Source organism: Lygodium microphyllum, chromosome 20, assembly GCF_053477565.2.
Source record: "Lygodium microphyllum isolate KBCC chromosome 20, Lygodium_microphyllum_v1.1.10, whole genome shotgun sequence".
In the NCBI taxonomy this organism is placed as follows: Eukaryota; Viridiplantae; Streptophyta; class Polypodiopsida; order Schizaeales; family Lygodiaceae; genus Lygodium; species Lygodium microphyllum.
This window is the reverse complement of record NC_141154.1, coordinates 101818977-101891065: the sequence shown is the minus strand read 5'-3', so window position 1 is coordinate 101891065 and position 72089 is coordinate 101818977. Positions and strand designations below refer to the sequence as shown.

At 38.0% G+C, this 72089-nt stretch overlaps 1 protein-coding gene and 1 long non-coding RNA gene across 3 annotated transcripts; both read left to right on the top strand.

Annotated features, from left to right (window-relative positions):
• The first annotated feature begins 42300 nt into the window (after window positions 1–42300).
• LOC148019177 (uncharacterized) lies at window positions 42301–46161 on the top strand. Of its 2 annotated transcripts, XR_015687537.1 has the most exons (3): window positions 42301–42514; window positions 42592–42812; window positions 44078–46161. It is a non-coding gene; the product is annotated as an uncharacterized LOC148019177 (long non-coding RNA). The 2 variants fall into 2 exon arrangements; XR_015687536.1 differs by lacking the exon at window positions 44078–46161 and having other exon boundaries at window positions 42592–44054.
• A 3202-nt stretch (window positions 46162–49363) lies between these two features.
• LOC148019176 (ethylene-responsive transcription factor WIN1-like) lies at window positions 49364–51606 on the top strand. Its single transcript, XM_087660720.1, has 2 exons — window positions 49364–50086; window positions 50198–51606. The coding sequence occupies exons 1-2, from the start codon at window positions 50004–50006 to the stop codon at window positions 51042–51044; spliced, it is 930 nt and encodes a 309-aa protein (XP_087516846.1). The 5' UTR covers window positions 49364–50003; the 3' UTR covers window positions 51045–51606.
• The last annotated feature ends 20483 nt before the right edge of the window (window positions 51607–72089 follow it).

Below are 72089 nucleotides of genomic sequence, written 5' to 3'. Positions count from 1 at the left end.
TTGACATTACTTTCTATCCAACATCTAGGGAGATTTTCAATCCAAAGTGGGACCTTGATCAAGTTCTCAATTTATCAAAGGACTTTTGCAATGAAGATTTTGCAGGGTTTGAAGAGTTGGCATATCCTCTTGTTCAGTTGGATTCCAACAAATATGGTCACACCCTTGTTGGAAGGTCAGGCAGCACTGATAAATCCTTGTTTACCAAGAAATGTGGTTATCATTCTCTTGATAGATTTTATGCAGTTGAGTTATGCTCTTTATACAAAAAAAAAACATGCTTATGCTTAAGTCTACTACATTCATTGTATTTGCCCTTGTGAAATACCCTCTAAAATCTAATGAAAAGCAAAAAGAAACCTCAAATTTATCTAGCTATTGCCTTCTTAAAGAGATAGTAGATGAAGTTGATGTTGAGGAGCAACTGGATACCTAGATGGAAGCATTAGTTGCAAAGGACGTGGATGCTACTGAATTTAAAGTAGAGACTGTAATTGAAGAAACCACTATAGAGATTGATGAGCCATTTGACACTCCTTCAAGCCTTATAGTTCCATCTTTGCCTACTTTCCCAATTAAAGATAAGGAATACATGTTATTGTCTAATCTCCAAACTCTTTTCAATTTCAGAGAAGATTATTGCCAGTTATTGCAAAGGCATCTGTAGATGCAAAAGGCATAGTGGATGTTGAAAATGAGTCCAAGGAGGACTTACTTAAATTAGATACTCAAATGTCTGATGATATGTTTTTAGATGCATCAAATGCTTTTTCCCTATGTTTAAGCAAGGTTAAATATGCTAAGAGAGAGTTACTAGCTGCTGACAAAGATTTTGACCAATTTCATGAGAAGCTTGGAATATCCAATTTCAGAAGGGAGGAGTCAGAATATGTAAAGGAGCTCAAGGTTATCAAGGAGACATCAATTAGCTTATGGAATCCAATCAAACTTGAGAGTGATGAAAATCAAATGGTAATGCATTCCTTTGTTTTTGTGGAATCACGTACATATTTTCTTTTTTTTCATTTTGGTTGTTGCTTTTACAATTAGAGATTGCAGATGAGGATAATTTCTTGGGAAGAGCCAAAGGATCAAGAGTTGGTGGTAGTTCCCTAAAGGATGTTGCACTTGGGTATTACATATCAGGGATTGATCCCAACATTCTGTTGGTTTTGCATAGCACTTTCTCAGAGGAGGCCTCATGGCCAATTGTCTATATTAAAGCACTTACAAGGCTTCTTGGATACTCAATTTTGCAATAAAATGCACACAAAGTTATGTTTTTGGAAAAGACAGCAGCCATTCGAATATTTGGTTATGGTCCCAACTTCTCTGCCTCCAGGGTTGGATACTTCCTTGCTGCATACTCATCTTATGTTTTAGCAGTAAACAAAATAGATATCAAATCCATAGCTGGATACAAGAGAAGAAAGTTTTTATATTATAGAGGAAAAAGGACCGAGGAGGAAGAGGATGTAAAGGCTCTTAAAAGCTAGCCATGTATATAACATTTTGAAAATAGTATCGATATTTTAGATTCCACCACATTTATTGTGTTCTTTGAAGTTGTCATCGAAAAAACCAATTGAATAACTCCTAAAGGGCATTGGTTTTTGTTGCTCCTCTTCCATGTCTAGTGCTCTGAAAGAAACACATATGTGCTTGGTAGTGAGATTTCTCCATATCTTGGCTACTGTAAGTTGCTAGGGGCCCTTTTTCTTCCACAAAATAAGGCCCGTGAATAAGAAGAGTATGCTGTGACAACCCAACAAGTAATAATCAATTTAAATCATTAAATCTTTTTTTCAAAGCAGAAAGGTTCAAATTTATCCATCTTACCAAGTAGAAAGTAATATCCTTTTCTCCCCAAGCTTCCTTAATTGCTTGAACAAGATTCACAATTAAACGTTGTCACAGCGCCTAAGGTTGAAGGTCACCAACAGGGGTTTGGCAAGAGAAGAATGTATGGGGGTTCAAGAGCTTAAACTCTAGAGATGGTAGAGATAAGAGAAGGGTTTGAAGGTTTCAAGCCAAGTTCTTGAAGATAAGTGACATCAGGGTGAAGGTAGATTCAAGAAGAGGAGTAGACGAAAGAGAAGGGGTTCAAAGAGATTGAAGATGTACAAGAATACTTTTAAAAAGAATTAGAAAATATAGAGGAATACTAACAGAGATGAAGCCTGTCAGTTTCTTTTAGCATTATGAGAAAATATAACTCTAATAGAAAAAAATGTGTACAAAATAATATCTTCCTCTATGCTGCTCAGATCGCCATATGATCCTTCTAATGGCTCAGAAAGGGGGGTCAAATACTAGGACACCTAGCCAAAATCCTATCAGATCACTCCTTCATCTCCCACTTTCGGAGTGCTATTCACTGCCTGAAAACAATGATCGCACGTCACGCAATTTCGCTAATCTCTCTTTTTACATAAAATCCTCTCAAATTAGCTGAAAGCTACATGCTTTCTTTTACATGTCATCCTAATCTAGAAGTTATCTATAGTTTTGTAGATTTTTTTACAAAAGATAATATCTAGAATATTAAAAATTGACTAAAATCTAATATGTTTGAACCATGGACACTAACACTAATGTCTAAAATGGCATTGACTCTCTAAATCTAAAAGGAAGCCACACTCTAGATTTTTTTACACAGTGTGCACGTAGCGGCACGACATCCACCCCCTCCTAACCTGCACATCCTCTAATATGTGCCAAAGTCTTACGGATTTGCAATGTCAAAAGAAGTATCTTCTGCCAAGTCAATGTCTTTATCTTCTGCCTCTTCTTATTCCTCTATGTCTTCATGCTCTTGAATTATATTCAAGTCTTCTAGCTCATATGTTGAACTTTCTCTTCGTTTGAAGAGCTTGATTCTTTTTCCAGCTATGGGTATCTTCATGCTTGTTCCATCCAATTCAGCCAATGAATATGTGGCATTGTCATGAACGACCTTTACCACATATGGGCCAAAACAATGCTTCACCATCTTCCTAGAAGCACTGTATTGATTGGCTAAGATGTTGTCATAGACAAGTACCTAGTCATTTTCTTGAATTGCTCTTGGCTGAAGTCGATGTCGCTTATCAAATCTTCTTTTGTTCTTTAGTCTTGCTTTCTTTAGCTTCTCAACAATCTTCAAGCCTTCTTTCTAGCTACCATATGCGCAAAATCAGTAACTCTTCTCTACTGATGCCTTCCTCCCAAGGTAGAAGACTCCATGTGAGAATAGATTTTTCAATTGGTATAATTGGTTGTTGTCCATGCATAAGTTCAGCTGGCATACGGCAAGCCACTGAACTATGAGTAGTCTGGTTAACCCATAATGCAAAAGGTAGCATTTTAGGCCATTCTTTGATCTTTCCTCTACAAGACTTTGCTAGAGCTTTGAGAATAGGTTGATAACCTCTCTCACTCTTTCCATTGCCTTCAGGGTTGTAGGCTGATGTTAAATCCAACTAAATACCCAATTGATCAAAGAAGTTGCGTGCCTCATCAGCATCCAACTCTCCTCTATCTGTAGTTACTTTACCCACACAACCATATCTACAAAACACTTCTTCAAGGAAAAAATGGCAAACAGCTTTAGTGGATTTGGTTGTTAAGGCTTTGTCTTCAACTTGATTGGTTAGATCCTCTCTTGCAAGCACTAAATACCGCATATTCCATATTCATGTAGGCATGGTTACAAGATCAATAACCCATCTATAATGTATAGACAAGGGATAAGTCATTGTAACCCATCTCGATGCTTAACCATAGAATACATTTGACACACATAACAGGTTTCAATAAAATGCGCTATGTCCTGATACATGTTTTGCTACCAATATTTTTCTTTGACTTTACTAAAGGTTCCCCATATGCCTCTATGGCCAACCCACAAGCTTTCATGAAATTCCTTCATTACTTGTTGTAGCAATCTTTTGTTACCTAAAACTCGGACAGGTGCTCCTTTCTTCTTCTTTGCATGCTTCCATAGATGTCCTTCTTTAAGAAAAAATCCATAAGCTTTCCTCTTGATATGCTTGAACTCCTCATCAGTCCAAGTCTCCTTCTTCTTCATTGTTCTCAAATATTAGCCGATCTTCAGCCAATCTTCTTCATAATCTTCTTCAAGGAAATGAACTAGAACTTGAGCAATGCAATGAGCATGCTGGCTTCTAGTTGACCATCCTATTGTTTGCAGCTTTGGACCAGTATATGCAATAACTGAAAAGATATTTTCAACAGCCATGGAATGAAATTCAACAAGTATAGATTCTTCAGCTTCATCTTCTTCCATCAGCTCTTCTTCATTGTCATATCTTACACGTGATAGCATGACAGCAACTAGATTCACCTTTCCTGCAATATGCTTTAATTCGGGATTGAGAGATTTAATATATGCAATCCATCTTAGCATAGCAATGTCGGGTGTAGAGCAGTTGGCAATCATGCCCAAGAGTGAAAGACAATCAATTTCTACCACTATGGAAGCACCTATAAAGTATTCACGATCACACTTTAATGTTGTTACAACTCCCCACAATTCCCTTTTTACTTGTGCATACCTTCTTTGATGTTCATTGAGAAATTTTTCTCCAAAACGAATTGCATACCTGTTACCTTCAAGATCCTCTTGGCCAACAGCCCATCCTATCCCAGTGGGACTTGTATCCACAGTAAGGATGATGGGTTGACCATTTGAATAATTAGCCCTTTTGAGAGTGGGGACTGAAATTAACAGCTTCTTTAATTTATGCATAATGAGAGTATGCTCATTATCCCAAGAGAATATTTGGCCTTTTCTTAATAATTGATAAAGATATTCGGCTACATGAGCAAAATGTGGTATCCATATGAGATAGAATACACATGCACCAAGAAATCTTCTCACCTCCAATGTGCATTTTTCTTGCATTCTGCTGATGGCATCTATCTTGATTGGAGAAGGTTTGCGTCCATAGGGGCCACATAGATGACCGACTACTAGGACTTCTTCTACTCCAAAAATCAACTTAGCTCCAGAAAGGGTAAGATGTACCTCTTCTAGCCTTGTCAAAATCCTATCACAATCATGAATATCGTTAACTACAAATGTTCTGCATCCATCTTTGTCAAGCTTCTCATTCTTTTCATTGACTTCACATCCCTTGATAGGTACATCATCAAGAAATGGAAGAGTAAGTTGTGGAATAAAGTCCCTTAAGACTTTGTGCATGGCATTCATCATATGGGCTACGGATTTTGTTGCACCTTGTGGTAGAGTGCACATGCAGACCAATCCAAGAGGTGTCTTCATTGTGTTAATGTCTCGGCTTTCTAATGAAAGCTTAAATTGGTCATATCTTGAATATAGGTCACCCATAGAATAAATTACTCTACCTACAAAAGCTTCAGCAAACTCATCAACAATTGGACCCGAACCAATATTTCGGATTGTGACACGATTAACATGCTATAGATCTTAAATGAATTGTAAAGATCCATTTTTCTTGAGCACGGTAAACCATGGGTTTGAGTAGAGCACTGAAGAAGGTTCTAAAATCTTCATTCTGATCTTTTCATTTAGAAGTTCCAGTAATTTGGGCAAATGCGCCCTTGGAATAGAAATAGGCTTGAGGTTCCAAGGTACATGTGGGACTGCAAAAGCTTCATCAAACTCATCAACAATTGGACCCGAACCAACATTTTGGATTGTGACACGATTAACAGATTGTAGATCTTGAATGAATCATAAAGATCCATTTTTCTTGGGCACAGTAAACCATCGATTTGAGTAGGCCATTGAAGAAGGTTCTAAAATCTTCATTTTGATCTTTTCATTTAGAAGTTTCAGTAATTTGGGCAAATGCGCCCTTGGAACAGAAATAGGCTTGAGGTTCCAAGGCACATGTGGGACCGTAAAAATGACCATAGGAGCCACAATATTTGGATCCACACAGCCTATTTCACTTGGTTGAAATGCAAAAGCTTTTCCATATTTCATTAGCATTTGCAGAAAAGAGTGTTTTTCAGTCGGCAAAAGAAAAGAATTTTCACCTATTTTGAGCTCTTTTATACTTTCAGATGTGAACTTGTGACCAGTGTTGGAAGGATCACGAAGACTTGGCTGATTTTCTGCCCTATCAGCCAGCCCTTCACTTTCAGGAGGCAGTGGGACTGCCACATGTTTGACTTTCTTATCCACCATATTGTATTTTGTCTCCACTTGCGCTTCAACCTTGTTGAGTAAACCAATGTCTTCCTGCTCAAAAAATTCTTGAATTGTTTAATAAAAATCCAATGTACATACTTTTATGGACTGATTTTCTGCATTAGCATTTGCATATATTTAGCCAATGTGTCAGTAGTAATCAATCCAAAAACAATGCCCAAAATATCTTCATTTTTAGCCATGATGTCATAAGTTTTCAACTCCCTTTTTACATGACATAAATATTTTCTTTCAGCCTTAGTCATGGCCGGAAGAGACTTATAACAACCCATACTATCAGCTGTATATACATACAAATTTGCTAGAGACACAGTTTCTGTAGCATAAGGAGGTTCAATCTTTTTATATGATGCACTACCATAGCCTCCTTTTATAGTAGTGTAGCCCGAAAACCCTTGAATTCTCGGGCATTAGGAGGCATAGGATAATCACGCAGTCAATCTCTGTTTTGATAATGGTTAACACACACACAATAAGAAATTGGACATCTTGTTCATTATCCTTGCTTCAGATTCGAGCATAGGAAGAACCATCATCAAGAGATTTTGTCTCCAAGCGGGCTTCAAAAATGTAAGGTTACCCAAGAATGATAGGATAACTACAAGAGTCTTGAACAAAAAAAGTGAAAAATGTCTTTTATGTCTCCAATAGTTACCTGCAGATTAGGACATGCAGCATATAACGAGACCAACAACTCCTCTATGTGAAAGGGAAGAAGAGCATAGTCTCTGACTTTTGTAAGAAAAATGGGCATATTGAGAAATATTGCTATACTAAGAAAAGGTCTCAAAGAGCATATCTTACTACAGTCAAAGAAGATGAAGACAACAATGAAGAAGAAGAAGAAGAAGAAGAAGAAGAAGAAGAAGAACCCCAAGAACAAAAGGATAGCACTCACCAGTCCCTCTTTTGTAGCTCATTTTCTGATAGAATTTTTTAAGTTTAAAATGTGGACTTGCCTAATGTTCCCACCATAAGCTCCTATACTCCTCATGTAACCTCTACACACTACAGCCTCTGCACACTTAGTGAGGCCTTGTAACAGCCTCTAGCTTTGTATGGTTGGTTTTTTCCATGTCTACACTTAGCAAGGTTCTACTCATGACAACCTCTATATACTCATTGTCTTTCTTGGTTATGATTGAGGAGGGGTGTTGAGAAATGTGCAATCACATCCACCATAGCCTCTTTGTATGGAACAAACAAGGCAAAGAAACATAGTGCAAATAAAGCCTTAGACAAGGTCATGTATGCATGGTTTATGAAAACCATGGTTGGTGATTACCATGGTCCCTTTCCACCTTTTTCCACCTATCAATACCACCTACTGTAAGCCTATAAAAGGCACTCATCCCCACACTCATTCTATCAATCATTTGTCATCGGTTATACTTGCATTATGCTTGGATAATATTAGTTGTTCTTCTTTATCAATGTTTATGTCTCATTATGATTGTCTATTTTCTCATTAGTGATCCTCCTTAGCATACATTCTCAATATTTTAACATAAACTTTTGTTCTGGCTGTGAATTAGCTATTGGTTATTGATAATGCAGATAAGACAGACAACATAACCCAGATAGTGGGGAGAAAACTTGATAGTAACATATGGAAGTTCCACATGGAGAACTCCTTGATAGGTAAAGGATACTGGGAGTTGGTAACTGAAGCAGAAGCTGAACCCGAGCTCCTATCGTAGGATGGACCCGACGGTCACATCCACCACGCTTCCCTCGGGGGTTGTTTTAGTTATCTAATTACCTACCACATTATGTTTGACACATAAAAGCAGCTTCCTTAATTAACCCGTTAATCACAGGTTTCTTTACGTAATTTAGGGCACAGACCCTAAGACAAGTTAAAACAAGATCAAACTCTTCCTTAACTTATCTTCAAATTAATGTTTGTCTCCCGCCCATACAGGAGAATTAAGTGTCCCTTTTTGCCTCCACAGAAAAATCCTTCCGTCTCTTGGCAATAAAAACCTGAAGGTTTATCCTACCAAGATTCTGCCTTGTAACTAGTATCAAGGCCTTGAGATCCCATCTCGAGTCACGTAGAACACTTATGTAGGGTCCGAAGGCATTGGGATTTATGGCCAGAGCCCCCCTTGCACCCAAGAGTCCTCCTACGCCAAGTAATTTCCACAGAGAGACCTCTCCCGGCGGGTTCGGTCCACATTCCTGGTGTGGATTCATAACCCCCTTGATTAGGGTTTGCCGGTTCGCAGGGGTAGCTAGTGCCACCCTTCCTTAATTATCCCTTTAGGAAATCATCCACAGCTGAAGCAACCAGCCTAATAAGATTTACTGGGGAAAACATCCCTTTTGTTCCCATGGCAATTTATCCTTACAGTTCCCGCCATGAAAATATAATCACTTGGATATTCATCCAAAACCACAACCAATCCTTAAGGATCCTTTCGGAAACAATCAAGCTGAAACAACCAGCCTAACATCCTTTAATTAGGAAAACATCCTTTTTGTTCCCATGGCAATCAGTCATCACAGACCCGGCCATGAAATCATCAATCACAAACAACTTGGATTAGCATCCAAAACCACATCAAGCAATCACCTTGCTTATAATCCACCTATCCTTAGTAAGATTCTCTCCTCTTACCAACACAACCAGTCGATATTCACTTGGAGATACCCTTTTCAAACAACCAAGCATAACTTGGGTCAACAATCAATTTAGAGTTAGGTCACCAGCTTCTATTAAGCTAGGAACGTATCCATTTGCGATAGTCTACAGCAAGATCGATAAATCAATTCGCAGGAAATTATACTTATTCCTAATGCATCGGATCTCATGTGACTTGCGTATATGGAAGTCTAGGTTTCTATCCATCGGTGCAATTGCATCCTATGAACGAAAACTAACATTTTATGTGTTTAATTTTTATATAGATGCAAATCATGATTTTTATTGGTTAATTTAGGCATTGCTCTACGCGAAGGTCTATCAGTTTATGTAAAAATTTATGAAAACCTTATCATTTCATGTGCGTCAATCCATGCAGAATCCATTCTATTTGTCCACTTGACTCTCATACAATCATCCCGTATTTGCAATATTTCATGCAACAATATTTCATGTACTAGGCCAGTCAATATTTCATGCAACTCAGGCACTTGACTTTTCATAATCATGCACTTTAAGTATGGAGGAATACCATGAACAATAAGCAATAAGAATAGTGGGAGGGTTAGAGGACACCATTTTCGAGGGGGTGGTCAATGTCGTCTTGCTAGGTGTCACAAGCCATCCACGGACTTCCGGTCTCATGCGTCCGCGCAACCCTGAGTGTCCTTGATTTCTTGGTGGCTGCAAACGAGTCTTCATGCTTGGCCTTTTGATTTCACTTCAAGTTCTCTTCTTTCTCATCTTCTTCTTCTTCTCCTCTCTCTTCCTCTTCTTCTCCTTCTTCTTCTCCTTCTCTCTCTCTCTTCCTCGTCTTCTTCTTCTTCTACCCTTCTTCTCCTTCTCTTTCTCTCCTCTTCTTCTTCTTCTTCTCCTTTTTCTTCTCTCTTCTTCTTCTTCTTCTCTTCTTCTCCTTCTCTCTCTCCCTCTTCTTCCTCTCTTCTCCTCTCTCTCCCTTCTTCTTCTCTTCTTCTCTCTCTCTCCTCTTCCTCTCCTTCTTTTCTCTCCCTTCCTCTTCTTCTTCTTCTTCTTCTTCTCCTTCTCTCTCTTCCTCTTCTTCCTCTCTCTCTATCTTCTCCTTCTCTTCTTCTCTCTCTCCTCTTCCTCTCCTTCTTTTCTCTCCCTTCCTCTTCTTCTTCTTCTTCTTCTTCTTCTTCTTCTCTTCTCTCTTCCCCTTCTTCTCCTCCTCTCTCTCCCTATTCTTCTCCTCTTTTCTCTCCCTTCTTCTCTTCTTCTCTCTCTCTCTCGTTTTCTCCTTCCCTTTCTCCCTCCTTCTTCCTCTTCTTCTTCTTCTTCTCCTTCTCCTTCCCTCTCTTCTTCTCCTCTCTCTCTCCCTTCTCCTTCTCTTCTTCTCTCTCTCTCCTCTTCCTCTCCTTCTTTTCTCTCCCTTCCTCTTCTTCTTCTTCTTCTTCTTCTTCTTCTTCTTCTTCTCTCCCTTCTTCTCTTCTTCTCTCTCTCTCTTTTTCTCCTTCCCTCTCTCCCTCCTTCCTCTTCTTCTTCTTCTTCTCCTTCTCCTTCCCTCTCTCCCTCCTTCTTCTTCTTCTTCTTCCTCCTCCTCCTCCTCCTCCTCCTCCTCCTCCTCCTCCTCCTCCTCCTCCTCCTCCTCCTCCTCCTCCTCCTCCTCCTCCTCCTCCTCCTCCTCCTCCTCCTCCTCCTCCTCCTCCTCCTCTCTCTCTCTCTCTCTCTCTCTCTCTCTCTCTCTCTCTCTCTCTCTCTCTCTCTCTCTCTCTCTCTCTCTCTCTCTCTCTCTCTCTCTCTCTCTCTCTCTCTCTCTCTCTCTCTCTCTCTCTCTCTCTCTCTCTCTCTATGTTCACGGGAAAGGGGAAGGGGGGGGAAGTTCCTGATGAAGCCCAGGGGGGGCGCTGTAATCGCGAGCAAGGGGGGCGCCCTGTTGCTTAGCGAGGACGAACAAGGGGGGGAGGGCTTGCTGCAGTCCTCCCAAGGGCCCCCTGTGCCTCAACCCACCAGGGGCTTTATAGAGGGGCGGTGGCGATAGCTTATGGGGGGGAGGAGATGGCACTCCCCACCATCTGGGGGGATGCATCCCCCCCTTCTCCAACTTCACTCCCTATCTCTCTCTCCCCGACGTGTTGTCGACGGGAAGAGAGAGAGGGGTCAAAAAAATTTCAGAGAAATTTATATAAAAAAAACTTTTGAAGGGGGTGGGTTCTCATGGGGGAGGTTCGAGGGAAGCACGGGGGATGTTACATTCTCTAATATGGTGTTCAACTCTTTTCCTTCTTATTCTTGTGAACTTCAACTAACCACGACTCCTGAAGCTTCTTCACAATCTCCCACTTGATGATGTTTGAAAATTCTTCAATGAAGGCCAAATCTCCCATAGATGGTCATTCTCTCTATCTTTGCTTCACTTTTGAGTTTTGTGGGAAACAGTTGGCTATTGTGATACAACTTTATGTAGCTTCAGAAAACAATGGAATCAATTTGTCACATAGAGCCTGCATGAAGATAGTGACATACTTATGCCATTGAGGGATGCATTGTAGAAACTGGCTTTGGCAATGAAGATCTCCAATTCTTCAACAGTTTGGCAGGAATTTTACCATCTTTAATTGCTTTTCTCTCTTTGCAACAATTCTATTTTTAGTCTTTGTTTTTTGTGCTTATTAATGGAAAGAAAATCTATATTGTATTCATCAACAAGTTTGTTTCCATCCTTTATGTAACCACAACAAGAAAAAGAACACCAGCATAACAAATCTTCATGCAACATCATAGAAATAATCTCACGGCTTTATCTTTAACAAAATAGATCACATTCTTCATATTATTTTTAGAATCCATCAAAGAACCAAAAAAACACAAAATAATGCTTCAATTTAAATGGAATATAATTATATACTATTCATCTTCAATGTTTTCATAGTCTCCTCTCAATCTCTCATGTAGATACAATGTTTTTCAGCATTGAAATGACTCTCTCATACTCTATCTCTCTCACACATATCCTCACTCAATAGTACATTGGAATTACAATGAATAATCCTCAATAACCCTCTCTTGGTTGTGGATACCCCTTCCAAGAGGGATGTTTGATATGAAGAGTCACCAGAGCCACTACAATGTCCCTTGAGAGCTCACTACAGTCACTGTCATTATAGTCTTCACTTCAAAATATGGCATAAAAACCATACAGTTCAAACCAAAACCACTTCAAACCATCCAAAACCATTCAACATACTCTTAATCATTTCTCAAAAAACTTATTTGCAATTACAACTTCTCAAACATAAATAATTTAGATTAAAATAGAGGCAAAACAAACCCTATAGAACCAAACAAACTCATTACAAATCCTATTAGAACTTCATATCTCAATAAAAAACCATTATGAAATTCTCAAACAAACTCAACCCATCCCAAAATATTCCAAAATACTTATAACACAACAAATATCAATCAATAAACTCTCAAAATCAAACATTTAGATTACAAAAACAACAAAAATTGGCCCAAAAAATAAGTCATTTCAGCCCTCAACATATGGATACTACATAGGTGTAACATATGGAAGGGACTCCTAAGCTTGCAAGAAGTGAAGCTAGCCCTAACGCTTTGGCACAAAAGCCTGCTATAGTATTGAAGGCACTCTCAGTTCTTGGGCACAAGATCATAGGAGTGGATGTAGTCCTAAGGAGATGCTTGTAGATTTCCTTGGTCAAGTGGGATAAGAGCCTCTGCTACTACCACAAGTATCCCAAGTGTTTTCTATCGTTGCTCTGCATGAAGGAATTGATCAAGGCCTCAGGAGTCTACCTCAAGGAAAATGAAGTCATTTTTTGGAAGCAGATGTCTATTAGAGAGGTTTCTACCAAGGGCTTGCAGTATGTTCATATGAATGATGCCTTTGTTGATAAGTGTCCCAAAGGAAAAGGTTCTATAGGGTAGTGGTAAGGGTTCCTGAGAGTATGAAGAAATTAGATCTATAGTGCCCTACACATAATCAAAAGGGTTGTCCAGTTGAGTACTTTCATAGGTTTGTATGCTTTCACTATGTGTTGCTAGGGGATGAAGAGAAAGAGCCTATCTAAGACCTTGAAAATACACAATAGCCTTGTGAAGTGGAGACAGATGGAGTGCAAGAGGTTTCATAGCCAATAGATGTGGCTAGTGTGAGGGAGCAAAGTGTTGGATTGGATGTTGAAGCTTTGAGAAGGGAGAACACAAAGATGGTGGATTCTATTGTTGAGCAAGAGGTTGAGGAGGATGTTGGTGAATTTTCCACAGCTCTACTTCCCTCCTTCCTCCCTATTGGAAAAAGGTAGTATGTTCTTCTATCTAATATCTAGGCCCTTTTCAACATCAAGGAGAACTGCTACCTAGCCATTGTTGCATAGAATCTAGGAATTGATTCTAATCTTATTATACTTGATTGGGATAAGTATCTACTTGTGGATTCAAATTTCAATGAAATGAAATACCTCTTTGCAGCAAAAACTTTGACTATGATATACAAGGATGCACTCTTATATGAGTTATCCATTCATTCAGAGGAAGAGTTCGAGGTAACACAAAAAAATTTGAATGTTTCTCACTTAGGCAAATCAAACAAGGACTTGACTCCTAAGTCCTTGCAAATCGACTAATCATCCATTCAAATATAGAGTGAGGAGTTGCTTATTTCAAATGAAAATCAGAAGGTTTGTTTCACAAACTATGCTCATTTGGATACCATATTGATTTCCATAAAAATTTTCCTAAGACTCACTAGGTATGTTAGCTATTTTTTAGCTTGTCATGTATGAAGATGGTTTCATTAGCCATGCTGGTGGTAAGTAGAAGGGAGGTTTAGGCAAGGACTCTACCTTGGGCCATTACATCAAAGACCTCACCTTTCCAAAGTTCATTGCATTCTACCACAAGTTCTCAAAGGACAATCCAGAGTTTCCTCTTTTTGCATTGAAGACCCTATCAAGATATCTTTAAATTGATCAATTGTCTTTAAATGAACTAGAGCAGCAATTACAAGAAGAAGCTGGGCCATCTTCAATAGAGGAGTGAGCTTCATTATTGTATACTCAAGGATAGTGGTTTTTCGAAAAAAGTGAGTTGTATATTTGTTATGTAAATTAGTTCTTCAAAAAATAGATAATTGTTAAGTGTTTATCTGTGTATAAATTTATAGAAACACCTTAAGTATTTTTGAGAAACTATTGGTTATGGGTATCAAAGTTTTTCCTTGCCTTTGTCTAGTTTGTCACCACATAGTATGTTTCATTGATGCATGTATGTTTCATTGATGCATCAGAATTCTCCCATGATTATTTTCTTCTTTGTCTCTCCAAATGTTATATTGCTTTGTTGATTTTAGATTTTCCTAGTGCTTCTATTCTATTAGCTCTATGGACAAGCTTTATGTATGTCCATTGGTGTAATTCTTCTAAATTGTTGTCTTTCTCTACTCCACCATGTTTTGTATGGCTAAAATAGCCAGTACGTGCTTGATAATGGGTTTTCTCCATACCTTGAATTGACCACATGGATAAACTACCATATTCCTTGGCAAACCAATGGATGTGGTTATATATAATGTGCTATCAAATCATAAGAAAGGATTCCATATTAGTGCTTCATGCACCTACGATTAAGCAATTATACTTTATCAAATATTATGAAGATAGTGTACCATGTAGTGGGTAATGTGTTGATCTATCCATACACTAACCATTGACTTTTTAAATTCGTCCAATGCTATTTCAAAGGCCTGGTAGTCATCAAAGTTCCATGCTTGCATGTCACAAAACTTAAAGGTTGTAGCTAAAGACCTCCAAATGTTTGCCTTGCATGATCATGCTTCACCATTGTTAGCATGGTCCACAATTGCATTATGAATGCACTTCCACTTGTTGAATTGAAATCTTTGAGTGGAATGTTTTACTTGACTAGGATTATCGCAGGATGGTGGAGATGAAAATTTTCATGCTTTCACACCCCCAAACGAAGAGTTTCTTTAGCATGTATCAACCATCCTTCGACCTTTTCTCATCCTTTTCAATCTTCACATTTCCACCATGAAAATCAATGTCTGATAATGCCTTCTCAAGTGTTGCAATTGCCTTGACTTGCATAGACCTAGGTTGCATTGTCCAAGCAAAACATATATATATATATATATATATATATATATATATATATATATATATATATATATATATATATATATATATATATATATATATATATATATATATATATATATATATATAAAGTAATTTCTCAATGATCCTACATAGACCATGCATTGTGCAAATATGGACGCGAGATAAGGGAATATCTAAAGCTACTCTCAAACTCGAATCTTTGAGGTGCCTATTTGGTGTCTTTTTCCAATTCCTTCTGTTAAGTTTCTTTGCAGCATTGCAGCATGCATGCAATATATGCATGGGCTCTTCAAATTGGCCTCTTTTGAGACAATGTACATGCACTTCAGGGTCTTCAAATCACCTGCTAGATGCCACTCTATTTGAATCTTCCAAATCCTTTCATGTCTAATATTTTCTCGTTCCTTTGCTTACTAATGATTTGGGGTATATTTTTCTTGTGAAAAATCCAATGCAAGGTTTCAAAATTCTCAGACATAACTTGGAATATACACATAGTATAAGCATGTGACACAACAGTAGCACTAGCATAAGTAAACTTCCAATTTAAAATATATTGCTCGCCTCAAAGGACCCTAGAGAGAATATGTTATTCTTAGACTAGACACTAAACCATTTTGGATTGTGCTTTGAAATTGTTGGATCGAGTGTCCTATTCGATAGGGTGATGCTGACCCATTTTAGCTTTTTATCCTTCACAATTTGGCAATCATCGAGCTTGAGTACATGTGACCATCGCATTCATCTTGAGTCACCTCAAATAATTGAATATAGTATGACTATAGGAATTCCAAGTTGTAAAATATATTGTTGTATTTGTTGTAAACCATCGCCTCCCCTAATACCAAATGATATGTATATTCGATATGAAATGGAGTTGGTGCACAGATCGGACGCTATATGCTCGCGTAGTGAATGCCGAAAGGTCCCCAAGAACAATGAACTCTACTTTTTGCACAAGTTACAAGGTAAAAAGCATGAACAACAAGAGCAAGAGACCAATTGGGTGCAATCTCCCCCCATGCTTGTGTGAGCGCTCCACAAAGCATGTATTTTATGTATATTTCATCTTCATGCTCAATAATAGCCCAATTTACAAAAATATAGCAAGCTTTTAGCTTTTGAGTTTGCTTTAGCACAAAAATAGGAATAAAGCTAATGGACGGTGCCCAAAGAGTCTGGCACGCCCAATACAATGTCTAAATAGAAATAACATAAACGTGCATCCATGCGCATACAAAATAATAATAAATAATCGATGCCTCAATAAATAGGTATGACAAAATATAGGCGTGGTGCCTATCAAAATATAATCCATAAATCGAACACTCGCTATCCTCCAATGCTTTCCTCTGCCACTGCTGCTATCTCTACACATCAACTGAAGCATTCGCAATCGTTAGTAAAATAATACAATTAAACCGACAAAAGTGAATACCTAGCAGTCTTCAGCTACATAAATAAATCAACTGGTTAGAAATAAATCCTAACCTTAATTTATTACGAGTGCGCACTCAAAACTCATAAATGTTTATTAATTTAATATGCATTTTGAGGAATCACCCATGTACACACTAAATTAATGAAACGCCCGAAAATGACAGGCGTCCCCATCAACTTCTCGCACAAAGAATCCACTTTGTGTATGAGCCCCGGTCATCATCAAAGTTTACGGAATCCACCGTAAAACCTCACAGAATCCACCGTGCACGGAATCCACCGTGAAATATGCCTCCTGGCATCATCCCCTGGGGTGGGATAGCAATTGACCTCAATTGCTATTAGCTCAATGTGGAGCTAACAGAGTGGGGAAAGCATTTAAGTCTCTAGTGTGTATCCATTGTGCTTCCTCTACCGAATGGTTCTTAAATTTAACTAGATATCTAGAATATCTTCGGCCAGTTCTAGTGGTCATAAAGTCATTGTCTATGATAGCTTCTGGTTCAAGTATTTCAGTCTCTTCCTCTAATAAAGGTGGGTTTTCATAAACAGGGTGTACAGGTAATTGGCCTCTAAATGGTCTCAATAAACTAATGTGAAATGTGTTGTGAATTTTCCAATGAGGTGGTAATTCTAACTTGAATGCATTATCATTAATTTTGTGAATGATCCTAAATGGTCCATAGAATCTGGGGGCTAATTTCATAACTGGATGTCTATCTACACTTTGTAGTCTACGTTTTTCTATTCTCAACCAAACATAATCATCAACTTTGAAATTCATTGCTTGTCTTTTCTTGTTGGCTTGTTTGGTATATGATTGCTGGGCTTTAGCAATCATATCTTTAACCTCATCAAAAATAGTGTTATGCATACTAGCAATATCATCAGCACTTTGAATTCTATTTGACAAAGATGCAACAGGTGTAGATAATCTATATCCATAAATCACTTCAAACGGTGCTTTCTTTGTAGATGTGTGTGGTGTATTGTTATATGCAAACTGTAATAAATGCAAATGTGTGTCCCATGTATGTGGTTTAAAGATAGTATATGCACGTAAAAGATCTAGAATTGTGCTATTAGTGGCTTCGGTTTGTCCACCCATTAGTTTCTGGATGAAATGCAGATGAGAAATCAATCTTTGTGCCTAGGTTAGCAAACAGAGTAATCCAAAAGTTGTTACAAAATCTAGAATCACGATCTGAAATAATAACTTTTGGCAGTCCATGGTTAGTGAAAACAGTTTTCAAATACAACTGTACTGCTTGTGATGCTGTTAAAGTTTTCTTACATGGAATGAAACATGCTTGTTTACTGATCTATCTACAACTGTCCAAATCATATCATGGTTAGATTTAGTATTAGGTAAACTAGTAATGAAATCCATAGAAATTTGTTCCCAAGGTTTAGATGGAATAGACAAAGGCATAAGTAATCCATACTGTTTACCATGATGTCTCTTAACTCTTTGACAAATCAAACATTCAGAAACAAAATTAGATACATCAGCATCCATATGCGGCCAATAAAAATCTTCAGTTAACGTACGTAAAGTAGATATGATACCCCTATGACCTTGATATGGGGGACAATGAATTTCATTCAAAACAAAAGATCGGAATGGAATTGTAACACACAATCTCTTTTCATAAAACATAAATCCATCATTATATGACAATGAATCAATAGGAATCAAATTATTTTGAACTAATTTATTCCAATCAGCATGAAAAGTAATATCTTGATGATAAGTATCTTTCATAGCAATCAAAGAATCAAAAGATATGACAGAAATATTATGAATGGCAGGTCTTCTACTCAATGCATCAGCCATTACATTTTCTTTTCCAGGTTGGTATTGAATGATAGGATGAAAACTTTGAATAAAGGAGGCCCATTTGATATGATGGTCAGAGATTTGAGGTTGGCTAAGTAAATGTCTAATACTTTGCTGATCGGTCTTAATCATAAATTCTGAACCCATTAAGTAGTGTTTCCACTGTCTTAATGCTTGTACAACTGCTAATAGTTCTTTGTCATATGTGGAATATTTCAGTTCAGAGGGTTTCAGCTTACAACTAGAATAGGCTATAGGATGATTGTCTTGCATAAGTACAGCTCCTATTCCTGATCCACTAGCATCGGTCACTACTAGAAAAAATGGTCTATTAAAATCAGGCAATTGTAGAACAGGGGCATGGGTTAATGCATGTTTCAGTAAGTCAAAGGATTTCTGTTGATTTTCGGACCAGTGATAAACAATTCCTTTCTTCAGAAGTTTGGTTAATGGTAAAGCAAGTAATGAAAAATTACGTACAAACTTCCTATAGAAACTAGCAAGACCAAGGAATGAGCGTAATTCATGCATGTTTTTAGGTACAGGCCAATTCAATATTGCATTGATTTTCTTAGGATCAACTTTAATTCCATCAGATGATACAATATGACCTAAATACTCAATTTCTGTTTTAAATAATTCACTCTTTTCAGGATTTGCATACAGTTGATTTTCTTTCAATAACTGAAAAACCAATGACAAATGCTCATAATGTTTTTTCTCATTTTGACTAAACACCAAAATATCATCAAAGAAGACAATTACACAATACTGATATTTCAAAAATATACGGTTCATCATTCTACTAAACGTAGCAGGTGCATTAGTCAATCCAAATGGCATCACTAAAAATTCGTAATGACCAAACTGTGTTCTAAATGCAATCTTGAATATGTCAGACTTATCTAGTCTTACCTGATGATAACCAGACTTAAGGTCTATTTTACTAAATATAGCAGATCCTTGCAGTTTGTCCATAAGGTCATCAACTCTAGGAATAGGATACCTATTCTTTACAGTGATTTTATTTAAAGCGCGATAGTCAATGCACATACGATAGGTATTATTCTTTTTCTTGACTAACAGAATAGGTGCACCGAATGGAGAACTGCTAGGTCGAATCAATCCTCTATTTAGTAATTCCTCAACTTGACTCTAGATTTCTTTTTGCTCTATCTGGTTATGCCTATATGGTGCTTTGCAAGGTGGTTGTGTGCCAGGGATCAAATCTATCTTATGGTCTTCTAGACGTGAAGGAGGTAAACCAGGTGGTAGGTCTTCTACAAAACAGTCCTTAAAATGTGCAAGAAATTCTTTATGCCTAGGATGCATATGATTTTCCTTTACTTGCAATTCATTCACCCAAATGAGATAATATTTACTACTCTTGCGTAATGCACGTTTAGCTTGAGTATGCGAAAGCAGTGGAAAAACATTAGATGCATGCATACCATATAATGTAATAGATTTTCCTTGAAAATTAATATTCATTGAGTGTGTGGAATAGTCTATATCTGGGTTATGCTAGTGACGCCAAGGCATACCTAAAATAATGTCACTCGATTGTAATGGAACAACTAAGAAATTTCTTCTTTCAATGTATTGACCAATTTGAATCTCTAAATCTTGCACTTCATGTGTACCATTATACCTAGTGCCTAAGAATGCAGCTTTGATGCGGTAATGCGTAGGTACAGTCTGTAACTTCAATTCCTTTACTAATTTTGCTGAAATAAAATCATGAGTACTACCGTCATCATGCAAAATAATATTTTCCTTTCCATGCACCAAACATTTCATAGTCAATAAAGAATGTGGAGTAGGCATACCTGGTAAAGTCTCCGAAATAGTAGTAGTGTCGTCCTCATCTTCAATGAAATCAGGCATATCTTCATGTTCCTCTTCGTCCATTGCTCCAAGGTAGTTGATATGGGCAGGTGGCTTCTTTGAATGACAATTTGCTGCTAGATGTCCAGGCTGGTGGCATTTATAGCATACTATTGGCTTGGCTTTGGTTACATTGTTTGCAATGGCGGGAAGTCTAGGTACATTAGGGTTTGGCTGTGGAATAGGCTTAGAATTTTGATTGACATTGGATGGTAATGCAGGTGGTTTTGCCCAATTTTTGCGGAAAGATGATGAAGAGAAACGTCTTGGATTAAATCTTCTAAAATTGGAATTGAATTGTTTAGATCCATAATTACCATTGGCTTGGAATTGCTGTGGACGTTTGTCTCTACCTCATAGCTTATCTTCTGTGTCGTGAGCTAGTGAAATGGCGTCTTCAAGAGTAGCAGGCTTGAACATGTTAACTTCAGCGTAGTAATGCCCAAGGAGTCCAAACATATACTTGCGCTTATGTGTCGCTTCAGATACATCTTCAAGCATGCGTAGCTGGAGTAATGCATTCCAAAAACACTCTGTATACTGAGGAATAGGCTCACGATCCTATTGCTGGAGAAGATCCCATTGCTTAATAGCTTTCTCATGAAATTGTGGTGGAAGGAAATTATGCATGAACTTCTTCTTGAAATTCTCCCAAGTATCAGGACAATCTATGCTCTTGCGTACTACAATCCACCAAAGAGATGCTCTGTCTACTAAATGATTAGTGACACACTTGATTTTATCTTTTTCTGCATAGGTTTCCTCATGGAAATAGTCATCAAACTGACTAATGAATGCTAGAACAGTTTTTCCTTCTCGTATGCCATTGAAAGTACAGAATTTGAAACTTCTTTTACTTATCTTTGATTCCTTGCGGATGTTTTGAGCTTCAAGAGTTGCGTCGATGGTACGTCGAATAAGATCTTCAGCTTGAGGTTCTTCTTTGTCGGTAGACGCTCTTTGTAAATTTTCCAGTTGAGCTTGCAATGCTTGCTTAGCCCTTCGTTCTTCTTCCAATTGCATCATGATTAAGTCCAGCTTTTGCTCCATCGTAGGCTTAGGTAAGTCACCTTCAGCCATAAGATCATCCATATGTGGTTCTGTCATCCTGCAAAACTCAAAAGACCTTTCTCACTCAAAATCAAGTTAGCAGGATGAGCGTAGCTCAAGTTCGGGAATACAAGGCTTATGTGTTTTTGGGTATAGCTTTCTCAATCTTCGAAAAATCTACGATTTATCCTTCTTTGTATGCTGAAAATGCTTCAACAAACCTGCGTATGGGTAGAGTACCTTCCAATGAACAACTTTGCAGTTCGGAGTTTCTGCGCAGGAACAGTCCTTCTAGGAGTTTTGAGCACAAGTCAGTTCTAACTCCAATTGACTAGTCTGACTTGCAGAGTTGCAGACTTATGTGACTTGTAGAGTTGCAGACTTGCAGAACTTAGTCGATTTAACTGACTTGCAGAATTTGACTTAAAGATACTTGCTAAATCTGAACTTTCCAGACTTGCAGTACTTGCTGGATCTAAGAGACTTGTGTGTCTTGCAACTTAGGTAACTAAGCTTTTTAAGCTTAGCTTAAGGAAAAATTGTAAATCGTGGGGGGGGGGGGGGGGGGGAGGGGGCGTTTTTCTAACGTCGCGGAAAAATCGCGACGTCCTCAGAGACCTCGCAGGTTGAATTCGAAGCTTTTAAGCTTTTTAAAGCTTATAAGCTTTATTATTAATCTTATTAAAAAGATTGGCTATGGAGGATTTCTCACTGTTTTTCCACAACTTGATGAAGGAAAGTTGGAAGTGGTCCTCCGGCTCTATAGCCCGGTCCTTCGCGATTCAATGACAGAAACAGGGGTTCTTGATCGCCAAAAGTCTACCTGTATCGAGGGTTCGCGACGAGATTGATCGTAGAGCCCGATCGTTCCAGGAGCTCTGCCTTTGCACGAGATGGGTAGCGATTGGAAGCTCTTGATCTCAGCTCCGCTCTGATACCACTGGTGCCCAGATTGGACGCTATATGCTCGCGTAGTGAATGCCGAAAAGTCCCCAAGAACAATGAACTCTACTTTTTGCACAAGTTACAAGGTAAAAAGCATGAACAACAAGAGCAAGAGACCAATTGGGTGCAATCTCCCCCCATGCCTTGTGTGAGCGCTCCACAAAGCATGTATTTTATGTATATTTCATCTTCATGCTCAATAATAGCCCAATTTACAAAAATATAGCAAGCTTTTAGCTTTTGAGTTTGCTTTAATACAAAAATAGGAATAAAGCTAATGGACAGTGCCCAAAGAGTCTGGCACGCCCAATACAATGTCTAAATAGAAATAACATAACCGTGTGTCCATGTGCATACAAAATAATAATAAATAATCGATGCCTCAATAAATAGGCATGACAAAATATAGGCGTGGCGCCTATCAGAATATAATCCATAAATTGAATACTCGCTATCCTCCAATGCTTTCCTCCGCCACTACTACTATCTCTACACATCAACTGAAGCATTCACAATCGTTAGTAAAATAATACAATTAAACCGACAAAAGTGAATACCTAGTAGTCTTCAGCTACATAAATAAATCAACTGGTTAGAAATAAATCCTAACCTTAATTTATTACGAGTGCGCACTCAAAACTCATAAACGTTTATTAATTTAATATGCATTTTGCGGAATCACCCGCTATGGAATCACCCATGTACACACTAAATTAATGAAACGCCCGAAAAGGACAGGCGTCCCCATCAACTTCTTGCACAAAGAATCCACTTTTTGTATGAGCCCCGGTCATCAAAGTTTACAGAATCCACCGTAAAACCTCACGGAATCCACCGTGGCATGGAATCCACCGTGAAATATGCCTCCTGGCATCAGGAGTTTCTAGGAGTTGTAGAACTTGATCATTTACTTGTTTTCACATTCTTTTGAGTGATATTGGATTTAGCAATATCAATCTTTGAAGCTTAGATTCCTTCATCTTCTTGTAAATAGATTTGTAAATAGTTTTGTATCCCCTACTAGATTTACATGTCTCATCCAACAAAGCTTAAATATCACTTGAGCTAAGTTGACTCCCTCTCCAAAAAATCTCAATCTCCTATTTTGGAATATTTGGATACTTTGGATCCTTCAAGATTACGTTGATAGCTTCCTTATTTAGAAGCATTTTAAAGTGTTCAATTAATACCTCCATGCTTGAAGTTGTTTCTTCATTGGTTTGTAGGATATCCCTGTATTCACAATAAAAAATATTCAATTATCATAAATCATTTTACGAATACTTTATGAGATGGTAAAGAAAGTAACAAAGAGCTTACTTCAATACCACGACTTTGTAGCTTCATGTCTGGAATATTCCAAGTTTTCTACATCGTTTTGAACCCCCCATATTATTTCTTTAAACCTCGATTGATCTCTTTGTTTCTCCAGCTCTAAAATAGTCTCCTTATTCTATAGTAATTTGTGCTTACATTGCTCTAATCTTTGCCTCAAAGAGGTGCTCTCCTTCTCTAACAAATCTCTTTTTAACTTGTGTACATTTCTAATAGCATCCAAATATTGAGTGTATCCTCAGAGGCAATTATAACCTTTTCCAAGGAAGCTTACTAAGGATGTAATACCCCTGAATAACAGAGGCAAAACGTTATGCAAAGGATCTTTTGGATATAGTTTTCCATCAGTCCATAGATCCATATTCCTCTTTCCTTGCAACCTACAAAGTTCTTTGGATGTAGAAGATATGAAACAATGTTTGTTCTTCTTACTTAATGGCTCATACTTGCAATCAAGTTGGACACGAAGGCGATATACCTCTCTTTTGTATCTCTTTATGATGTTTCAGACACCACCATCTCCCTTTGAGATGTTGATTCCACCCTAGCCATCTCCATTCATGGTGTTGATTTTGTCCCAACTATTCTTGTTGATTCCACCCTAGCCATCTCCATTTGTGATGTTGATTTGACTTCATCCGTTCTTGTTTGCAATGTTTGTGAAGTTGCTTTCAAAAAAATGAGGAAGAATACAAAAAAATCTTCAAAACATAATGTGGTGGGCACAACTCAAGGCTTCACATAGTCTTTTGGCTCATCTTTTGATAAAAAGAGACTATGTCATTAATTCCAATCAATTCAAATACAAGCCCTCAAGTTTTGAGCACTAGGTACTTGATTCCAAGAACTAACCTCTAAACTCTTAATTAAGGCTAATTGATAACTTAAATGATACGAAATAATTTGTATATTTTTTACAAAAATCTTAAAATTTAGCTATTTTTATTAAATTTGAATTATCTCTCTCTATGTTGAGGTGAAATTTCTTATACAAGGCCAAAACTTGAGTCCAAATCTCCCCTAATGCATAACTTCTCCATGATTATATTTGATGTACAATGGTTTAAAGTGGTATTGGAAGGAGCAAGGGTAACCGTTCATCAAGGTCCATTTGGATTTCTGGAGGTAGATTGTGAGAAAAGATGAAATGATCAATGCGACACATTTGTCTTGCTAGGTCATTGTGAACATGTGCATGATCTTTTTTAATTAATTTTTTCACAATATAAAATAGTCACAAATGTTGATTCATTCTTTGTGACACACTTATATGTGATATTTAATATATAATCTTATATTGGAATCCCCAACAACCTCATTGGTGGCATGTTGTGCTATCAACACCTCAAAGCACTCGAGTGTATGATGAAAGCAATGTTTCCAGCATGGATGAGAAGAGTATATAGCTAGAGGAGTTGATGTTGTGGGGGTGGAGGGCAAGGAGGGCTTAGAGCATACAAAGGAGACAAGCACTGGTAATTTAGACAAAGAGATAGGAGTACAAGAATTTTTTGAGAATAAAGTGGACTCCTCTTTCTGTGGAGACCTATGTATAGACCTTCCAATGTACGCCAAGCTATGCCAAGAGCTTGACATGGAGCCATAGAACTGATCATATTGTGTTCCTTGTCAAATTCATTGATAATTTTCTTTTATGGATACCTTATTATATGCGTTTCAACTGACATCCTTTCTTACAAAGTCATGTCATTGTGCTTTTTCTAAATCCTTATATTGATTACGCTAACATCGTTTTTTGATTGTGTAGGTTACCATTGATGATAACTAGAGAGAAAAATGAGCTGAGGGATGATAGATGAGGAATTGCATGAAATATTCATGCATATTTCCCTGAATTAGATGAGACACTTTAGGATTATGGTAGACCATGGTCAGCATCTAGGCATTCTATGTAGTCTACCTCAGTACGCTCTGACACTTCAATCTCCAGTAGGCAGAGTTGATGCTCTAGACTGGCTACTGCAGAGAGGAAGGCTCAAGAACACCTTGCTTGATCGTCAGAGGGGGTGCTTGTGGTAGTTCTGGGAGGTGCTACGAAGATCAGATATTGTGATTCTATGACTAGTTGCTACGTCTCACTCTTGTACAAATTCTAGAGAGGGTCAAGTGGGTGTTATGGAGGTACTAATGTAGTATCCCCATCTTGTCGATTGAGTGGACACTTATCACCTCTAGGATTTTTCACACCTATGGGGATGTATACTCCCATGGCTCCAAGTTTCACTTAGTCATCCACATAGGTGGCACCTCTATGGATGCTACTCTAAGAGATACCACCCCCATAAGTACTTCCATGACTCCACGTTTCGCTTAGTCATCCTAAGTGGCCAAATAGACAAGGTTCTCCTAGTTATGCCCACTAGGAGCATGGTCGTAGGTGGGAGAGGGTGCACCTTAGACATACTCTACCATGGTATGGATACCCAATTGATGAGAAAACAGATATCGTGAACATGAATGATGAGGGGAGGAGGATGGCTCACATAAGAGAGTTGTGTTAACAAGTATTTAAGCACAACATTGAAGACCACTCAAAAAATATACTAGAGAGGAGCAAGGACTATGTGGTTGCATCCTTGCATGAGGAGTTCTCAATACCTACGGTGGTGAAGAGGGTTTCCACATGATGGATGATGGATTGTATGCATGAATACATGCCACATAGATGATCAGATGCACACAAGCAATCAAGAGTGGTGCTTCAAAGCCTAAGTCATTGGACATGGAGGATTGGCACTGACTCAAGGAGGAGACCATAGATCTACAGGGCAATGGGGCAACAACAATAAGAGGCAGTGAGGGAACGGTTGGAGAGGCAGGGATCATTCATCATTTGGGGAGTGGTGGACATAAAACTTATTTGGAATATTTTGTAAGTTTTATTTTGGTTATTCTCACATTCTTATTTGGAATAACACTTGTACTAATAACCTTATTTCTAACAATGCTACTTTGTTTTCCTTATAGCACTCCATCACAAACCATGATTCTATAGGTTTAGAGACTTGGAATGCAGAGAGACACGGTCTCACTGCACTCATCGATAGATTGTATGTACATGGTGGCCCAATAAGTCATGTCTCTTTCTTGTTTTCAGTCATTTGTTTTTTTGTGATGCATTATGTATTATGGATTGATCCATTTGACATTCCATTGCGTTGGGATAAGCTCTCATATGGTGAGGACTTGTACCGATTGCTTGGATTCATGGAGCATGCATTCTTTGTTTCTTTGGCCCTATGATACATGCATGCTCTTTCTATGTAGCTTTCCTCAAATATATTTATCATCCTTCGTGGACTCGCATTTTGTGATATTTATAAATACATTTCCAAGTTTGTTTTGGACTCTCCTCTCTATCCTTCCATGTAGTTCTATGAGTTGTCATTATTGGATATCTTGTACTTATTTGAATATTGAATCAACGTCTCTTTTTTTTTCACCATCTTATGAGGTACATGTTTCAATAACGATTGTGTACTCAATTTATGATGCCAGGAGGCATATTTCACGGTGGATTCCGTGCCACGGTGGATTCCATGAGGTTTTACGGTGGATTCCGTAAACTTTGATTACCGGGGCTCATAAACAAAGTGGATTCTTTGTGCGAGAAGTCGATGGGGATGCCTATCCTTTTCGGGTGTTTCGTTAATTTAGTGTATACATGGGTGATTCCATAGCGGGTGATTCCACAAAATACATATTAAATTAATAAACGTTTATGATTTTAGAGTGCGCACTCGTGATAAATTAAGGTTAGGATTGATTTCTAACCAATTGATTTATTTATATAGCTGAAGACTGCTAGGTATTCACTTTTTTCGGTTTAATTGTATTATTTTACTAACAATTGTGAATGCTTCAGTTGATGTGTAGAGATAGCAACAATGGCGGAGGAAAGCATTGGAGGATAGCGTATATTCGAGTTATCACCTATATTTTGATGGGCGCATACCTTAGGCATGGTGCCTATATTTTGTCACGCCTATTTATTAAGGCATTGGATATTTATTTATTATTTTTGTATGTGCATGGACACACGATTATGATATTTATATTTGGACATTGTATTGGGTATGCCTAACTTCTTGGGCGCCCGTCCATTAGCTTTATTTCTATTTGGCACTAAAGCAAACTCAAAAGCCAAAAGCGTGCTATTTTGTAATTTGGGCTATTATTTGAGCTTAAAGATGATTAATACATAAAATACATGCTTTGTGGAGTGCTCAGACAAGGCATGGGGGGAGATTGCACCCAATTGGTCTCTTGTTCATGTCGTGCATGCTTTCTACCTTGAGTTTTGTGTAAAAAGTAGAGTTCTTTTGTTCTTGGGAACCTTTTGACACTCACTACGCGTGCTTACGACATCCGATCTGTGCAACAGTGGTATCAGAGCGAAGCTGAGATCGAGAGCTTCAAATCGCTACCCATCTTGCGCGAAGGCGGAGCTCCTAGAACGATCGAGCTCTACAGTTAGTTTTATCACGAACAGTCGATACGGGTGGATTCCTGGCGATCAAGAACCTCTATCTACAGCCTCTGATCGCGAAGGACCGGCCTGAGGAAGTGGAGGACCACTCCTACATCTCTGACTACAAGTCGTTTTTTCCACAGTACGGCACAAAAAACAGCTACCCCCCTCAAAAAAATCGTCGATGTCAATCCTAAGCTTAGTCACCTAAGCTACAAGTCATTAATCTTCTAAGTCTGCAAGCTCTACAAGTTCAAATTTACCTACTCTGCAAGTCCTGCAAGTCCACAAAGATCAAAATCGACTTACCTCAATTACTCCCATAAGGATTGTTCCTGCGCAGAAGCACAGAACTACATAATTATTCCTTGGAAGACTCTGTTCACATACGAAGACTTGCTGAGAACCAGTTTCAGCACATGCAGAAGGTTATACGCAATTTTTACAAAGACTACAAATCCCGCAACCGCAAAAGTCGAAGACCGTAAAAAGCCAAACAAAAATCTATAAGCCTTGTATACCTAACTTTGAGCTACGCTCATCCCGCTAATTGGATTTTGAGAGTGTGAGGTTTTCTGGATTTTTACAGGATGACGGAACAAAATATGGACGATTTAATGGCTGAAGGCTACCTTCCCGAACCTACGATGGAACAAAATTGGATTTAATTATGATGCAGCTTGATGAAGAACGAAGAGCCCGACAAGCTTTACAAACTCAATTGGCCAATTTACAATGATCTACCACCGAGAAAGATGGACCACAACCCGAAGATCTTATCCGATGTACCATCGATGCGATGCTCGAAGCTCAATCCATCCGCAAAGAAACAAAGATAAGTAAAAAAAAATTCAAAATCCGTACTTTCAATGGAACTCTAGATGGAAAGACTGTCCTTGCATTTATCAGTCAGTTTGATGACTACTTTCATGAAGAGACATACGCTGAAAAAGACAATTAAATGTGTCACTAATCATTTAGTCGATCGAGCCTCTCTTTGGTGGACCGTGGTTCGTAAGGCATTGATTGTTCCACTACCTGGGAGAGTTTCAAAAATAAGTTTTTGCAGAATTTCCTTCCTCCTCAATTCCATGAAAAAGCCATAAAGCAATGGAATCTTCTACAACAAAGAGATCGTGAGTCTATTTCCCAATACACCGAACGTTTTTGGAATGCCTTACTTCAACTCAGAATGCTTGAAGACATACCTGAAGCGACTCACAAGCACAAGTTTATGTCTGGATTACTTGGACATTACTACGCTAAAGTCAATATGTTCAAGCCTACAACCCTTGAAGATGCAATTTCTTTAGCTCATGACACTAAAGACAAGATTCGAGGAAGAGACAAGTGTCCACAACAATTTCAAGCAAATGGTAACTATGGTTCCAAGCAATTCAATTCAAATTTTAGAAGATTCAATCAAAGTCGTTTTCCTTCATCATCTTTCCGTAAGTCTTGGACAAAACCACCTGCTTTGCCATCAAATACCAATCCAAACCTTAAGCCATCTTCACAACCGAATCTCAATATTCCTAGACTTCCTGCCATTGCCAACAATGTATCCAAAGCTAAACCTATAGTTTGTTACAAATGCCATCAACCTGGACATCTAGCAGCCAATTGCCAATCGAAGAAGCCACCTGTCCATATCAATTATCTTGGAGCAATGGATGAAGAAGAACATGAGAAAATGCCTAACTTTACGAAAGATGAGGATGACATTGCTACTCCTTCAGATATTTTACCAGGTATGCCAACTCCACATTCTTTGTTGACAATGAAATGTTTAGTGCATGGAAAAGAAAATATTATTTTGCATGATGATGGTAGTACACATGATTTTATTTCTGCAAAGTTAGTGAAAGAATTGAAATTACCAACTGTTTCTACACATTATTACATTAAAGCAGCATTCTTAGGTACAAGATATAATGGAACACAAGAGGTGCATGGCTCAGAAATTAAAATTGGTGAATATACTGAAAGAAGGAATTTCCTAGTTGTACCTTTGCAGTCTAGTGATATTATCCTAGGTATGCCTTGGCGTGATCAGTATAATCCTGACATAGATTATTCCATGCATTCAATTAAAATTCATTTTCAAGGAAAACAAATTACATTGCATGGTATGCACGCATCTAATAATTTTCCATTGCTTACTCATACTCAAGCTAAACGTGCATTACATAAAAGTAGTAAATCTTATCTAATTTGGGTGAATGAACTTCAAGCTAAAGAAAAACATATGCATCCTAGGCATAAACAATTTCTTGCTCAATTTAAAGATTGTTTTGCTGATGATTTACCACTTGGACTACCTCCTTCACGTCCTGAAGATCATAAAATAGATTTAATTCCTAGTACACAACCACCATGTAAAGCACCATATAGGCATAACCAGATTGAACAGAAAGAAATCCAAAATCAGGTAGAGAAATTATTAAACAGAGGATTAATTAGACCTAGTAGTTCTCCATTTGGCGCACATGTTTTATTGGTAAAGAATAATAATAATATTTATCGCATGTGCATAGATTATCATGCCCTAAATAAAATTACTGTGAAGAATAGATATCCAATTCCAAGGGTAGATGATCTTATGGATAAACTACAAGGTTCTACCATATTTAGTAAGATAGATCTTAAATCTGGTTATCATCAAGTGAGATTAGATAAATCTGATATATTCAAAACTGCATTTAGAACACAATTTGGACATTATGGATTTCTAGTGATGCCTTTTGGATTGACTAATGCACCTACTACATTTAGTCGAATGATAAATCACATATTTTTGAAATATCAGCATTGTGTTATAGTATTCTTTAATGATATATTGGTATTCAGTAAAAATGAGAATGAGCATTATGAACATCTGTCTTTAGTTTTCAAGTTGTTGAAAGATAATCAATTGTATGCTAATCCAGAAAAGAGTGAATTCTTTCAAAAAGAAATTGAATATCTAGGTCACATTGTGTCATCAAAAGGTATTAAGGTTGACCCTAAGAAGATAGAAGCAATATTAAACTAGCCCATACCCAAAAATATGCATGAGTTACGTTCTTTTCTAGGTCTTGCTAGTTTTTACAGGAAGTTTGTGCGAAATTTTTCATTACTTGCCTTGCCTTTGACTAAACTTTTAAAGAAAAGTATTGTTTATCATTAGTCTGATAATCAACAAAAATCTTTTGATTTATTGAAACATGCATTAACCTATGCTCCTGTATTACAACTACTTGATTTCAATAGACCATTCTTTTTAGTATTTACTGATGCTAGTGGATCTGGAATAGGAGCTGTACTTATGCAAGATAATCCTCCCATAGCCTACTCTAGCTGTAAACTGAAACCATCCGAACTTAAATATTCTACATATGACAAAGAATTGTTAGCTGTAGTACAAGCCTTATGTCAATAGAAACATTACTTAATGGGTTCTGAGTTTATGATTAAGACTGACCAACAAAGCATTAGACATCTCCTTAGTCAACCCCAAATCTATGACCGACATATCAAATGGGCAGCTTTTATTCAGAGTTTTCATCCCCTTATCCAATATCAACCAGGAAAAGAGAATGTAGTAACTGATGCTTTAAGTAGAAGATTGACGATTCATAATATTTATGTCATATCCTTTGATTCCCTTATCCCTATGAAAGATACTTATCATCAGGACATTACTTTTCAAGCTAATTGGAATAAATTAGTTGGAAATAACTGGTTTCCTATTGATTCACTGTCTTACAATGATGGATTCATGTTTTATGAAAAGAGATTATGTGTTACAGTTCCATTTAGATATTTTGTTTTGAATGAGATTCATTGTCCTCCATATCAAGGTCATAGAGGTATTATCTCTACTTTGCATACATTGACTGAAGATTTTTATTAGCCACATATGGACACTGGTGTATCTAACTTTGTTTCTGAATGTTTAGTTTGTCAAAGAGTTAAGAGACATCATGGTAAACAGTATGGTTTACTAATGCCTTTATCTATACCATCAAGACCATGGGAACAGATTTCTATGGATTTTATCACTGGTTTACCTAACACTAAAGCTAACCATGATATGATTTGGACTGTTGTAGACAGGTTTAGTAAACAAGCATATTTCATTCCATGCAAGAAAACTTTAACAGCATCTCAAGCAGCTCAATTGTTTTTTAAAACTATTTTCACTAATCATGATTTACCAAAAGTTATTATTTTTTATCATGATTCTAGATTTTGTAATAATTTTTGGATTACTTTGTTTGCTAACTTAAGAACAAAGATTGATTTTTCATCTACATTTCATCGTAAAACAGATGGTCAAACAAAAGCTACTAACAGTACTATTTTAGATCTTTTACGTGCTTACACTATTTCAAAACCACATACATGGTATACACATCTACATTTACTTCGGTTTGCATATAACAATATACCACACACAGCTACAAAGAAAGCACCGTTTGAAGTGATTTATGGTTATAGATTACCTACACCTGTTGCATCTTTATCAAATAAAATTCAGAGTGCTAATGATATTGCTAACATGCACGCTACTATTTTTTATGAAGTTAAAGATATGATTGCCAAAGCCAGCAATCATATACAAAACAAGCCAATAAGAAAAGACAGTCCATGAATTTCAAAGTTGATGACTATGTTTGGTTAAGAATAGAAAAACATAGATTACAAAGTGTAGATAAATACCCAGTTGTGAAATTAGCACCTAGATTCTATGGACCATTTAAGATCATTCACAAAATCAATGACAATGCATTTAAGTTAGAACTACCACCACATTGAAAAATTCACAACACCTTTCACATTAGTTTATTATGACTCTTTAGAGGCCAATTACCTGTACACCCTGTCTATCAAAACCCACCTTTGTTAGATGAAGAGACTGAAATCCTTGAACCTGAAGCTATTATAGATACTGACTTTATGACCACTAGAACTGGCCGTAGATATTTTAGATATTTAGTCAAGTTTAAAAACCATCCTGGATGCACGCTAAAGACTTAAATGCTTTCCCCACTCTGTTAGCTCCACATTGAGCTAATAGCAATTGAGGACAATTGCTATCCCACTCCCGAGGGTATGATGCCACGAGGCATATTTCATGGTGGATTCTGTGCCACGATGGATTCCGTGAGGTTTTACGGTGGATTCCGTAAACTTTGATTACCGGGCCTCATACGCAAAGTGGATTCTTTGTGCAAGAAGTCGATGGGAACACCTATCCTTTTCAAGCGTTTCGTTAATTTAGTGTGTACATGGGTGATTCCATAGTGGGTGATTCCGTAAAATATATATTAAATTAATAAACGTTTATGAGTTTAGAGTACGCACTCGTGATAAATTAAGGTTAGGATTGATTTCTAACCAATTGATTTATTTATGTAGCTGAAGACTGCTAGGTATTCACTTTGTCGGTTTAATTGTATTATTTTACTAACAATTGTGAATGCTTCAGTTGATGTGTAGAGATAGCAACAATGGCAGAGGAAAGCATTGGAGGATAGCGTGTATTCGAGTTATCACCTATATTTTGATGGGCGCATACCTTAGGCATGGCCCCTATATTTTGTTGCGCCTATTTATTAAGGCATTGGATATTTATTTATTATTTCTGTATGTGCATGGACACACGATTATGATATTTGTATTTGGACATTGTATTGGGTATGCCTGACTTCTTGAGCGCCCGCCCATTAGCTTTATTTCTATTTGGCACTAAAGCAAACTCAAAAGCCAAAAGCGTGCTATTTTGTAATTTGGGCTATTATTTGAGCTTGAAAATTATTAATACATAAAATACATACTTTGTGGAGTGCTCACACAAGGCATGGAGGGAGATTACACCCAATTGGTCTCTTGTTCATGTCGTGCATACTTTCTACCTTGAGTTTTGTGCAAAAAGTAGAGTTCATTTGTTCTTGGGGACCTTCTGACGCTCACTACGCGCGCTTACGGCATCCGATCTGTGCACCAATTCATTATTGCTTTATGGAACATTGTTTAGCACATGGTGCTAGATTTTTTTCCTCTGTAATTGTTGCTATTAGCATTGCTAATTTACTGCATTCATCGCTTTATTAACATTAGTAGATGTGTAAAAAAACATCACAATTTATGGCATAGAAGTGACACAAAAAGCAAGTAGTTGTAGAGATGTATATCAATATTTTTAGCAACGATGGGGGCAATGTTTTAGATGAATATTTTTGTTGCTTTAGATGTTGATATATGGCCTATATCTTCTAGTGTAAATGCTACTTTAAACATGTAGAAAAAGACACAACTTTTTTTACTCAATAAATGCTTGATTACATGTCCCCAATTTTAAAAATTGTAGACAAGCTATTTTTGTTCTCTTTGAGTGAAAAGATAGAAGTTAAACAAAGGACACACACACACACACACACACACACACACACACACACAAAAGAGCTTGAGCTTTGCAAAGAGAGAAGTTGGAGTGAAGAGGACACTTGCTTGCTTTGATTCAAGCTTACAAGGTAAACTCTTTGTTACTTGTTATTAATCAATTTTCTCATTATGTCCACGATTATCAATGGCACTATGATGGCAAGGGTTTGCAATGTCTCCATAGTAAACATGATGTTTCTTATTGTGTTAATATGCTTTCACCATTGTGGATAGGTGGTTTATTGGGCTCTTTGCTAAATGTATTGTCATGTGTTTGGTGCACAGATCAGATGTTGTATGCGCGCGTAGTGAGCGCCAAAAGGTCCCCAAGAACAAAAGAACTCTACTTTTGCACAAAGAACAAGGAAGAAAGCTTGCACGACATGAAGCAAGAGACTAATTGGATACAATCTCCCCCCATGCCTTGTGTGAGCACTCCACAAAGCATGTATTTTATATATTATTCATCTCCAAGCTCAAAAAATAGCCCAATTTACAATTAGCATGCTTTAGCTTTTGTATTTGCTTTTGTCCCACTAAAGAATTAAAGTTATTGGGTATCCAAGGAGTCGGGCGGTACCCAAATACAATATCCAATACAAATATTTAAATCGTGCACCCATGCGCATACAAAAATAATAAATAAATTTCAAGCGCTTCAATAATAAGCACATCAAAATAAATATTGGTGCCATGCCTAAGATACACGCCTATCAAAAATGATAATAATTTGAATACACACAATCGCCCAGTGCTTCCCAACGCCACTGTTGCCTGCTCTACACATCAACTGAAGCATTCACAATTGTTAGAAAATAATAAAATTAAATCGAAAAAAGTGAATATCTAACTGTCTTCAGCTACAAAATAAATAAATTTGTTAGAACTCAATCCTAACCTTAATTTATTACGAGTGCGCACTCTAAACTCATAAACGTCTATTAATTCAAATATGTATTTTGCAAAATCACCCGCTATGGAATCACCCACTTTCACATTAAATTAACAAGACGCCCGAAAAGGACAGGCGTCCCCATCGACTTCTCGCACAAGGAATCCACCTTGTATATGAGCCCCGACAATAAACAAAATTTTATGGAATCCACCGCAAAACCTCACAGAATCCACCGTGGAATATGCCTCCTGGCATCATATCCCCGGGGTGGGATAGCAATTGTCCTCAATTGCTATTACCTCAATGTGGAGCCAGCGATGAGCGGTAAGCACTTAGGTCTCAGGCATGCATCCATTGGGCCTCTTCAACAGGATGATTTTTAAACTTAACCAAATATCTAGAATATCTACGGCCAGTTCTAGTGGTCATAAAGTCAGTACCTTGAATCATTCTAGTCAGTATCTAAAATGGTACTATTAGTAGCTTCTGTTTGGCCATTTGTTTCAGGATGAAATGGAAATGAAAAGTCAATCTTTGTTCTTAAGTTAGCAAACAAAGTAATCCAAAAATTATTGCAGAATCTAGAATCACGATCAAAAATAATAACTTTTGGCAAACCATGACTAGTAAAAACAGTTTTCAAGAACAATTAAGCAGCTTGAGATGCAGTTAATGTTTTCTTGCATGGAATGAAATATGTTTGTTTGCTAAACCTATCAACAATAGTCCAAATCATGTCATGATTAGCTTTAGTGTTAGGCAAACTAGTGATAAAATCCATTGAAATCTGTTCCCATGGTCGTTCTAGAATTGGTAAAGACATTAATAAATCGTATTGTTTACCATAGTGTCTTTTAACTCTTTGAAAATCTAAGCATTCAGATACAAAGTTAGATACATCAGATTCCATGTGTGGCCAATAAAAATCTTCAATTAGTATATGCAAAGTTGAAATAATTCCTCTATGGCCTTGGTATGGGGAACAATGAATTTCATGCAAAATAAATGATCGAAATGGAACATTACACATAATATTTTTTCATAAAACATAAATCCATCCGTGTAAGACAATGAATCAATGGAAATCCAATTATTTACAACTAGTTTATTCCAATCAGCTTGAAAAGTAGGATCTTGGTCATAAGTGTTTTTCATAGGGAGAAGAGAGTCAAAGGATATCATAGAAATATTATGAATAGTCGGTCGTCTACTTAAAGCATTGGCAACAACATTCTCTTTTCCGGGTTGATATTGTATGAGTGGATGAAAACTTTGAATAAAAGCAGCCCATTTAATGTGTCGGTCAGATATTTGTGGTTGACTAAGGAGATGTCTAATGCTTTGTTGGTCAGTTTTGATCATGAATTCAGATCCCATTAAATAGTGTTTCCATTTACGTAAAGCTTGTACTACAACTAGAAATTCCTTATCATAGGTAGAATACTTAAGTTCAGAGGGTTTAAGTTTGCAACTAGAGTAGCCTATGGGATGAGAATCTTGCATAAGGACTGTTCCTATTCCAGATCCACTAGCGTCAGTAAACTACTAGGAAAAATGGTCTATTGAAGTCAGGTAATTGCAATACAGGAGCATGAGTTAAAGCATGTTTCAATAAATCAAAGGATTTTTGTTGACTGTCAAACCAATGATACACAATACCTTTCTTTAATAGTTTTGTCAAAGGTAATGTAAGCAATGAAAAATTTCTTACAAATTTTCTGTAAAAGCTAGCAAGACCTAAGAAAGAACATAATTCATGCACATTTTTGGGTATCGGCCAATTCAAAATTGCTTCTATATTTCTAGGGTCAACTTTAATACCTTCATATGAAATAATATGTCCTAGATATTCAATTTGTGTTTGGAAAATTTCACTCTTTTTTGAATTGGCATATAATTGATTCTCTTTTAATAATTTAAAAGCCAAAGATAAATGTTCGTAATGCTCGTTCTCATTCTTACTAAAAACCAATATGTCATCAAAGAAAACAATGACACAATGCTTATGCTTCAAAAATATGTGATTCATCATACAACTGAATGTGGATGGTGCATTGGTTAAACCAAAAGGCATAACTAGGAATTCATAGTGTCCAAATTGTGTTCTAAATGTAGTTTTGAATATATGAGATGTGTTCAATCTTACTTGATGGTATCCAGATTTAAGATCTATCTTGCTGAATATTGCAGATCCTTGTAGCTTGTCCATAAGATCATCTACCCTAGGAATCAGATATCTATTCTTAACACTGATTTTATTTAGGGCACGATAATCAATGCACATGTGATAGGTATTGTTTTTCTTCTTCACTAATAAGACAGGTGCACCAAATGGAGAACTACTAGGTCTAATGAGTCCTCTGGTTAACAATTCTTCAATTTGGGCTTGAATTTCTTTCTGTTCAATTTGGTTATGTCTATATGGTGCTTTATATGGCGGTTGTGATCCAGGAATTAGGTCTATCTTGTGATCTCCAGGACGTACATGTGGTAATCCAGGTGGTAAGTCAACAGCAAAACAATCTTGAAATTGTGAAAGAAATTGTGCGTGCCTAAGATGCATCTGATTTTCTTTAGCTTCGATTTCATTCACCCATATTAAATAAGATTTGCTACTTTTTCGTAATGCACGTTTAGCTTGAGTATGACTAAGCAATGGAAAATTATTGAAAGTGTGCATACCATACAATGTGATTTGTTTCCCATTAGAATGAATTTTTATTAAATGAGTAGAATAATCTATATCAGGATTGTACTGATGTCGCCAAGGCATTCCTAAGATAATGTCACTAGACTGTAAAGGCACAACTAAGAAATTTCTACGTTCAATATAATCACCAATTTTAATTTCTAAGTCATGCACCTCTTGTGTTCTAGTGCCTAAGAATGCAGCCTTGATGCGATAATGTGTAGAAACAGTATATAAATTCAATTCTTTGACCAATTTTGCATAAATAAAGTCGTGTGTGCTCCCATCATCATATAAAACAGTCTTTTCTTTGCCATGCACAAGACATTTCATTGTTAATAAAGAATGGGGATTTGGCATACCTGGTAAAGTATCTGAATTAGTACCAATGTCATCATCGCCTTCCCTGAAATCCGGCATTTCTTCATATTCTGCATCTTCTATCGCTCCCAAATAATTGATATGAACAATTGGCTTTTTGGATTGACAATTGGCCGCGCTAGATGTCTAGGTTGATGACATTTGTAACAGACTATGGGTTTGGCTTTAGATACATTATTGGTAATATCAGGAAGTTTAGGAATGTTGGGACTTGGTTGGAGAGATGGCTTAGGGTTTGGATTTGTGTTTGATGGTAAAGCAAGTGGCCGTGTCCAAGATTTACGGAATAAAAATGGAAGGAAATAACTTTGATTGAATCTTCAAAAATCTGAATTGAATCATTTTGAACCAAAGTTACCATTAGTTTGAAATTGTTGTGGTCGCTTCTCTCGTCCTCGAATTTTGTCTTCAGTGTCATGGGCCAAGGAAATTGCATCTTCAAGAGTCGTTGGCTTGAACATGTTGACCTCCGCATAAAAATGTCCAAGTATGCCAAACATAAACTTGAATTTATGGGTTGCCTCAGGTACATCTTCAAGCATTCGTAGTTGCAATAAAGCATTCTAAAAATGCTCGGTATATTGTGAAATAGGCTCACGATCCCTTTGTTGCAAAAGATCCCATTGTTTGATTGCTTTTTCGTGGAATTGGGTGGAAGGAAATTCTGTAAAAATTTCTTTTGGAAAGTCTCCCAAGTAGTAGGACAATCAATGCTCTTGCGGACAACAGTCCACCATAGGGATGCTCAGTCAACTAGATGATTAGTGACACAGTTAATTTTGTCTTTCTCAGCATACTGTTCTTCATGGAAATAATCATCAAATTGACTGATAAAAGCAAGTACAATCTTTCCATTAACGCAGGCTATGAAAGAGATTAAGAATTAGATTTTAAGCCTTAGTAAGACTTAGAAGAGACTTAAGCTTTAATTAGAAAGCTTAACCAATCATTTTGATAACAACCAGGATGGAGATAGTTTTTCGTGGATGGCAGCAGCTTCGAGTACATCCTCACGCAACAAGTCGTCAAATTTTGAATAGTTTAAGCTTTATTAATCTTAAAGCTATTACTAATGAAGATTTTGCTTATTGTATCTCTGAGAAAAACGTCTTGTTGAAGAAGCTTCCTGCGTGATCCTCCGCCTCCTGCAGAAGCTGGTCCTTCGCGATCTGAGTACGTAGCAAGGGGTTCTTGACTGCCAGGAACACGCTGTTATTGATAGATTGTCGCAAGGTTGACTATAGAGCCGATTCATTCTAGGAGCTTCGACTTCGCGCGAGATGATAAGCGATTGGAAGCTCCCGATCTCAGCTTCGCTCTGATACCACTGGGGCATAGATCGGATGATGTATGCGCACGTAGTGAGCACCGGAAGGTCCCCAAGAACAAAAGAACTCTACTTTTGCACAAAGAACAAGGAATAAATCTTGCACGACATGAAGCAAGAGACTAATTGGGTACAATCTCCCCCCATGCCTTGTGTGAGCTCTCCACAAAGCATGTATTTTATATATTATTCATCTCCAAGCTCAAAAAATAGCCCAATTTACAATTAGCATGCTTTAGCTTTTGTGTTTGCTTTTGTCCCACTAAAGAATTCAAGCTATTGGGCGTCCAAGGAGTCGATCAGTACCCAAATACAATATCCAATATAAATATTTAAATCATGCGTCCATGCGTTTGCAAAAATAATAAATAAATATCAAGCGCTTCAATAAATAAGCGCATCAAAATAAATATTGGAGCCATGCCTAAGATGTGTGCCCATCAAAAATGATAATAATTTGAATACACACAATCGCCCAGTGCTTTCCAATGCCACCGCTGCTTGCTCTACACATCAACTAAAGCATTCATAATTGTTAGAAAATAATAAAATTAAACCGACAAAAGTGAATACCTAGCAATCTTCAGCTACGAAATAAATAAATTGGTTAGAACTCAATCTTAACCTTAATTTATTACGAGTGCGTACTCTAAACTCATAAATATCTATTAATTTAAATATGTATTTTTTGGAATCACCCGCTATGGAATCACCCACTTGCACATTAAATTAACAAGACGCCCAAAAAGGACAAGCGTCCCCATCAACTTTTCGCGCAAGAAATCCACCTTATGTATGAGCCCCGGCAATAAATAAAATTTTACGGAATCCATCGCAAAACCTCACGGAATCCACCGTGGAATATGCCTCCTGGCATAAGTGTTTCCATGTGATTTTTAATGTGTTTACTGAGATTATTGACATTTAAGCTATACTTATCTTAGAGCATATGGGGGGGAGGGTATTTGACATTTGAATAAACATGATATAGGGTTTGTTAACATGTAGTTTGATGGGGTTTTTAAATACGCTAAATATTTTTTGATATGTTTTTCAACTAGTTTTTAACAAAGCTTACTAATTATCTTCTTTTAATATTTTTTTAATTTCTCATCTAGATTGAGCTAGAAAGAGCGAGAAATTTGCTCAATTAATGATATGATCAAATCATCCAAGGGTATAGGCTTCACCCTCTTTGTGCCTTAAGAAATGTGCAATAACAATGTGAGCATGTTGGTGGAGTTCTTGCTAACAATAAGGTCAACACAAGCTTGCATTTGCTTTGCCTTATGTATTGCACTTCACAAAGCTCTAGGTCCCCTTATGCGAGAAAAACGAAGGAGCATGGTGAAGGGCACAATATGATGAGTGCTCACGAGCCTCACAACCTCCCAAATTGTCATAATGCATGCATCGAAGCTAATGAGGCAACAATATTTTCTTTATTTTTCATTTTCCAACACTCAACTTTTCTATGTAGAGTTTTACATATCTATCTAACCATCATGCTTTTTGACATTGAAACAAAGGCTCTCATGTAAAATTTTGGCTTATATGATACCATCATCAACTCTAACACTCATGCATTGCTATTATGTGTATTTTGATTTCTAGTTACCTTGATATTGTGATGTGCAATAACAAAGATAAGAAGGCAAAGCCATAAAAGAAAAAATATATGCAAAAGTGTCAAACATGAGTTTGAGTTGTTTTGGGTCCAAGAAGGTAGACATGCTCTAAAGATGAGATTGTGCTCATTGTTAATCAATAGCACCTAAAAGTAATATTATTGAATCATTATTTCTATGTCAACTTGAAAAGCTTCTACTTTGGGTCTCACAATGCAAGTTAGTATAAATAATTCTATCATTAATGTAATGCTTTTAGTTGTAGCATGGGGCACTTGTGGAGATGAAAGTGCCCACTCTTCATCCCTTCCACCTTTGGATGTGTCACATGAGAGAGAGAGAGAGAGAGAGAGAGAGAGAGAGAGAGAGAGAGAAGAGGGGGGATGTTTTAGACCATTGCTTGGCATGATCCCTTAAGACCCACGCGTGTCAAACAATGGTGTGTAGTTAAAGGCAAGGGGAGAGAGAGAGAGGAGAAGGAGGGGGGGGAGTTAAAAATAGTATTGTGTTACAGGTACCCTTAAGACCCATGCTTGTGTGGGGTGCTCACATTAGGATAATGAACACCTGCGCTTGCGTATGTAGCACTAGTGTCGGCTTATGAAAAGTGGTTGTATAAAATTTGTGCCAGGTTCAACATGATCATTCTTGTACCCAGAGGAGAGCACAAAAGGTTGTAAGAGAGCATTCATAGCATCCAATGCTCAATTGACGGTGGAGACATCAGCAAGGAACTTAGAAGGACTATGTGTGTCTTAAACGTAGCCATTCATGATTCTATTATGTGTGTCATGGTCATGGTCATGGTCCATGGATTTTTGTATTATGTATGTCGTGGTCATGGATTTGGACGTGGCGCCCTAATGGCGTGCCACACGTACATTTTCTGTACTGATGGATAAGATGGTGAGTGGAACGTGGACGGGAGACTCTTTTCAAGCGGAAACCGTGTTGCAGTGATCAGTCGACGCGGTTTTGAAGGAAAGAGAAGACAAGGGCCAAGGCAGGTAGTCGGAGAGACCAGAGAGACACAGACAGACAGACACACACACACACTCTCTCTCTCTCTCTCTCTGCGTCGGCAGCAATCGCGTCATGATCCGTTCGGTCGTGCTGTAGTAACAGTAGTCTGGACTGTCTGGTGGACTTTTTGTCGATGCATCGAAGGCTGAAGCTCTGCTTCAATCAGTACTCAGAGAAAGCAGGTACGGCGCACGCAAGGCAAGGGCTTTTTGTCACCCTCCTCAACAAAAAGTTAAGCAGTGCACATGTTGCCTTGCAGGCATCACACCAGCTGCCACTTGTACTACTGCGACTGCAAAGTCAGCAGCTATCATGGGTGACGAAACGGGCAACACGCTATACCCCCTGCGGGTTGCCACACCCACCACCACCACCACCACCAGTCCACCCCCACCACCCGACCCGCCCGCGCCTTCACAGCCAGCATCAAATCAATGAATCATTGGGCGGCAATTCTGCAGCTTTGTTGACAAAATAAAGGTTCTTTCATCCTCGTCTCCCTCACTTCTCCATTCCGTACTGCTCTAATTTCTGTTTCTGATTTCTTAGCCAGCAGCCTCATTAAAGAGACCTTTGATACTTGTTTCATCCAACATGATGAGGTGTTATGTAAATTATCACATCTACTTCCTACACTCTAGTTACTACATTAACTAGTATAAACTGTGAAGGGGCTCCGTAACATGGCGCAAAGGCGCTCCAATTTAGTGAAAACTTTGTAAAGCACAAAGTTCTGCACTTGCATGTCCTGGATCGACCGTCACTTGATACGTGTTGAAGTTGTTTATTATAACGACTTTTGGGGCTCTTTATTACAAAAACATTCTCTAACATAGCATCACCTAAATCCCACAACAATTGAGTTATATTTCACCCTTATGAAATGGAAATTTGAGTGTTGATGCTTAAAAGAGGGAGAAAAAAATTGAAAGGGCAAATACATTCAAAAATGTGAGTCTTTTACATCCAAGGAAAGGAAATGCCACATGACTCCAGCAACAATCATGGAAGACTAAGGATACAACCTATCAAAACTAATGGCATAAGGCTAGCTTGTTGTTCCTTCTATCCTCTCTCCATCAATTAAGTATATAACCCTTAAATACAACTAACAGCTTGATGGTAGCTTGTTCATTCTATCCTCATGCCAATGCTTCCAAAAGTTGGCTTATGAGAGTAGCTTGTTCACTCCATCCTCATGCCAATGCTTCCATAAGTTGGCTTACATCTGCATACTATGTTCACGATGAGAGAAGAAGAAGCTAATGCAAAATAAGGCTCCAAATATTAAGTGAGATTTCAAAAATACATGTTCTCATGATAGACAAGCTGCCTATAAATAGGCAAACTAGGGCCACAATTTTTATACAAGTGGCCAAGCCCAAAATGTAGGCACCCAAGAAAGCTTGTCCAACTAATCACAATGGTCACACTTCCAAAAAAGAAATCCACTATCGTACCCTCCATCTAAAGTGCCTAAAACACAAAATGACAAACAATGACAATATCAGAGCTCCTAATGTCCTTGTCTAACTCAAACCAAGAGGCTCAATGGCATCACATGTCTACTCTACCAATACCCCCTCCTAGATCCTAGTTGTGGCAAAAGGCAAAAAACCAATGGTGAAAAAGTTGTTTGTTTGGTTAGGCATTGTAACTTTTCTCCATTACTTGGAAGTCTTACATACATATGTTGATCTTTAATAGTGTCTTAACCCAAAGCCTAACTTTGCACCTTTGTGCAGGTTTCCACTTCACCTTTGGCTCTTATATTCAAGGCTTTAATTATGGATATGATAGCTAAGCTATCTATATCTCCACTATATACTCTTTATGCAAAAAGAAGTTTTAAAATTTGACATATATTGATTGTTTTCAATGGATTGTCCTTAAGTTGATTTAATTTCCTCATATATGAAAGAGCTCACATAATAATAGAGTTTGAGATAACCAAATATTCAAAATAGAAATGACAAAGTGTGACCAAAAAATTTACTAGATATATACAAGAAGTATAACAAAGATGTGTACATGATTTTAAAGTCACTTATTGTTGCTTGTAGTATCTAACGTACTATGTATTATACTATGCATATAATTAATCCTCATCATAAGATTAGTGACTCAAAAGACATCACTAATCATCATCATTATCACCATCTCGCTCCTTATCCTCCTCATCACAACTCTTCTCATGGCTCAACTCTTTAATCTATGCATCACTCCCTTCTTCCCACCCTCTCTGTAACAGCCATCTCATTGCATTGTGTCCCTATACATGGAAAATTCAAAATTAGAATAACTAAAAGCTTTTAATACGTTTGAAAAAAGAATCGACATAACAAATTCTTCATGCCATGATTTCACGTTACTACTGCTATGTGGTTACATCCTCCTCATACAACTATGTCCATATATTGAGTTTTCTATGGCACTGCTTGTAAGCCATCTCATGGCTAGTGGGTATGGGGTGGGTACTTGGCCAACAATGCTCAACTACAAAATGAAAATAACATGAGTATTAGATACAATCAATCCCAAATATTTGTATATAATAACTTATGGAAAATTTTAGATATTGGCAAACTTTTCTTCCTATGTATCAATGCCTCTTGACCCAACATTTGATGGACCAAATCACTCCATTAGGATTCATTACACCTCCCTCTATTGTGGGCTAAAGGCTCCATGCTCCACCCTACTTTAAGCTTCCATCCAATCTTGACCATGACATGCAATAATCAAAATTGGCTTAGAATCCAAGTATTGTTGACCTCCTCTTATTTTCTATTGCTCGATGTTTGACCATGGCCGTTTTGTTAGCAATTGCCTTTCTGATCCTATCTCGAGGCCAATGGTATATGAATCTCATATGCGGGGGATTAGGAAACGTCTCATGCATTACAGCAATGGTTAACTAGAGTATATTCATGTCTTAGTCATTGAAGGATTTAAATAGTTTATGTAGTTTATGCACACTATGGCATGCAACTAGCTCACGACCTCCTTTCCAACAATATTTTGGGGGACCCCACCCTTAGAATTAAGTTTGCAATAGACATCTAGCTAGGATTCTATCGGTCTATCTTCATGTTGCTCATGCTATTGGGATGGCTATGGAGATATGCTCGACCACGATCACCAAAATAACCTCCACAAAATCCTCTATGTCGATGCTTGCACCCATGGTTGCTACTATTGCTACTCTTGTGGGACAACTCCTACGATGGAGATTATGGAGAGATTGCACCTTCTTGAGTGGGAAAAGTTAGTACTATTGGGCTCTCTAGTATTGAAGCAATTGGGGACTGTATGGCCCTTTGCAATCGAGAAGAAAGGAGTGCTCATGTACTCATATAGCTTGGATGCAATGGGAGGATGTTTAAAAGAGGCCTCTATCTCTACCATTGTCCTCTTTCCTCGGGTAAGTTACTCATGAATATATGTGTGCATCACATGGGTTTAAAATAAGGTATTTTTAAAATACTATTTATATACATTTTTTACATACAAAAGGATGTAATATATAAGGGGTTATTTACAAATTGAATAGAAATGGGTTATGTTTTATTCAGGAAAAATTCATATATAAGGATATTTATAAATAGGCCTTGAACACATGTGATGTAGAGAATATACATTAAGTAACTTCCATGGGTCTCTTTCTCTCATCCTTAGGGTTGGGACCTTCAAAGGATGATCTCTACTACATCAATATTTGCATTTAGATCAATAGAAACATCTACTAAAAAACAAAATATAATAAGGTCAGTGGCATAACTTGACATACTATACACATAGACTTATGCATATGATATGATCATTCACACACACATGTGTGTGTGTGTGTGTGTGTGTGTGTGTGTGTGTGTGTGTGTGTGTGTGTGTGTGTGTGTGTGTGTGTGTGTGTGTGTGTGTAGACATATTGGCACACATATACATATAGGCACATGCATATTCTATGCATATATGTGTGCCTATAAAAATGTGTAGCCTATGTGCACATGGATATGCATAATCATAAGCATGTGTACATACACAGGTTGTATATGTGTATCAAATATGCACATACCTAAACTATGCACCAACACTACACAAACACATACATATATATACATATAGGCTCCACAAATGCACATGCATAAGTACATGCTATGTAAAACATATATGTGTAAGCCTATAGATCGCCTAAACATATGCATGTGCTAATGTGCATATATATGCATAGTTCACGAGGATTTCATGAGTATGCATGTCTATATGCACATATATATATGTATATCCATAAGTATATATATCGGCTATGCACATGCATAGACTAAACACAAGCACGCACACGGGGTATACACATGTATATATATAGGCTACAGAAACATGTATGTATATGTCTGTACACACATGCACATGCATATGTACATGTATACATATAGGTATATGCATAACCTATGTGCACGTGCATGTGTATGCACATATCCATGTGTAGTTCAAGACTACATGTGTGCATATATGTATATGTATATGTACTTCATGTGTATACATGCATGCACGCTTAGCCTATTGCACACTAATATGTGCATTTATGTCTACACAAATGCTATGTGCAAGCACACGGATGTGTATGCATAGCCTATACACATGCATGTGTCTATGCATAGCCATAGGCATACATATATGCATAAGCATGACCTAATAATGATTTAATAACTGCTAGAACTTTCGAATCCAACATAGTGTATTTTCCCAAAGAGAAAATTGACTATGTTACCACATTACAATTATAAGCTCCTCTTAACATCTTAATTGCCACAACCTCTAAAACGGCCATACCTTACAGGTTAGGAATTAAATACCAAGACATCCCCATCTAAACACATATAATGTCACACATATTCACTCCACACATCCTCACTTCAGTCCCTAAAATATCCTAATGATGCCAAGTAATGACTCAGATAGTTAAAAATTTCGCAATCATTTACTCCAAAGTCTGAGGTGTATAATGAAAGGAGACTTCCAAATGGTACAATGACTAAAGAAAGGAGTGAGAAAAAAATTTGCTTACTTATGAGAAATTGGATGATACTAAAGAGGGTTGAACTAGAAGCAAAGAAGCAAGCTTAAATCACCTTTTACTCTATGAGATGTCTACATATAATCATTATAAAAGTATAAAATAGAGAAAAATGGCAACAAAATATGTGCTTAAAGGGTAGCATCAATCATTAATATGGTCTACAGATGTTTTATGCTATGATGCATGAAGAACATCATTCATCATTCTACATTTGCCAAATGCTTGCAACAGCTAACATCCTTTTTCTTGCACAATGCATAACTTCTCCTATGTAAATGAGAGAGGAAGTCTTATAGCAAACTAAAAATTGGAAGGTTTTCCAAATAACCTTCAAGCCAATAAATATTTGAGATTCCAAAGAAGGTTCTTCTTATAGTTTGTTAGCAATATCCATGGACATGCTAAAATATTTCATGTTCACTTGTCTTCCACCTTTTTAGTATTTTACCACTTTGATTTACCAATGTAATATAAAAGCATTTCCTTCAGTTTTAGGGGCTATAAACAAAATGTAAGGATGATGATTAAAAACTTATTGACGTCCATCAAAATTCTCCATTGCCCTATTGATTCTAAAACTTGATAGTAGGCCCATAGACAAACACACTAAAGCTCTACACCTTGATTGATGTATAGTTTGACATTTGTGAATTGCAATTACCCATGGACTAGTAAAATATCACATCAGCCTTGAGGACATTCTAGTTTTAAGAAATATAGTTGGACTACCATTGAGGTTCCTAATGGTGTGTCACGAGCTTGTACAACCACCCATTTTGGGGCCTTCAACCAAATGCCAAAATCTATTCTAGGTTTCGTGCGTGCGTGCGTGCGTGCGTGTGTGCGTGTGTGCGTGTGTGTGTGTGTGTGTGTGTGTGTGTGTGTGTGTGTGGTCATGAAAAATATATTGTCACATTGCACTTTTTTTTAACCAAATTAGATTACACCCCCTTTAGTAATCTTCATGTGCCCCCCCTCCCCCTACTAGCTTGGGTCGTCCCTTGTCTCCTCTTCCACTCATTCATTATTTTCCTCATCATTCATGTATCCATGGCTTCACACCAACATCTGTAGCCATTCACACAAATCCCACATCAAGAGTTGCATGGAAAATATTTAACAAAGTCTTACAAATAAGCCTTGCTTCTAGTGACTCATTTTTGTGATGTCTTACCTTAAAAAAGCATCCAAACCTAAATAGACTTGTTCCATTTCATTAAATCAAGAGCCTTGTCTCATTTCATTAGATCTAAAAGCACACATAGGTTAGTATTGTTTGCATGATTTCAATTAAGATTGAGAAAGAGAAAGAGCCAATTAAAAAAAGAAGTTCAAAGAAAAAGTATTTTGACTTATTTTATTTGATAAGTGTGGTGAAGCTTCTTTTAGAAGATTTTTTGAGCCAACTTAAATTTTGAATGTTGCTTTTGATTTTCAAAAAATAATCAATCAAAAAATTGCCCACTAAAACCATCCATATTGCACTTCTCTCAACTCTTATAGACTTGTGAAGCTTGGCCTTGTTTGGTAAAATGGTGGCTTGTAAAATGTTTTGCAATTGGTTTTCAAAAGACCTTTGTGCTTGAATACGACACTAGCCACAAGCTTGATAGTGATAACTTTTTGAGATATTTTCATGCATAATGTTAAAGGTATTGGTGTTCTCTAATGAGTATATGCATTTGAGATTAGTTATGTGAGCAACTCCATAATAGTGGCTTTGTTTTAGATAGGTGCTATCCTTCATCTATAATCATAGAAGTCTAAACGGTGGATATAGTTATTCATGGATTGCTATGTGCTTATTGCTTACTTAGTTTATTTTGGTGGACATGTCTAAAGTTAAACCTTATGCAATTCATTGAGCTCATAATTTTGATGAATCTTGCACCTTGCAGTGTAGGCTACTGATTTTTATTGAAGACTTGCCAATACCTATTTTTTATTGAAGACTTGCCAATACCTATTCTAGGAAAAGGATAGCTATTATAATGTCTTCACACCACTATATCTACAAGAGAGCAAAGGTAGTCTTCAATTTCATAATCAACAATGACCATTACTTCTCCAATAATACCAATATTTATAGCAAGAGTGACTAGAAGTAGTCTTTAGCTAGTTTGGAAGTGTTGCTTAAGCCCAATCCTATGGTGGCCGATTGGAAGCAATTCTCTTGCTAGATTTTGTAGGAGGAAGCTTTTGTCATTGAGTTGGACTTGCAATTGTGTGGGTAAATACATGCAACGATAGCATATGCAAGGTGTCCGGAGTTAGTGAGCTATATTAGCAGCCTAGGTGGACATTGTGAAGTACTTGGACCATTTGTAAGGATCTATCATCTACATTGAAAAAAGTCACAGCTGTAGGTGGACATTGTGAAGTACTTGGAACATTTGTAAGGATCTATCATCTACATTAACAAAAGTCACAGCTGTACATTGACATGTCTGTATGTAGATGCGTGTAAAATCACGTCCTTGTCACCTTGGTTCTAACTTCTCATATATATTTGTGTATGCAGTATAAAGTCTTGTATGTTTCCATTCTGGTCGCCTTTTGTTTGAGAGAGAGTGTGTGAGTGAGTGAGTGAGTGAGTGATGGGCCGACCTCAAAGACGCTTCAAAGGTGTTCGTCAGCGGCACTGGGGCTCCTGGGTCTCAGAGATTCGCCACCCAACATCGTAAGCATCTCTCTCTCTCTCTCTCTCTCTCTCTCTCTCTCTCTCTCTCTGTCTGTGCGCGCTCGCGTGTCTAAATAAGATCGATCGGCCTGTGGCTGTTTCTCCTCACAGGAAATGTAGAGTCTGGCTTGGGACCTTTGGGACAGCCGAGGACGCTGCCAGAGCCTATGATGAGGCCGCCCTTCTCATGTGCGGGCCCGAGGCCATAACCAATTTTCCCCCGCACGACTGCAGCCTACACGGCCGCACCAGCACGTGCTCATCCTCCGCTAATTCTTTGCTGTCAGCATCTCTCATTGCAAAGCTCCAGAACTTCATCCACTTCCAACCAGCAAAACCAACAATATTAGCACAGGCAGTTGCAGTCGCAGACTTAGCAGCTGCTGATCAGCCCCCACCAACATCCATGATGAGAGCTGGCGGCTGCCCTCTCGTAAGCTCCAACCATCAGTCTCTGACATGCCTGAGGCTAGACCCCGAGCAGTCAGGTGTCGGCGTGTGGCAGAAGAAAGGAGGGGCTGATAGTTCTGACATCAAAACCAAATGGGTTATGAAGCTGCAGATCGAGAATTACAAACAGAAGACGGAGAACAAGACGAATACGATGGGTGCAGCTCATTCTCTGCTAATTGGACCCGAATTAGCGCAGGCCACCACGGGACTTGCACAAAGCAATGTCGGTGAGGAGGATTTCAGTGATGAAGACGCCATAGCCAAGCAGATGATTGAGGAGCTCCTACACGACAGCACATCCCCGAATCATTGCATTCCATCCCCCAATTCCCTGCACAACTCACCTTCTCTTCCCCCCTCCCCCTCCCCCTCCCCTTCCCCTTCCCCTTCCCCTTACTCCTCCTCCTCCTCCCACTCCTCTTGTCACATGGGTAATTATCACACATCCATTCATGACTTGTGGAGTTCAAACCAGTTACTAGATCAACGTTGGGACCCTTGGTAACTCCATTAATCAATAAATTTTAGCAACCCCACGGAACTATTACGCGTGCCAGTTTTCCTGCAACAGCTCAATTTATAGCATGCATTTGGGCTAGACATGAGGTGAACTCTTATTGGAGTATTTGGGAATTGCTCAATGCAACAAGTTACTCCAAATGGTAGCTCTTTAAATCCAATTCGTCTGGTGTCCCTTGCAAGTTTCAACTCTTCTACAAGCTCTAAAACCTCTCATATGACAAGCTACAAAGGGAACGTATGGTTATTTGGGGAAGGACATTTTTGAACACTCTAGTAAAGGAGGAGTATTGGGCTGTTCATTTGATCACTTTTCAAATATCCCACCACTTTAGCTAGTGGATTGGTCCCTCCTCAAATTGTGGCCTTGTGTTGTGGCTTGTACTCAACTACATGTTGGCGATTGGAGTGAAATAATTACCTTTCCAATATAAGTGTCAAAGTGGCTTAGATATATCCTTTTGTAGGGAATGATGTATCTTAGACAAACTTGAATGATTTGAAATAACACACACACACGCGTACACGTGCACGCACGCACACACAATGTTGGTGATTGGAGCGAAATAACTACGTTTCCAATATAAGTGTCAAAGTGGCTTAGATATATCTTTTTGTAGAGAATGTTATATCTTAGACAAACTTGAATGATTTGAAATAACACACGCACATGCACACACACACACACACATGTATTGACCTTTATTAGAGGATGAAATGATCAATAAGATTGAATGATGGCCTACAACTAGTCCCTAATATATTGCACCATGTAGAAAAAAATTGTTGCCAGAGAGACAAGACTACTCCTTGCAAGGATCTTTATAACAAAGAACTCATCATTAAAAGTGTTCAAAGACTAGTACATACATTAGGGTCAAAAACGCTTCAAAAAATGCACTTGTACGAGAATGATTAAGATGCTAATTAGTTGAGATTTTGAAAGAATGAAACCACCAAATTTGGTTGCTCATATGTGATTAATGAGAGAATATTGAATTCATTGAAGAGCTCAGCCATTAATTGTCCCTCATTTTAAATTTATGTCAGGGTCTCCTTTTCAGCCGTTTTGGTCTTGGAACTTGGGAGAATTTGTATTTTCGAGAAATGTCCACATATATCGCATTTGTGCTCTCCCAGGTCTTCTTTTCACACGCTCTTTCTCCATTCTCTTTCGCCATTCTCTTCTTTGTGCTCACTTTCTTATCATTGTTAGATTCATTGTCGTTGATATGCTAAAATGTTTAGCAATACCTTTGCAATTAATACAGATGCGAGTGCATGCAAGTACAAACTTACCATCCAACTAGATCCAATTTATTCATCTTGGAGAAGTATACATCATCGAGTACTAACAGATGAGATGGAGGCCAACAAATTGTGAACTCAAGGAAAGAAACATATGGATTTGTGGGTGGATGGAAATATTTATCCCAAGGATCCTTCAACATATAAACCTCCTAATTTTTTAAATATTCATGACTATGTGAGATATGTGGGGGGAAGGTTATAATGGGATACTTGGCTATTGTAAAAGGTTATACTCTACATCTTACACATACATGGCTCAAATGAATGAAATGAAAAAAAAATTATTTATTACACAGACAAGCATTTGTGAGCTTACAAATAAGATTAACGTTCTGAAAAATGCTAATAAGTCATTACAAAACAAGCTAGCATACTTAAAGAAAACTCCAATAGGATTTAAGAGAGAAAGAGACCATTAAAAAATATAACTAGCTTGTGTAAGAGAGTAAAGAAAAGAAAATTAAATGTCTCTGACATATCGTGCATTAATATTCGACTCGAACATAATATTAGTGAGTTTAGGAATCTCCCAATTCCCATTTTTTGAATTCTAAAAAGGTGGCACCCAGATAACATGCCCATAAGTTTCTCAAAGCCATATGATGTGACCTATCATTGAAAATTTCTTGAAAAATGGAATCTATTGAGCTATAGAGCGCTCAACTTGGAGTTGTAGTGTTCAAGTTATGACAAATCCAAAGATTTGGTCACGTGTCCCAAACTTATGGGAAATTTCCATATTCCCCAATATGATGTTCTGAGAAAGTGAGGAGAGAATCAATGTCACTAAATTGATTGCTTATTATGCATTCTCTATTTAAACAAAATTTATGTCAATAAATTAATGACTCACTTTTCTCTAAGTGTTAATGATGATCTAGCATGCCCATTAATTGCCATCATTTGGAAAGCTCTAAGGGAGACAAAAAAAGAAGCAGCAAAGAAGACCTTGGAGCCATCACCATCTCTCTCACTTGCACATGTATGTTGAAAACATATCCTTTGTGTTGCATCAAATCCTCCTCTTCACATCTATCTATGCTAGATCAGCCCCAAATATACTCTAATACCTCATAGTCTAGTGATACAAATGTGTATGTATGTATTGATTGTGGATATATTCTCTCTCTGCGCTAGCATAATATTCACCATATATATTTTAAGTATATAAGAAAGTTGAGCATGTATCTCGGATATTATAACAGTGGTATCAAAGCAGGTCTCTTTGCTTTTCTCAAAGTAAAGGCGATCCTTGCAAGAAGAAGGTAAAGATGGTAACTAATGAAGTGCCTACAAGTGAGCAATTACAGGCTCAATTGACAGAGTATCGTAGCTTGTTGGAAATTCTCGAAGTACGTCAATTGATTGACAGCTTAAGGGCAAGGGAAAAAGCTACTTATGAAGGACCGAATCCTCCAAAAGATGGTGATACTGGAGGAAACACCATTACACCAATTGATGGTGAAGGTGCAAAGCATCCAATTGCTGAGAAGCTTCCTGAAAGGAAGAAGGACTCTTAGGTCAAGAAGAGTAAAAAGACCTCACCTCGAGTGAGGCGGATAAGGAGGGAGTCATCTCCCTCAACAGCCAACTACTCCCCTGATTACTCAAGTTCCTCCTCCTCCTCATCAACTTCTAGTTTCTACTCTCTTGGTTCTAAGTCTCATGCAATCCACAAATGGACAAAGAGGGACCATAAGAGGAGAAAGCTTAAGAAGACTGCTGGGGATAAGGACATAAAGTTTAACTCTTACTCTGGTAAAAGAGATCCTACTAAGGCATTAGCCTTTCTCAGGCAATTTGAAGTTGCTTTTTTTAATGGCAATTTCTCAGAAAAGTCCAAGTTCAAGCATGTAGGCATGCACTTGAAAGACACCGCTAGTAATTGGTCATTGACTCTCATTTTGGAGGGAAGGAAACCCACAACTTGGGAAAAGTTCAAGGAGAAGTTTTATGCTCAAATCTTGCCTCTTGATTTTGAGAATGATGTCAAGGAGTGGAATTGGCTAGGCCAGAAAGAGCATGAGAAGGTCACTAGTTATGTGGATAAGTTTTGGTCTACTCTTCTCAAGGTTACTCCTTTCATGGAGATCATCGATGAAGAGAAGAAAATGAAGGTTGAAGCTAGCCTACTTCCTCATTTACACAAAACCATGAAGGTGTATCCACATGAAACCTTATCTCGCATGATGGAGTCTACCATCATAGCTAAAAGTTTACATACACCTGGTACTTCTCGAAAGTTGGAGATGAGTTATTATAGAGCTAGACAATAGCAGCTCTATGATCAACCAAGAGATAGGACTAATCAAAGAAGACCTATCTTTACCCATGACCAATATTCAATGCGAGAGGGTAACAAGAAGAAGCGCAAGTATCTCTCACCCTCTAAGATACAAAAGTACAAAGAGAAAGGAAGGTGTTTTCTTTGTGGTGAGTTAGGGCATATGAAGCTTGATTGTCCTCATAAAAGGAAGGAAGAAAATGTGATTAAAGATCCTCCTCCGCCATCCTCGAATTCTATTCTGGATGTGCAAGCTAATACTAATTCAAATGAGAAGAAAAGACAACTCGTAAAGGGTTGGGGAACACTCAACAATCAACGAGTTTTGATACTCTTTGATCGAGGGTCCACAGATAATTTTGTCTCAGCAGATTCTGTTGAAAGGCTACAAGTTCCATCAGATCGATTGGAAACACCAATTGGATCAGGTTCGGCATTTGAAGGACTTACAATCAATTCTACTCCTATCCAGGGGAAGTTGAATCTTAGAATTGGGGATTACCGTGACCAAGAATTTTTTCTACTTGCACCCATTGGTAACTGTGATGTTATTACAAGATTAGACCTCTTCTTGATTTTGTTAAGAAGACCCTTGCATTTCAATTCAAGGGTTGGAACATAGTATGCATTGCTGATGCTAGAGATTGGCATGTGCCAATGGTTAGTCAAGTTAGCATTTCTAAAGAAATGAATAAAGCTACTTCTCCGTACATGATTTTTGTGAGAGAGTCAAAAGAAGCTAATAATTCAAGGGCACTTGATGCCTCTAATGAACACACAACACCAACTAATGCTTCTAAGTCTCAAACTTTAAAATAACCCCTCTCTTTAATTGATCAAGCCAGACATGATTTTGCTAAACAATATGAAGATTGTTTTAGTGATTCACTCCCAGGAGAGTTACCTCCTAAGCCCCCGAAAGATCAAACAATTGATCTTATCCTAGGCAGTTCACCACCTAGCCAACCGCTTTACTATGTAAGTGCAAGGCAGCAAGAGGAGATCCTAAAACAAGTAAACAAATTGTTGGAAAAAGGGTTAGTTTGACCTCGCTCTTCTCCATACTGCTCTCTAGTCTTACTTGTTCAAAAGATAGATGGTTCTTTCCGTATGGGCATAAACTATAGATCTTTGAACAAGATCACAATTAAGAATCATTTTCCTATCCCAAGGATAGATGATATCTTGGATAAGTTGCAAAGGGCTAGTATCTTTAGTTGCATTGATCTCAAGAGCGTCTATCACCAGATATGAATAATGTTCATAAAATAGCTTTTTGTACAACATTTGGACTATATGAGTTTTTAGTCATGCCATTTGGTTTGACTAATGCACCCGCCACATTCAATCGAATGATGGAGATAATTTTCAGACCTCACTCAAAGTTCATAAGTGTCTTCTTTGATGACATTCTAATATTTTCATGGTTTGAAGAAGAGCATAGAAAACATCTATCTATTGTTTTTCAAGAACTTCGCAAGCATAGACTACAAGTCAATGCTAAGAAGAGTGAATTCTTCCTTTCCAAAATTCATTACTTGGGCCATATTGTTTCTCACAATTTAGTGAGAATGGATCTTGAGAAGATTCGAGCCATTGTTGATTGGTCTACGTCTGCTTCTGTACATGAAGTTAGAAGTTTCTTGGCCCTATGTTCATACTATAGGAGGTTCATACAAGGTTTTGCGTATGTTCCATCTCCTCTACATGACCTTACTAAGAAGCGAATGCCTTTTAGTTGGGGATCAAGGCAACTACAAGCTTTCGAAAGAATTAGGTTTCTTGTGACTCAAGAACCATTTCCCATAGTTTCGGATCTTCAGAAACCTTTTGAAGTTCACTGCGATGCTTCTGGGGATTGCGTTGGAGCTGTGCTTAACCAAGAGCATCATGCAATAGCATTTGAACCGACGCCTCAAGGATCATGAGCTACATGCTCCAGTATATGAGAAATAGCTTATGGCAGTGGTACATGCTCTTCAAGTATGGAAACACTATTTCCTTGACGCAGATTTTGTTATTAAAATAGATCACCAAAGTCTAAGAGACTTCCTCACTCATAAGAAGCTCTCAGAGAAACAGATGCGTTGGGCAAATTTCTTATCTATGTTTCATTTTTAAATCCTTCATACATCTAGAACTAAGAATGTGGTAGCAGATACTCTATCACAACGACCTCAAGTGAATGCAATCACAATTGTTTACCATAACAAGTTCATGGATTTACCCAAAATGTATGCAACTGATTCCAACTTCTCAACCATATGGGATCAGCTTAGTCAATTACACCTTACTCAATTCAAGATGCTTATTTGTATCATCGTCAAGCAATTTGCATAGCATTACCATTGTGACACAAGGTAATGGATGAAGCACATGCATCTCCATATGCCGGACATAGGGATATTCCACCCACTACTCAAGCATTGAAAAGATATTTCTTTTGACCCACTCTTAGAGTTGACATTGAAAGATATGTCCATGGGTGCAAGATATGCCAAAAAGTAAAGTACGATAACAATAAACCACCTAGTCTACTGAATTACCTATTCCCAATGAGCCTTGGGAAAGTATACCCATGGACTTTATCATGGAGCTTCCTTGCACACATGCAAGCAATGATGCAATCTGGACTATCATTGATAGATTCAGTAAGCAAGCTCACTTTATACCTGTGCGAAAGACAATCAAAGCTGATCATATGGCTAAGCTATTTATTACTCATATTTTCAAGCATCATGGCATGCCTAAGTCCATTATAAGTGATTGAGATCCCCCCATGACTAGCCTCTTTTGGCAAGCTCTCTTCGGGAACCTCAAGACAAAGTTGAAGTTTTCATCCTCTTATCATCCTCAAATGGATGGGTAGAGTGAAAGTGCTAATTCTACTGTTCTGGACCTTTTGAAATCCTATGTCTCTGATAATCAAAGAGAATGGGAAAAGTATTTGCCTTTAGTAGAGTTTGCATATAATAATACGGTGCACTCTAGTACTGGTAAGGCACCCTTTGAGATCATCTATGGTAAGCCTCATTTACCACCCATTCTTCTTACGAAGGATAAGATCCTTGCAGCAGATGAATTTGTTAGAGACATTGATACAACTTTCACTCAAGTAAAAGCTACTATATCCAAAGGACACAAGAGAAGCATAAACGCAAAGCTAATAAGCATCATTGTAAGTTAGATCTCAAGTTGGGACAATATGTTCTTCTTAATTTTGAGAAGGCTTGCTTGAAGAAGAAGAAATGTCAAAAGGGTAAAGTGGTTAAGCTTTCTAATCGCTATTATGGCCCTTTCAAGATCACACATAAGATAAACGATGTGACTTTTTGTTTGGATCTACCAAGTCATTGGAACATTCATAATGCTTTCCATATAAATTTGCTACGTCCCTATACTGGAGAACCTCCAATGGAACCAATCAAGGAAGATTTACCTAACATAGAATAAATAGAAGAGTTCCTTGTGTTTGAAGAATTTTACACCATCGGTACAATACACTAAGGTCAGATAAGATATTACATAAGTATCTGGTTAAGTTTAAGAATTATCTCCCATTGGATGCTTAGTTTATGATTGAGAGAGAACTACAAGACTTTCCAGATCTTCTTAAGGACTATGTATCCCCTCTACAGTTGAGGTCAGCTGTTTAGAAGCCAAAGGTATGTCACTAAATTGATTGCTTATTACACATTCTCTATTTAAATAAATTTATGTCAATAAATTAATGACTCACTTTTTTTAAAGTGTTAATGATGATCTAGCATGGCTATGAGACCATTTAGAGACCAGTATTCCTAGTGCATCACTTAATGGGGTGATCATAGCACTATGACGGGGATATCTGGTACAAGTTATGAAGGGGAAAATAAGTGTCTATCTGCCAAGTGTAAGAGTGTACACAAGAACCAAGGAGTTACACATAAATGAAGATGGATTAAGTTCTAAGAAGAGGAAGTACATTAGCATTGTGTATACGCATTTATGTGTGCATTCGGGGACACCTGGGAACGTTTACTTGTGTGTAATGAGCATTGCATTCATTTGGGGTCATCCTCTCCCCTATAAGTCAAGGTTTAAGGTCTTTTCTTTCATTAAGAAAGACGAGAGAGGGAATTCTCTCACTAAGAAAGACAAGAGATGTGATCCTCTTGAAGTGAGGAGAGAAGTTATTTTCTCTTTCTAAGGTCTAAAATGACACAAGCTTTTATTTGGAATTCAATCTTAAGGTTGAGGCCCAATGCAATTTTATGAACGCTCCTTAAGGTGGTTGCATAGACCACAAGTTAAAAGTACATTTTAAAAAGTTGTTAAGAAAAAAAAAACATGATGAATGCATTTTTAAAATATCTCGCGATAGAAAGACGATCTCTAAAAACGGCACACGTGCATTATCGAAAACAACAAGATCTACAACTTTCGTGTTGGATGTTTTTTCATCCGAATAATACACAGAGAGATATCTCAAAATTGGTGGTGCTGAGTAGGTCCTGGAATAGCCACATCTTGCATGAAGATCAACTCAAGTCTCTCTCCAAGAAGAGAAGCTCTTGAAAGCCTATACAAGAGGAGGCTTTCCTTGGGTGTGAGAGAGGTGGGAGGAAGCATCACTTTGCATGCATCTAAGAGGAGAAGAGAAGGTGTCAGTGCTACAGAAGCTCTACTGAAATCAAGTGTTGCAGAAGCTCTGCTGAAACCAAGTTCCAAGAGGAGAAGAGAAGGTGCAAGTGTTGCGGAAGCTCTACTGAAATCAAGTGCCAAGAGGAGAGCCCTACACATATTGTGTAGGAGAGAAGGAGACTCAAGAAGGATCAAAATGTGCCAACTTCCAAGTTGTACAAGTGTTAGCTAGTTGTATACCATGCAAGGAATCGTGATATTGTTTCCAAGATCTACAAGTAAGAACTTGTTTATGTGTAATGGAGGAGCTTTCTCCTTGTCAATAATATAACTCCACAAGGGAGGGGGGACTGGCCCATCTTCTAGTCCCTAGCATGTTGTCAATTTTTCTATCTCTCTCTCTACATCTTTCTTTTCTCTCATATGTTCTCTCTCTGCGCCAGCATAATATTCACCATATATATTTTAAGTATATAAGAAAGTCGAGTGTGTATCTCAGATATTATAACAATTAGTCTTTTAAAAGAGACCATGAATAAGAATGATATTTTGAGGATTCTTAAGTTACCTCAGAATATGGATTTGAGAGGCCCAACTCTCAAAGAATTGGTCAAGGACTTAAAGGACATAGTTAAACCAAACGAAATTGTAGAGACGTGTGATACTATGGGCATTAGTCGAAAAGGTTATCATGCTATCTCAAGATTATGGTTTAAATATCTAAAATGTAATAGAATAACTGCATTTGGGTTACCTTTAGTCCTTAGAGTATCAGTTGTAATGACTGCCATGAATCGTAAGATTCCACTAGTTTTTGGGGAATACATGCATATTGAAGTGTCTATGCCATATGAAAAGACAAAAAGAAAATCTAGTTTTTAATACAATATGTTTAGCAATATATGGGTTGATCTATGAAGAGTGTAGATTGCAATGCATTAGGGCCAAAAACATTTCAAAATGGCACTCGTAAAAAAATGATTAAGTTGCTAATTAAAGGAGGTTTAGAAGAAAAAACCCTCCAAATTTGGATGCCTAAACCTAATTAATGAGAGAATGTATGATTAATTTAAGAGGTCAAGTATTAAATATCTTCAATCTTTAATGGACATTAAGTGTCACCTTTTCAGTCTTATTCTCTTGGAAATCGCAAAACCTTGTATTTTTAAATTTTCGCACCAAAAGACACCGCTCGTTTGTTCCTCGACGTTCATTTTTTGCACCTCTCTTTTATGTGGTTCTATTTCCTTCTCTATGATATTGTTGCCCCATTTAGGGTTCCCTACCAAAATGTTTACTAATACCTCTTCTAGCAATACAAGCGTAGCCCCACCACACAAGTATAAACTTACTATTCAATTAGATCCTGTCTATTCATCTTGGAGGAGCATACACCATCAAGCATTGTTGGACAAGGATGAAGCTAACAGGTTGCGATTACAAGGAAATAAGCATGTAGACTTATGCATGGATGGAAATGTTTATCCTTCAGACCCTTCTATAGGTAAACATCCTCCTTTTTACAATATTCACAACTTCATAAGGTATGTTGGAGATGGTTGTGATGGGATGCTTGGCTATTGCATGAGGTTATATTCTGAATCTTTTACATTTAGAGAACAAATGAATGAAATGAAGGAAGCATTAACATTGGCACAAAAAACTATTTCTGAGCTAACGGACAAGGTTGATAATCTAGAAAACTCTAACCAATCATTGGAAGAAAAATTATTGCACTTGAAAGAAACTCCAATAGAATTTAGATAGAGAAAAAGACCACTTAAAAATATAATGGACTTGTGTAGTCGGGTGAAGAAAAGGAGACTAAATCTTGCAAAGATATGTGTCTTTAATATTTCAGGTATTAATATTCGAGAGAATGATGAGAGGATTAAGCTTATTAAAGAAACCATGACAAAGAAGGATATTATAAGGATTCTTAAATCACCTGAAAATGTAGACTTGAGAAGCCAAACTCTGAAAGAGTTAGTGAAAGATTTAAAAGGAACAATTAAACCAAATGAAATAGTGGAGACATGTGACAGTATGGATATCAGTCATAGAGGTTATCGTGCTCTCTCTAAATTGTGGTTTATAAATCTTAAATGTCATAGAATAAGTGCGTTTGGTTTGCCTCGACCTCTTGCAGTTTCAATTGCTAAGACAACTATGAATCGTAGGATTCTAGATATTTTCGGGGAGTATATCCATATAGAAGGATCTATGCCCTATGAAAAACATAAAACAAAGGTCCTTTTTGAATACAACACATTTAATAATATTTGGATTGATCTTTAAATAGTCCAAATTGCAATGGTCCATATGTATAAATTTACTATCCAAGAATGTGGTGGTATTTTGAAGTTCACACTAAAATTGGATGAAGCACAGATTCAAAAGGGACAAAAGATGGAAAGAGTCAGCATTTGCAACATGAACAAGGCATTGGATTACAGGACCGGCAGGGAGCAAGAACAACAATTTAAGACACAATCCGAGATGGAGCTTTGGTGGATTGGTGCGGCCCAAGAACTAACTGAAAGTCATGAAATCTTGAAATGGTTATTCTCTCGTACATGTATTCTTGATATTATAAAGTCTCAAAGTGAAGGTGAAATGTTGATAGTCGATGGTGTTGGTAGTTTTAATGTTGAATGCCATATGAGTGCTGACTTAAAAAGTATCAATTGTATGCTTGAAGTAAGTAATGGGGCCAATGCAAAATATCCTTGTATTTATTGCATGGAGAGTTTGGGATCCAAATAATGGAGTACTTTGCGGCCAGCAAGAAGAGCCCCGACTCGAAACTCTATAGATTTGAGCAAGTTCAAAAACGTGGATGGCTTGTGGGATCCTATTCTCTCAATCTCTCTAAGGAATGTTCATATTTGTACATTACATGTAGAGATTAGAATAATTGATAAGTTGCTTAGATTGCATCTTGACTATGCATATTCAATAAAACCAATATCTTTGTCAGATGACTGCATTGATAAATGTGAGGCTTTACTGTCGAAAATGGGTTTGCATGGAGGTCAAGTTCACCTGAGAAAGGATCCAATAGCCTCAGGGAAAACAAGAGAGGTCTTAGAAGACGTCTCTATGGGGGATGCAAAAGCTAGATGATTTTTAAGAAATCATACTGGTAAACAAATGAAAGCATTGTGGGAGTGCTGAAGAGAATTGTGTGGAATCACAACAAATGTGGCTAGCACACCACGAATTGCATTCCTATGAATGGAGGTTTGGAGATAGCTTGGCATATTTTTAAAAATGCTCAAGGAACAAAAGATAACATCTAACTATTCAGAAGAGTACAAACGTTCAATTGTGAATCTTGTTCAAGCAATTAAGGAAACTTGAGGAGAAAATGATATTACTTTCTACTTGGTAAGATAGACATAAATCTGAACCTTTCTGCTTTGAAAACAAGTTTTAATGATTTAAACTGATTATTGCTTGTTGGGTTGTCATGGCATATTATTCTTATTCATGGGCCTTATTTTGTGGAAGAGCAAGGACCCCTAGCAACTTACAATAGCCAAGGTATGGAGAAATCTCACTACCAAGCACGTATGTGTTTCTTTCGGAGCACTAGACATGGAGAAGGAGCAACAAAAACCAATGCCTTTCAGGAGTTATTCAATTGGTTTTTTTGAAGACAACTTCAAAGATGGAGAACATAATAAATGCAATGGAATCTAAAATACCAATACTATTTTCAAAGTATTATATATGTGGCTAGCTTTTAAGAGCCTTTACACCCTTGTCCTCCTCAGGCATTTTTTCTCTATAACATAAAAACTTTCTTCTCTTGTATCTAGCTATGGATTTGATATCTGTTTTGTTTGCTGCTAAAAACATAAGATGAGTATGCAAGGAAGTATCCAGTCCTAGAGAGGCAAAGAAGCTGGGACCATAACCAAATATTCGAATGGTTGATGTCTTTTCCAAAACCATAACTTTGTGCGCATTGTACTGCAAACCTAAGTATCCAAGAATCATTGTAAGTGCTTTAACACAGACATATGGCTATGAGGCCTCCTCTAAGAAAGTGCTATGCAAAACCAACAGAATATTGGGATCAATCCTCAATATGTAATGCCCAAGTGCAACATCCTTTAGGGAACTACCACCAACTCTCGATCCTTTGGCTCTTCCCAAGAAATTATCCTCATTTGCAATCTCCAACTGTAAAAGCAACAGTTAGAATGAAAAAAATAAAAATATGTATGCGGTTCCACAAAAACAAAAGAATGCATTACCATTTGATTTTCATCACTCTCAAGTTTGCTTGGATTCCATAAGCTAATTGATGTCTCCTTGATATCCTTAAGCTCCTTTACATATTCTAACTCCTCCCTTCTGAATTTGGAGATTCCAAGCTTCTCTTGAAATTGGTCAAACTCTTTATCAGCAGCCTATAACTCTCTCTCAGCATCTTTAACCTTACTTAAACATAGGGAAAAAGCATTTGATGCATCTATAAACTTATCATCAGACATTTGAGTATCTTATTTAAGTAAGTCCTCCCTGGACTCATTTTCAACATTCACTATGCCTTTTGCATCTATAGATGCCTCTACAATAACTGCAAGTAATAATCTTCTCTCGAATTGAAAAGAATTACTTGAGGAGTGATGAATGAAATTTGGTATGGCAGCCTCTATACTATGCCAAACTCCCTTCTGCCACAAAGTGAATGAGATAAGGGCATCACCTAGTCATGGAAGAGCAGACTAGGATGCTATGCAAGAGGGAGAGGAGCTTGTGAGGGAGAAGAGAGGAAAACTAAGAGAGAGAGAGAGAGAGAGAGAGAGAGAGAGAGAGAGAGAGAGAGAGAGAGAGAGAGCTACAAAAAATAGATGAATCAATAAAACTTAAGAGGACACAATAGGTGGAGAACCCTCAAGACATAAACCAATATGCACAATATGGATACCAATAGCATGGGCTTATTACACTATAGAGCATGCATAAGCTATAGTAAGGGAATGAATTGCATGAGCTCATGAGAGAAAATGGAGAATGCTCAATAGGATTGAAGAAGGCCTCTTGGCTCTCTCTTGCAAATTACAAAGAAGAAAGCCTCTTTATATAAGCCTTGAGGGTGTTTAGGGAGGAGGTTAAGATAGAATAGGAATTAACACCACCAAAGATGCATTAAGGCGGTTCCACCAATGTGGAAGCTCCATCTAGATGTTTTGTTGACCAATTTTGTACTTAATCAAGTTCCATCATAGGTGAGTTGTCTCCATTCTCCCCCCCCATAGCTTGAGTCCAAGAGCTCTCCTATAAAAAAATATAGAGAATCTTCATCAAATAAGATCATATCTAGCAATAATGGAGAGAAAGTTGTGAGAATTCATACATTACTACTACAATTAAGGATGATTTGAGGGTGATTTAGGAGGGGAATTCTAATGGTTTATTAGCTTGAGAGAGAGGAGAAGAGAGGGGAAAGGGTTGGGAGTCTAATGAATGATGTTTTATGGAAGTGTTAAGTGTGGGAAAGAAAGTGTGGATGTGTATAAAATTGGGAGGTGGTCTCCACCACAGTTGAAAAAAGTTTACGTCCACCATTTTGGCCATATCTCCCGACTCGTAGCTCCAAAAAATTATAAAAAATACCAGCCGAAACTTCAGCTCACACGCTACAACTTTCATGTCAAAAAGTTTTTTTTGGATCTGAGTGGAAGTATTTTTAAAAAATCTTACAAAATCATGTGCCTGATTTTTCATCCACTAAGGCTTCCAAGAAGGGTCCCATTTGTTTGAATTATCATAAGGATCCAAAGCCATGACATTATGAGCCTCACATGCCCTTTGGATGGCTCCAAATCCATTTCATGTCTTTTATTTTCACATTTCACATTTTTTCTTTACATTCCTCCATTGATATTTACTCTTCACCTCCCCCCCTTAGTAAACCGATCCACGAAATATTTCCATCCAATGTTTTCTTGGATTTCCCAAGAGGTTGTTCCCACCCTCTTCTTTATTTCAAACCTCCAAATGTACAAAAAATCAACAAAGTGTTAGACAAATATTTTTTTGTGATTTTCTCGGATCATATAGCCCCCCCAACCTGGCTAGAGGTATTTATGCCTCTAGACACTCTTTGGTATCTTGAGTTGACCCCACCCTGATGTGATAGGGTTTTAAGCACCATCCATTTACCCTCATCTTGTGCACTTTTCCCAAAATGTCTTGAAGTTTGTAGAAGCCATTGTTGAATTTTTTTGTGACCCAAAACGGTCCCTCCCACTGGTAGAGAAACTTGCCATCCTTTCTTTTATCAAAGCGATTGTCATATCGAAGCACTAAAGATCCCTCCTTAATGTTTTTATCTGTTAGCTTCTTGTTGAACTTTTCTCTACGCTTCTCAGCTTCCTGGGAGTAGTGGTTGATGGCTTCTTCACGATCCAATTGTAGCCTCTCTAGGTCCAGTAATCTTTGATGTAACTTCTCCTTTTGAGAGCCTACTCTGCCACCTAATACCCGAAGACTAGCTAATTTCACCTCAATAGGAAAAATAGCCTCTTGTCCATAAACTAGATGAAAATGTGTGAATCCTAACATGGATTTGAAGGAGTTTCTGTAAGCCCATAGAGCTCCACTAAGATGCTTGTCCCAATCTCGGGGCCTTGAATGTACCTGTTTGCTGATGATTTTACAAATCATTCCATTTACCTTCTCCACCAATCCATTGCATTGAGGGTAGTAAGGGGTAGAGTGTCGTCATTGAATATTTAGCTTTTGCATGAGTTCACCCACCACATTAGCTCTAAACCCTGGTCCTCTATCTAATAGTATTTCAAGAGGGGTACCAAACCTACAATAAATGTGGTCAAATATGAATTTACTCACTTCCTTAACAGTGATTCTTCTAGTTGGCATAGCCTCGACCCATCTAGTCATGTAATCTATCCCCATGATAGTATACTCTTTTCCTGATGGAGTGCATGGTAGAGGCCCTATGGCATCAATTCTCCACTTCTCAAAGGATCCATAGACCTTGATTGGGGTTTGGGGTTCTGCTATAAGCCGTCGTGGTCCTGATTTTTGACATTTTTCACATGTTTGACACCAATATTTGACATCTCATGGGCCAAGTAAAGCCGGCTTGTAGAACCTTTCTACTTATGATGTCATGTGCAAAGTGGCCTCCACACACATCATCATGGCACTATCATTTACCATGCAATATCTTGTAGCCTTTCGAGCTAGCCACTGTCTTCCTCCCTTAGTCAAGTGTTTGGGAGCTTATCCTTGCTCTAAGAGGTGTAGAATATCTTCTAAGTCTTTCTTGCCTTGCTGAAGTGGGGATTTGATAGCCACTGCTGCCACCATTGACTCATTCAGCTTTGATGATGCTAGATGGTCGGCATCCTTGTTCTAGTCTCTTGGCACATGATGTACTTGTGCCTCCCTAAATCTTCTCATAAGAGATTTAGCCTCTCTCATTTTACTAGAGAGTTTTGTATTTTTGCATGCCCATATACCTTGCATCTGCCTTACCAATAGCATGGAGTCTCCAAAAGCATTCAACTTCTCGATTGAATTACTAAGACACCAACAAAGACCATGAATTAAAGCTTGATATTCTGCCTCATTGTTAGAGTGGACACCTTCCAAGATGATTCCTTCACCATAGATTTTCTCTTCTAAAGGAGAGAAAACAACAATGCATGTGGCTGCCTTATCCTTAGTTCTCTTGTATGTACCATCAAAGTAGAGGCTATAAGCATCTACAAGAGTCTTTATGGATGGGGATGGTGGAAGGTCCTTTCTTTTCACCCTGAGATTTTTCTCATAGTACCTATTTGTCAAAATATAGCCAGGCATGCTCGAGTTATTTTTTCAACCTACACTGTATAATCAAATTCTTGAAGTCGGACTATCCACTTTGCTATTTTGTCAGAGATTTCCATATGTTGTAGTGCATAGGGAAACATATCCTCCACAGTGATGATCACAAACCTCTTTGGAAGCAAATATGGCCAAAATTTGGTTACTACAAACATGAGGGCCAACACTAGTTGTTCCATGGAGGGGTAAGCCTTCTCTGAGGCTTTCATGAGGCGGCTGGCAAAATACACAGGCCTCATGAAGGATGTTTTTGGATCTTTTTGTAGGAGAGTGGCACCAATGGCCTCTTCTCCCATGCTAGGGTTTACAAAGAATGTTTCTTCCCAACAAGGCTGGAGGATTATAGGAAGTGACCCCAACATTTTCTTTATCTCCTTAAAATGTCCTTCACTTTGTTCACTCCATACAAGTGTTTCTTGGTGTGTCAATTGCTGTGGGGGATATATGGCCTGAGAGAGTAAGTGTATAAATCTACCCAAATATCTTAGCTTTTGTAAGAAGGAGACTAATTGTTTGATGGAGGTTGGGGAAGGTAGAGCTAGCAATGTTTCTACCTTTTTTGGATCTACCTCAATTCCTTCAATTGACACTACATGCCCTAGTAGTGTAACCTTGCTTTCCCCAATGTGACATTTATCCTTATTTAGTTGTCCACCCAACCTAGCTAAGCGAGTAAATCCTTCATCAACCTTGCGTAGATGTATGTTCCTTGAGCTGTAAATACAAAAGTCATCTATTAAAACCCTTATGGACTTACCAAAGTAAGGTTGGAAGACCATATTCATGAATCGTTGAAAGGTTGCTGGGGCATTTGTGAGACCAAAGGGCATGACCCAAAAAACAAAACAGCCCCATGGTGTGATGAAAGTGGTGTTCTTTTGATCCTCCTCTGCAATGCGAATCTGAAAGTAGCCAAAGTAGCCATCACACAATGTATACCGCTCATGTCCCGCTACTTCATTCAAGATTTCATATTGAAATGGGAGAGGAAAGTGGTCCCTCTTTGTTGCAACATTTAGTGGCATGTAATCTATGTATACTCGCCACTTACCATTTTTCTTTGGCCTCACTACTACTGGGAAGACCCATTCTGAATCTTCCACTGGGTATATGAATCCTGCATTCAAGAGTCTCTTCACCTCCGTCAACAGTGCATCCTGTTGCACAACTCCCAGTCTTCTCAATCTTTGTACTACAAGTTTGCTTCCTTCTTCGAGTTGGATGTGATGCTTCACTACAGTGACACCTGTAATGTGAGTATAATCACACAAAAAAAAATGATGCATGCTTCTTGAGAACATTCACATAACCCTCCCTTTCTTCATCCTTTATATCCTTGGATATCATCTTCTCTAGGCTAGCATCCCACACATCTTCTCCTTGGATTCTTGGATTGTCTTCTGATGAGATAGGTTCCTTTAAGGTGACGCCCATAACTTCGAGAGTGCTATCACTCTCTCCACTTGAACTCTCTTCCTCTTCTACCGATGAGGAACATCCACTTGAGCTCCACTCATCGGCAGACGTTTCTAGTTCAAGGTTCTCTTGACGCCCACTCTTCAAGTTGTAAACCACCTTTTGATCGTGACCACCCACCTTACATGGCCTCAACTCCAGATCCCCTATTGCCCAATCTTGCCTAGCTCCGATGCCCATAAGCCAAGGTCTCCCTAGGATGAGGGATATCCTTCTCCCTTTAGTGGCATCACATAAACATCCACTACTGCAATGATTCCAAAAATAGAAACTCTCAAAGCTTTCACTACACCCACACATGTGACCGCATCATTGTTGGCCATATTTGCCTTAAAGGTTGAGGATTCCATTACTTCTCAGCCTAATTGATGCATAAGCTTTTCTGTCATAACACAAACCTCTGCTCCACTATCGATGTATGTTTTTCGAATCCGTTGACCTTTGATTTGAGCCTCCACTAAAGGCACTATATCTTTGAGGCCATATGCCTTGATTGCACTAACCATTTTACCTTGCCTTGCCTTTGTGCTTACCATTTTTTACCATTTTTGTCGTAGCTTTGGAGAGGCATGAAGTAGTTGTGGCCAAGTAATTTTTGGCCCTTGAGAGCTCACCTCTACTATCAGATCATAAAGTTGTGTCCGAGAACCCAAAGGGAAGTCGGAGATATCAATTTTAGACCTAGTTCAAGTCTTTCTCTTCTTCCCTTCATCTCTAGGTGCCCATGATATACTTGCCTCATTGATTGCTTCCTTGCTTGCCTTAGTTTGGATACGTACCCGCTTGATAGGCATGGTCTCTACTACATCTACCTTCATCTTACCTCTCGTTATTTCTTCTTGGAGCCTTCTATCCCTGAACACCTCCTCTATTTTTATGACATTAACATTTAGTTGAACAGCAGGGGTTTTAGCTTGAACATAAGGTGGTTGTAAAATTGCAGGTCATGGCTGCTCTTGCTCTGGAGTCCTAGCACGAGGAGGGCTTACTTGTTGTCGAGGACATCTGGCAGGGTGATCATATCTTCTAGGGTGAGGACAATTGTACATGCCATGTCCATTTTCTCCACAATTGTAACACAACATCTCCCTTGCTTGTCGCCGCATTTGTGGTCGATTCCCACCATTCCCCTCGATAGGTCTTCTTGCACCTTGCACAAGATTCACTCTCAAACCCTCTCGTTGATTAGTAAGATTGTTTATTTGTTAGATCATGTCTTCTTGACCTCGGCCTGGTGCATTAGATACATTTGGGGGAACTTGAGAGGCCTCCATAGTTGTGATGTTGTTTCCCAAAACTGCTTGGCTAGCTTGGGCTTGGTAGAGAATCTTTTGATTCTTTTTCCTAGTGATTCTCAAAGCATTTACAAAAGTGTTTGGAAATTTCACCTTTACCTTATCCCTGAGCAAGGGGTACAAACCTGAAATAAATCGATCCTTTTAAAGGCAATTTGGAGCTCTCTCACCAGGATTCAATGAGTCTGACCACTGTCGCCAAAGCTTCAAAAACCCTTCCTCATAAGTTTCATAACCATAAGAATCACTTTGATAGAGGGCCAATAGTCGTTGCCATAACTCTTCAGCTGAGTTAGTTTGTTGAAATCTCTGCATGAAAGCTACCTTCAATCCCTCCCATTCAGCTCTTTGGGCCGGATTTAGAGTTTGGAACCACATTCTAGCTTCTTCCTTGAGCACCAAAGGAAAAGCCCTCAACTTTAATGCTTCATCATCCCTCCCAGAGACAAGGAATGCCATCTCAAGGTTGTCCAAAAAACCCACTGCATTTTTCCCATTGCACCCAAAGAAGCTTGGAAATGCCATGTTGTCTTAGTAGAGTACAAAGATGAACACGTCTAGACTTAAGTTGTATTTTATGAGGGGAAGGATGAATGGGTTCACAGATGCATTGATTTCAACAAGACGTCTAGGCCCCAGTATGTTTCTAATAATGCCTTGGAATCTAAGCTTTGTACTAGCTACAATATGCATAGTTTACATAGCAAGAGGTTGGATTGGTCCATACAACTCGCGATGATTCATGAGAAACTATTATAATAAAATAAAGATATGTACATTGAAGGATGCATTGTAGTCTAGCATTGGGAAGATTATAGGTTCTGGTGATACAAGAATCTCCCTTAATCTTTCAGCCCCAAAGTACATGACAAGACGCTGCTGGAAGAAAATCTTCCTACTGATGCATACATTAACTCGGATGTTTTGTACAGAGTGGAAGGTGTAAAAATTCGGGCCATTATTATTATTCATAAGTGGAAACTACTTAAGGGAGTAGAGGGAATGCACTTTCTTGAATTATAAAGGATTTTTCCCAAAGTGTTTCTTTCTAGAACCCACCAACTTTGCTATACATAGAATTTTCTCACCAGTGATTGTTCTTACCTTAGTGTATCCATCCTCGGTAACATATATTTCATAAGGTGTGATGGCCACCTTTTCAACCACACCCAACCTTTGAGCTAGCAACAGTTGAAGGTAGTCTCCATACTTTGCATCTCTACAAAACTCCACACCATTCATTCATAGTTGTCCTCCTTTGATGTGGATTAGGGCAGAGAGAGAGAGAGGGATTTGATAATTTGGAGACGAGGACCTCTCAAAAGGGCTTTTCCTTTGTTTGCAAAACACTCACCACAATTATGAGAACCTAGCAATTGATGGCAACATGATTTTTTCTGTTGTGAGAGAATGGAATTTCTAAGGTGAACACCTTTTACCCGCATATGTGCCATCATCCGATAGGCATACTTCCTTTCTTGGGCTTCCTTGGGAGACAATTGTGGGAGTCGTGGACTTCGACCGGCTTTAAAAAGAGTTGGTGAAGGCATTGGAAAAGAGCCACTTGCAGCACTTGTTGTAGAGGATGCACCACTATGTGTTGTATCATCCCATATAAGGAGGCACCAATTTATGACAAAGGAAAAATTTGGTATGGCAGCCTCTATACTATGCCAAACTCCCTTCTGCCACAAAGTGAATGAGGTAAAGGCACCACCTAGTCATGGAAGAGCAGACTAGGATGCTATGTAAGAGGGAGAGGAGCTTGTGAGGGAGAAGAGAGGAAAACTAAGAGAGAGAGAGAGAGAGAGAGAGAGAGAGAGAGAGAGAGAGAGAGCTACAAAAAATAGATGAATCAATAAAACTTAAGAGGGCACAAGAGGTGGAGAACCCTCAAGACATAACCAATATACACAATATGGACACCAATAGCATGGGTTTATTACACTATAAAGCATGCATAAGATATAGTAAGGGAATGAACTGCATGAGCTCATGAGAGAGAATGGGGAAGGCTCAATAGGGTTGAAGAAGGCCTCTTGGCTCTCTCTTGCAAATTACAAAGAAGAAGGCCTCTTTATATAGGCCTTGAGGGTGTTTAGAGAGGAGGTTAAGATAGAATTGGAATTAACACCACCAATGCTGCATTAAGGTGGTTCCACCAATGTGG

Coding starts and splice junctions, on each gene's coding strand:
- LOC148019176 (XM_087660720.1), top strand. CDS start 50,004: ATGGGCCGACCTCAAAGACGCTTCAAAGGTGTTCGTCAGCGGCACTGG. Junction 50,087..50,197: donor GAGATTCGCCACCCAACATC/GTAAGCATCTCT, acceptor TTCTCCTCACAG/GAAATGTAGAGTCTGGCTTG.